The sequence below is a fragment of the Episyrphus balteatus genome, chromosome 4, assembly GCF_945859705.1.
Source record: "Episyrphus balteatus chromosome 4, idEpiBalt1.1, whole genome shotgun sequence".
Classification (NCBI taxonomy): Eukaryota; Metazoa; Arthropoda; class Insecta; order Diptera; family Syrphidae; genus Episyrphus; species Episyrphus balteatus.
The window spans coordinates 11,338,294-11,399,241 of record NC_079137.1 but is presented as its reverse complement, the minus strand read 5'-3'; the positions used below and the strand labels follow the sequence as shown (position 1 = coordinate 11,399,241).

The 60,948-nt window shown below is 32.1% G+C and overlaps 3 protein-coding genes across 3 annotated transcripts; all 3 read left to right on the top strand.

The window, feature by feature from the left end:
* Window positions 1–422: 422 nt before the first annotated feature.
* On the top strand, window positions 423–2,223 carry LOC129918182 (uncharacterized). Its single transcript, XM_055998566.1, has 8 exons — window positions 423–678; window positions 736–1,043; window positions 1,217–1,315; window positions 1,704–1,769; window positions 1,830–1,871; window positions 1,941–1,994; window positions 2,096–2,128; window positions 2,170–2,223. The coding sequence occupies exons 1-8, from the start codon at window positions 495–497 to the stop codon at window positions 2,221–2,223; spliced, it is 840 nt and encodes a 279-aa protein (XP_055854541.1). The 5' UTR covers window positions 423–494.
* Window positions 2,224–4,543: 2,320 nt separating this feature from the next.
* LOC129919627 (uncharacterized) lies at window positions 4,544–5,358 on the top strand. Its single transcript, XM_056000574.1, has 2 exons — window positions 4,544–4,919; window positions 4,991–5,358. Exons 1-2 carry the CDS (start codon window positions 4,626–4,628, stop codon window positions 5,105–5,107), a joined length of 411 nt encoding a protein of 136 aa, XP_055856549.1. The 5' UTR covers window positions 4,544–4,625; the 3' UTR covers window positions 5,108–5,358.
* A 4,437-nt stretch (window positions 5,359–9,795) lies between these two features.
* Window positions 9,796–28,621, top strand: LOC129918181 (transmembrane protease serine 9-like). Its single transcript, XM_055998565.1, has 6 exons — window positions 9,796–10,874; window positions 10,937–11,090; window positions 12,980–13,566; window positions 13,627–13,781; window positions 25,763–26,447; window positions 28,394–28,621. Exons 1-6 carry the CDS (start codon window positions 10,221–10,223, stop codon window positions 28,553–28,555), a joined length of 2,397 nt encoding a protein of 798 aa, XP_055854540.1. The 5' UTR covers window positions 9,796–10,220; the 3' UTR covers window positions 28,556–28,621.
* Window positions 28,622–60,948: the final 32,327 nt, after the last annotated feature.

Here is a 60,948-nt window from a genome sequence, read left to right as displayed (position 1 = left end):
CATAGAGATCTTTTTTATGATTGATCTATGAGATCACGCCATATCCTAAACGAACTTGTCGAAAATGACATTCGGGGTAAATGCTCTATTTGAGCGAAATGCGAACTGTAAAGTGAAAAGTAAATACCCAATTCACGGTTAAGGTAATCACAGGTTATTTGAGAACTGTTCACAGGTAGTGATTGTGATTTGTCAATCACAGGTTAAAAATCACAGGTCGTGATTTTTTGCTCATCTCTACTAGTTTGGAACTTTTGTCTTACAACTAACCGTACAATATCTATTTTTTAAAATGTATCAAAATCCCTTCTTTTGAGTGTTGATTATTATGCGATTGATTGTCATTTGTGCTTTGATTATTCACTTGTTCTTCTTACTACTGAGCTGTTTTAAATATTCAAAAAAAGTTTGATATTTTTGAATTTTCATTGACAGACGAAATTTAAAAGAAAAATAATCGTTTTCATTGAAAAAGTTTCCATATTTACGTAATTATGAACTTCTTAAACCATCGTCAGAAAACTCCCGGGCATGTTCTTCAAATGCCCGAAGGTCTTCAAGAACTTCTGGGTGATATATCACGTGAAGTTCTTCGTTGTCAGCCTTCAATTGATTGTACATACAAATTTATTGCTGATTATCTAGAAGCTATGGTTAAAACAAGAGATTCACATAAAAGTAGGTTTAACAAATGACAACTTTCTTTAAAAAATTCACATAATTTCTCTCTTTAAGTTGCCATGGAAGTTATAGAAGATGCAATTTTGAAAACCGATGAAGTTTATTCTCAATTTGCTAAATGTAATTTTCCCAAAGACAAAACAAATAGTTTTTTGGATGCAATGGAATTGACATTTCGTCGATTTGTTGATAAGAAACGACAAAAAAATCAAGATTCAAGATTTATAAAATTTCATCCAGACGATATGTTAGAGGAATTGATGAGAAAATGTGATTTGACGAAAGTTGAAGTGCTTCGATCAAGACCGGCTATTCAATGGGCTTATAGGAAATTTGTTAAGACTTATTTGGCAGCGATTGAGGTAAATATAAAGGAAGTCTTTACTCTTTACTGACTTTCAAATCTTGAAAAAAAACAATCAAACTCAAGCTTTGAAAAGATTGCCGTTTTCTCGCAAAATTTTTAACGATTTTACTAAAACGTTTAAAATGGATTCGAGTCATACCCATTATGAAAATAACTTTAATTTTTAAGGGTACCTTGGATACTGAAGATCTTTATTTTGATACTGAAAAGGTTTTAGCTTCAAGCAAGGAACGCAATCAGATTCATCAAAGTGCGGTACAAATCCAGGTAATTTTCAATAGAAAGAAATGGCATTACGTACTTTTAGGGCCAGTTTAAGCGTTTTTAACGCTGCGCTAAGATTTTTTAAACTTTTCGGTACCTACGTTTACTACATACTAACGTACTTTGAAGAGCTTAAACAAGCTATTCTTAGCAATGTGTAATGCTTCAAAGTGGTGATAAGTCCGTCGCTTCAAAACAATCATACAGAAAAGTATGAACAATTTGACTGCCAGCTTTTTAGTGCACTGATTTCATAAAAGGTGTACCCCAAAAATTATAGCCATGGCAGCCAAAGGCTTAATGTGTAAATGGGAAATCCTTTTGAAAACCGAAACTTTTAGACACAAAAATAAATGTCATGATTTTTTTTTTTTTTTTTTTTTTTTTTTAGAAAGTCTTTCGTGGCTACAAAACACGCAAATCTTTACAGGGAATTCAGAAACTTAAATTTGCTGAGGTATCTATAAAATTTATTTAAGAAATAAATGTTATAATATTTGTATGTTTTTTTATACAGGACCTAATTTCTGAGGACTCTTCATCCACCTCGTCATTTTTGGTTGGTTAAAACTTAAAAGTAAAATTTTACAATAATACATTTTGGAACACATGGTTTTTCTTTTTCTAGGAATTTATATTAGGAAGAGAAGAAGAAATATCAAAGGCAGCTATTAAAATTCAGGTAAATACATATACTACTTATATTTTCTTAAACAAAAATTCAAGTAACTAATTTTTTTTCCATTTTTTTCTTTATAATTGAACTTTCTATATTTTTTGTAGGCTTCATTCAAAGGATTTTATGTTCGCAAAAAGGTGAGTTTATATTTATGTATGTAGTTTTCTTAAATTGACAGTCGAAGACGTCCCTACTAACTGCTTTGCTTCTATTAAGTCTTACGGAGGCTTAAATAGGGTGTGTAAGGCTTTAAAGAAGCTGGGGTGAGATTCTGTATGGCGAAAACGAACAATCGTTTTCGTGTCTGCGAACGGTTTGATCCATACAACTTGAAAAACGAAAGAATTTGTTCTGTATCTGTCGTAAATTTGCTTTCATTTTTCAAAAACGAATGATCATTTTCGTTTCGTTTTTTAAAGAATCTACCATCTGAATTGTTAGGTGGGGTTGAGCCTGACAAAGGGGAAAACTTTCATAAAACCTGCCGCTAAATTGACAAAAATTATGGCAAAACCATTTCAATATTAACTTGCGTGTATATGAACGTAAAAAAAACAAATTTTTGCCATTCTGTTATTAAAAAATTTCACTGTAACTTATTTAATGATGAGCAGTTTTGTTCTTTATGAGTTAGGCATAACTACAATGGCCACTTTTTGCAAAATGTGGGAAGTTAACAAAAGTAAAAAATTTGTTTCCCGCATCATTATTTAGTAGATTGCAAAAACCATTTAGTAAAATTGCAAAAGCCATTTAGTAAAATTGCTTTAGCAGTTTACTTTTTTGTATAAAATTTTGCGCTATTATTTTTAATTTTGAGGTTGGAAAAACTGTCAAAAAATGAATTTGAAAATTTTCACTTTTTGACTTTTTGCAAAAAGTGTGCATTGTACACCTTTAAGCCTTAACAACAATGACCCAAAAAGTGAAAAAGTGGGAAATTTACAAAAGTAAACATATTTTATTTCTTTCTAGTGCTATTTCATTGGTCTACAAAATTTAATATTTTTTTTGGTGCGAACAATAAAATATGTATACTTTTCTATAGGTTTTTGAAATATTACCGTAAGAAAGTTTAAAAAAATCGTTTTTGACTTATTTTGAAGTTAACAAGATTTTCCCCACATGAATTAAAATAAACTTTTCTATAAGTTTTTGGTGTGCTGAACGAATCCGAAATCAAAAATATCCTATTAGCTCCCGTTTTCGAAATATTACCGTTAGAAAATGGAAAAATACCGTTTTCTTACCACTTTTGATGTTATGCCTTAATTTGTAGAAATTTTTTTAAAAATAAATCATAACAGTTTCTATAAGAACTATTTTCCTTCTTTCAAGACCTGTTTAAATCTTTGCAATATCTTTTTTATTGCCTGAGATATCTTAAAATAAAATAAGTGTGTTTGGCTTAATTTATCAAAAATGAGACAAAAACGTGATATTATTACAATAAGCCAAAAAACTGACGATATCTCGAAGAATAAAAAAGATACGAAAAGATTTAAAAAGATCTTGAAAGAAGGAAAATAGTTCTTAAATAAACCGTTATAATTTATATTTAAAACAAATGTCTTTAAATAAAAGTATAACCTCAAAAGTAGTTTTTTTTTGCATCTTCTAACGGTTATATTTCAAAAATGGGAGCTGATAGGATATTTTTGACTTCGGATTCGAGTTTAGCACACCGAAAACCTATAGAAAAGTATATCTTAGTCTCGGCACCAAAAACCTTGTTGACCTGTGTTTGTTTTTGTTTTTTTGGAAAAAAAAAACTACAAAAATTATTACAATACAAAAATTGTTTTTTAAACAAAAAAATAAGCTTTCTGCATCATTATTTTTAATTTTGTGGTCGGAAAAACACAAAATGAGTTTGAAAATTTTCACTTTTTGACTTTTTTGACTAATCTGAAGATGAGAATTGTAATTCTTGAAAACGTTCATTATTAATAAATCATATTCTTGTATGAGTATAAGAAGTTTGTCTCTTAATTAATTTCAGTAGCTTTTACTTTAAAGTATTTTGTCTGGAAATATTTTTCATGAGATATCAACAATTAAATCAAACACTATTCTCTAAAAAAACACCTTTTTAAAATACATATTTGTATTGATTCTTTAGTTTACAAGTTATCTTAGCAAAATGGAACACTTATGTCAAATTTTACCCCTCTACCATTAGTTTCAAATAGTTTTTAATAATTTTTTACCTGTAGCTTAATTGCCTGAAAACACACAAGAATACCTACATAAAAATGTCTATACGTTTCAGATTCTTTTAAGAGTGCTCGAGTGATTATCTTATTTCAGCGATTTCTGTTTTGTTTGGACTTTCAGATTCATGTTCTGTATCTCAAATAAACACAAAATAACGAATAAAATATATATATACCCAAATTTTTCCTTTAGTACACAACTGACTGTTCTAAAGTGAGTTTTCCCAAAGATCTGACTTATACCTACTATTAATATTTTCAAGGAACTTTAACTACAGATTATCGAATTTATTCAAAGTCAGTCTTAAAGATTTTAAACTTAAACATATCATTTTACTCGTAGAATGTCTTAGAAAAGAAGAAAGTAAGCCTCAGGCCTCATATACCAGAACCGGAAGTTCAAGAATTTACATCTGCAATGAAAAACCAGTCATTATTTGATATTTTTAAATCTCGAGAAGACTCCCTGGAAGAAGAGGAATTACCTACAACTGTATCCGAAGTAGCCAAAGTGACTTCTATACAAGTTGAAGCCTTCGAACTTTCAATAAGCTCACAAAACAACATCAACAACAACTTGCATGAAACTCCCCACCAAACAATTACATTCCAAGAGGACACAAACAACAACTTACAAGAGATTCAAGAAGAAACTCTCAAAGTTTCTAGCACTGACCCTCAAGACCTCAACGAAGCAGCCATTAAGATTCAGGTAAGCTTAGATTTTTATCAATATGGATGGGTAAAAAAAAGGTCAGGGATGATATATTTTTCCTTTTAAAGGCAACCTTTAAAGGATATCGAGTTCGCAAAGAAATGTCAAACACAGCCAACAAAGAAAAACTACCAAATACTCCCGAGGAGCAAAATTTAGATGTAGACCACCTCCAAACAGTTTGAAGACTAAAAAAAAGAAAACAAACAAAAAAGGTCCTTCTTTTTGGTATAAAATTTTATGTTTTTATGTTCTTCCCTAAGTCATGTGGCTATGAATATATGCATTTTATTTTTTTTTTGTTTCCACCCCCCCAAAACCACACCTTGTGACTCTGTTTAACATTTTTTAACATTCCCAAAAATCCGCCTAAACATAAACGAGGATGATGGGTATAGAGAGCTTAGAAATAAAGGAACTTACTTTATGATCCGTATTATTAAATTGTCTCCTTTTATGTTCCTGTTTTTTTTTTTTTTTTTTTTTTTTTTTTAAGTTAAACAGGAAAAAAAAATGGAAGTCCTGTAAGAAAAAGCTTTAAAATTGAGGGTGATGTTTTGAGGTTTTTTTTTTTAACATACATTTCACATGTCAGAAAGGGATTTCTTTATTTTTTATTGAGCGTTACGAAGTAGAAGGTTGGGGTAGAATTATCATTTCTATATTTACGATTATGATTGTCAGTTGTCTTGCCAAAAGGACATTTATTTTTTTTGTACTTTGGTGCAGTTTTAGACACAACTTGACCCTTAACAGAGATTTCGGGGGGATCAATATCTCTATGGGAATGGTTTAAAGGTTTATGTTGTTAACCAAAGTCTCCCTGAACTTTCTCAGGAACCAAAAGGTTATGAATTTATTAAAAAGAATCATTTCTTTTAAAAGGATAACCAGAGTCTTAACCTTTTAGGTCAATGTCGCGGAAGCTTCCACTTCCTTAATAACAAAGAAAATCTTAAAATCTTCATGTTTTTAGGTAATGGCTTGGTCCCCTTAAATTTCAAGTTCTCTCAAAGGCACACTTTAATATATCTCCGACCAACTTCTTCATCCAAAAATAAATCGAAAAAAAAAAGATGCAAATTTCTTTGGTGCAATCAAATTCTCAAGATATCGATGCAGGATATGCAATAAAAAATCTTCCTTTTTTTGTATCTCGAAACTTACATATAAAAAATGTGCGATGGGCAATTATTGGGTGGCCCAATTAACTTGAATTGAAACATCGTCGCCATGCTGGACGCCTTCTAGTGTCTGGATCCCCCAAGCCCCAAAGCCTTTCATTGATTTGCATCTGCAGGAAAAAAACAATAAAGAAATTCGGATAACCCTGGATATTATAAACTATATAGCCATTCAAGTTCGGGGTAAAACAACAATTAACAAGTCCAAAGATCAGGACCCAAAAAAAAAGAGAAGAAACAACGCGCGATGAAACGAACAAATTCACAAGTCTGGAGTCATATATAGAAGTGGCGGGCCAGCCAGCCGTCATCAAGCACCTCGTGCTATTGCCCACTCAATTTGATTCATTAGCCTGGCCCTGCTGCTGATGCTGGAAGAGAGATGGTGTGGTGTTAACAAAGTTTGCTTCTTTTTTTTTATTTGCTGTATCGAGCCTTGAGGCGGCTTCCAATTCACAGACTTCCATTCACTACAGTAGCTGACTGCTGCTCTGTAGCTGCTGCTGCATCATCCCAAAATCGACAACATGGACCTCACATGGCTTAACCACCATCAAGCTGCTGGCACACAGCACAAAGAGAGTGCAAAAAAAAAAAAAAACTCCCGCATAAATAAAAATATCAGATCCCCAGGCCAGGAGAAAAATTTAAATCATTCCGTGATTAAAATAAAAATCCGTGCCACTGATAAAGAACTCACCTGTAGGTGGCGTTTTGCATATGAGATCCAATGCTGCATCGTAAATGCACAAAAGTCGGCTATATTGCTGGGAGCTGGAAATACAGCGAGGTGTCGATTGGGAACGAATGCCACCCACATTAGTTTGTATAGTGTGGCGATGTGGCTCTGGCATGTTCATGTTGAGCCACCAGTGTTGTTCCTCGATACTGATTCGGAGCAGCAGCTTTGCTTGTTCTCTTAATTACTTGGAAACTATACGAGAAACTGGGAAATAGTTGTGCATGCGGATTGGGGTTGTATGTATGTAGTCTTGGTCTTCTCACTCTTGGTGCGACCATGACCGACCACCATCAGTTTTATATAAATATAAATCAGAATGAATTACCACTTAATTGGGGAATCAAAAGGCTATCGCATGCGATGTCCATCTCTAGGAGAGCATCAGCACATGGAGTATTGCAATGGGGAAACAGTTGCATGGAGGTGCTGTTTTCACAGGAACTTTGTAAATGTATTGGTCGTGTTTGTACGGGAAGAACATTTTTTTTTGAGAAGTTTGTGTATCAACATTTTTGTTCCTAGCAACATTTAACTTTAAAATATTTTTTTTTGTTTTGCATGCCAATATTGATTTAAAATATAATTTTCAAGGAATTTATTATGCCCTATGATGCTTCAATTTCTTCCCAAAATTTTGCATGTTTTGCAACATTTTGTTTCAAAATTCAGAGAAGTTTTACACCCAATTGATGAGCCAAAATGAAATAATTTATTTAACGAGAGCTCCACCACATTTTCATATGATCAACATCGATTCGCAACATTGAACTCAAAACTCTAGATACAATAATTTTCTCCGAGTTCATGAGTGCAAGCAAAATCATTGAATGAAGAAGAATTTTCTTATCAGAATTTCATATTTGTGTAGATGGTAAAGAGCTTCACAAATTAATACTAAGTATTTCAAATTCCTAGCAACATTTGCAAAATCTCATCTTTTAATTACTAGCATCATACATATAAGTTCTGACACAATTTTGTAATGAGAACCTAACGCAAAAAAATATTGACTCTGGTTAAAGGCAACTAGTCCTTTTACTCGCAACATTTGACTTAAATTTGCCAGCCCAATTTTCATTTGGGTGTGGCAACTGGCAAGAAGTTTATCTTTCTTGCAACATTTGTCTGCTAGCTGCAGTTCTACGGTTCTACTCCTTCCAAAAGTGAGCAAAAAATTAATGGTTGAACTTAAGAAAGAATGGTTCTCTAATGTTGCTAGCAACATTTTCAAAACTTATTAGTATTTAGCACAGAAATAATTATTGTTCCTGGTTTTTGGCAACATGATGAAATTTGTAGATATTACTTCTGACAGTACTATTTTTTAACAAAATTTGGATCAACGTACCAAAATAATTGGCTAAACATTTCAGAAAGAAATATATTTTGGAAATTCTGTATACATCGTCAAAATTTCATGTTTGAATTTTTCTGGGTCCAAAACACATTTTTAAAAATTAAAAGTTTTTTGTATTCGCAAGAAGTTGCAAACCGAGTTTTCCTGTGATTTGATGGACCTAAGTGAAATTATCGATTGATAAAGAGTTTTACAAGGAAATACTAGTTCACATTTTCAAGATGTAGCCCTTGACCTATTGGCACCATTTTGTTTGAAAAATCAGACAACATTTTTTAATATGTTGATAATCCCAAGGAAATTTTGGATTCGTTTAGAATCTTTAAGCATAAATTTTACATCTGGTTCCGGGAAGAATTATTTAATTTCAAGATTTTGTAATATGCATTATTTAACTTCAGCTTTTAACTGGAAGATTCAATTTTTACCCGGTTTTCGCTTTTGTAAATTGTCTGATGGCTAAAAAAAAATTGCAAAGAAATATTGTTAATAGTTCCTGTTAAACAGTTCTGAAAACTTGTTTAGAACAAATCATTACAGCTATGTCGACAAACCTAATTATTAGACACAAATTGTACTTCTTGCTTCTGCAATGTTTCGATAGACAAGATATTAAAATGTATGGCAAAAACATTAGTTGTCTATAAAAAAAACGGCGTAGGCTTTCCTAATGGAAGATGAAAATAAATGGGTTTGTCTTCTGGAAACATTTTTGAATGTTTATAAGCAAATTAAATTGTTGCCATATTATTAAAAATTATTAGGTACTCAAGACGAGTCAATTTGTCTTAAAGAGACATAAAAGAACTATTTTATGTTTTGCAACCTGTAACATGTTGCTATATATAATTGTAAATTTTTCCCTTCTAAAATGAATAAAACAGCAATAAACATTCAAAGAAACATGATTTGATAAGTTAAGATAAGATAAGATTTCATACAAAATTTTGCATTTCAAAACAATAGTATTTCTAGGTCTTTGCAACATGTTGATATATCGTCGGCGTAAAGCAAAATTGTTCTAAATCCACTTTTTACCGAAAATGAGTTAATGATGCAGTTCTACTAATTTGAGGGAGCTCTTTCCGAATTTGAAAACCGTTTTTGTCAAAAAATTTCCTTCCGCAGAAAATATAATTTAATGGGACATAGAACAATAAAAACAGGGAAGTAGCCTTTTGAAAATGAGCCCGAGTATTCTTGATTGTTCTAAGTCCCATCATATTTTGTTCTAAGTCCACTTTTTATAAGGAAAAAAACGTACTTGTATAGGAATTGCTCTATGTCCAATTTTGGGTTTTTAGTTTAAAAAAATATTTAAAAAAAGTTTGCACCTACTAATGAGGTAAACTTTATAAAAAACATAACTTGAGTGGCAAACGAGCAGAAAATTTTCACTTTAAACGAATTTGAAACTTAAAAATCGTGCCCTGTAAAATTTGCTTTTTGTGACTTAGAACAATAATTTTGCTTTACGGCGACGATATGTTGCGGTAAAACCAATATTTTTGTATCAAATTACAAAAACTACTTCTTTGTGGAAACTTTTTCTTTCACTTTAAAAATGGTGTTGTTTCGAGTATTGTTCAAGAAAGTTATCATCATTTTTATCACTAAGGGATCTTATGTTGCAGTCAAAATGTTGGTATCAAGCAAAAATATTCAACAAAAATATTTAACACTCAAATATAAACCGTTCCCAGTTTATGAAATGTTCATACAAATTCCAGGTATTCCAAAAATAGATACATCGACCTTTTTGTTGTATCTATTTACCATTCAATTCCGCCAAAGCCTCGTCACTGTCAACTAGTGTCAAATTCATGCGGGTAGTATGCATTGTGAAATCAAAATAGATGTCTCACATAAAATTTGTAAACCTTGATAAAGTTTCATACGAGGTCTGGGGCTTTAATTAATTACCCAATGCTTATCACATTCTAATTGCACCAAATATAAGCTTTGCAAATCACTCAACCAGACTAGAGTCTAATTCATTCATCGACTTGGTAAACATGTTCGGGCCTTTAGCGTTACTCGCTCTATTCATTTCTGGTAACTTCAATTTCGGTTGGGGTTATCCCAGTGAATCACTACCAACTCAAATCGCCGATATTGATGAATTCAATCGAATTGTTGGTGGAAGTGCAACTAATGCACCAATTCCCTATCAAATTTCAATGCAATACAACAAAAATGGTGAATGGAGACATTTTTGTGGAGGATCAATTATTGCCGAGGATATGGTTTTAACTGCTGCACATTGTGTCCATGGACAAAAACCGAATCGAATGTCAGTACTAGCTGGAACTTTTGATTTTCGACAAAGAGATGGATCTCGTCATGAGATTGTTGGTTATAAAATTCATGATAACTATCAAGAATTGGTTACAAGTGATATTGCATTGGTCAAAATTAATCCTCCTTTCGAATTTAACGAGAAGATTTCAAAAATCAATGTTTTCGGAACGAAGAGAGTTGGAAATAAGGAACCAGTGACTTTAACAGGTTGGGGTTCAATATCTCCATGGATTTATGGACCATTTCCGACAAATCTTCAAATGCTCAATTATACAACTATTTCGAATGCTGAATGTAAACAGTCATTTGGGAGAGTTACCGAAACTGAAATTTGTGCCTATCAGTTCTTTTTGAAAGGAGCTTGTGCGGTAAGTGTTAGCTTTTTTGAAAATAGTAGTTTCTTGACAGGTTTTTGTGATTTTTTAAACAGGGTGATTCCGGCGGTCCATTGGTAAACCGTGATCGTAATCAACAAATTGGAATTGTTTCGTATGGAACTAGCATCTGTTCGGCAGGATTACCTGATGTTTTTACAAGAGTTTCGGTTTTCGAAGATTGGATCAAGGAAACTATGGCCAGTGACAGTTGGAATTAGATGTGAAAAAATGTAAACATTGGCAGGTTTTATTTATTTAAATACATTTAAGTTGAGCAAATTAAAGATGTTGAGTCATGATTTAAAGTTTTGTTAATCGTCTAAACAACTTTATAAATATTTTGTAAAGCTGTTCACATCTCCCCACAAATTAAAGTTTCACAGATATAGAACAGTCAATACTTCAAATGGACTCGAAATATTATTTATTTAAATTTAAAAAACATGAATTTTGATAAACGGTTGTATACTTTTAGGAGGTTTTATGGATTTTGATAAACTGTTGCATACTTTTAGGAGGTTTTATTTTATTGTGAGTATGATTTAAAAGTATTGAAATTAAAGTTTCACAGATATAGAACAGTCAATACTTCAAATGGACTCGAAATATTATTTATTTAAATTTAAAAACATGAATTTTGATAAACGGTTGTATACTTTTAGGAGGTTTTATGGATTTTGATAAACTGTTGCATACTTTTAGGAGGTTTTATTTTATTGTGAGTATGATTTAAAAGCAAATTCAATCCTAAGTGGGCTTTAGGTCACGAAGATAGGAATTATTATGATTTAAAAGTATTGAGTTTCATATTTATCAGCTGGAAAGTTGTTTTTCAGTTTGTTTTTTTATTTTTGGGAAAGAACAAAGTGGAACCCCTTGCCAAAATAAATTCCATTTTTCAAAATTTCCTCAAAATCAATCAAAAAAGACATCAAAAGAAACGTCTCTTTTCAAAACTGAAAACTAAAAGTTTCTTGAAGGTCTGGTTCCTGAGATATTTCTAACCAAACATTTTGTATTTTCATTCCGAAGCTGATATCTTATTACCAAAGTCTCAAAACAAGTTTTAGTTTACATATATGAGTTCACAGTGAACGGATCTATGCATTTCGGTGAAAAAATTACAAATTTATTTTTTCACATTTTTGAGAAAAAATCAAGGTTAACCCCTTACAAAAAAAAAACCATTTTTAAAACTTCCCCCAAATCCATTTTGTGAGACATCAAAAGAAAGGTCTATTTAAGCCCTATTTATAATTAAAAACTTAAAGTTTCTTGGAGTTCTGGTTTCTGAGATATTTCTAACCAAACTTTTTTTTTTCATTCCGAAGCCGATATCTTTTTACCAAAGTCTCGAAATAAGTTTAAGTTTACATATATGAGTTCACAGTGAACGGGTCTATGCATTCCGGTGAAAAAATTAAAAATTTATTTTTTCACATTTTTGAGAGAAAAAAAAATCAACAAAAAATTTCATTTTTAAAAAATTCCTCCAAATCCCAAAAGAAAGAGCGCTTTAAGTTCTATTCACAACTAAAAACCTTAAGTTTCTTGGAGGTCTGGTTCCTGAGATATTTCCAACTAAAGAGAGTAAACTATTACAACTGTTACACTGATATTAGGTAATAGACTTGGTTAAAGTAATTACCTAAATAATTCAATACTTCACCAACAAATTCCTCTCAAAACCTTAAGAGATAAATTTCTTGACGTTAATAAAGAAACACAGCATTTCTTCAATTGCACATAAGCTGTATGAAGAACAAAATTACTAATAATTGATTTATTAGACAGCTTATAATCGGTTATCTAATATTTCGACTCCACGAGCTAGAATTCAGCTAACAATAATTGTCTCATGAAATAAATTCCACAATATGATTGTTTAAAATTCCACAAATCTCTTCTAATCTTTTAAAATGAAAACGTATACAGTATTTCGCTTATTACTTGTTTTCATTTTGAACCAATATGACATCTATTGGAGTTATAACCTTGTGTTGTCTTATTATTTGCACCAGTAGCAGTGACATCAGTAGGTACACTCATTTCATCAACTAAAAGTGTGGATCTAAAAATATTTCAACTTCCTACAGCTACTGATGAAAAACCAAGTCCAAATTTAACATCCTTTATAATTTTTGGCCAAGAAGTATCCTCTTCCGTTCCGTATATAATTTCAATTCAATACCAAATCGCACATCGACAATGGAGTCATGTTTGTGGTGGATCGATAATATCATCAAAATATGTCCTTACAGCTGCACATTGTATGGTACCCTATTTCGACGATCCTGGTATCAAGAAATTTCGTATTGTGGCCGGAATAACTAATCTTCAAAGCAGAATTGGCTCCCGACACAAAATTATCTCCTACACTCCTCATCCAAAATTTGAACAACATTTCATGGGTTATGATATTGGTGTGATAAAAGTTCATCCAAGATTTAAATACAATAAAAAGACCATAGCTAAAATAAGATTTGATAGTTCCCAACGAGTTTTGGATAATATTCCAGTGATTTTGCATGGATGGGGATGGACAGGATATGAATATCCTGAACGACTTCGTTCAGCTAACTTTACGACAGTGTCAGAAGAAGTTTGTAAATCAGTGGGAATTGATGATCTTGCTTCGACGGATTTATGTGTTGTTAGCCTGAATCATAGTCTTAGTTATAAGGTAACGGTGATTTTTTTTTAAAACCACGCTAAGTATTATAAAGTTTCTATTATTTCACAGGGAGACTCTGGTGGGCCCTTGGTAAATGAGCAGCGAAATCTTCAGCTTGGAGTTTGTTCTTATGGAATTGAATGGACTCCAACTACAGTCAACTTTAGCTTCCCAACTATTTTTACCAGAGTTTCTGAGTTTTCTGAATGGATCAAAGGTGAAATTAGAAAATGAAGATCCCTTAAAGAAAATCCAGGAAAAGAGGGTTTGACTTTTTGTATAAATATTAATTAAAAACAAAACCACAAAGTTTCTTTGTTTAGCGAAAAAAATTATTATTATTTCTTTGACATTTCTTCCATTTTTTGTCTCTGGCTGAAACAGAAAGAAAGGTTTTATAAAAGACCCTAATACACACAAAACATGGCGTTCTTTGTAATTTCTAATCTGTTTACTTAATCATATTCATCCTCTTTTCGCTGTCTTCAATGAAAATATTCTCCAAAGTTTCCTTTTGCGTATATACAAAAGGATAACACACTCTCACTACTTGTGATGTATTTTATGCAAACATATAAGTCAGAGGAGACAAAGGAAGGAACTTGGAGTAATGTCATACAAAGAGTATCATACAGAGGGAGTAACTGGTGCATTGTTTGTTGAAAAATTAATAAAAAACCATGAATGTCCTTTTCAAACCATAAAGAAGACAGGATACTCTTATCCTGTAATGATATGATACAAAAAAGAGTTGGAGGTTTGTTAAATTATTAGCTTTTGGTATTAAGATTGTCAGACATGTGAGATCAAAGGGTTGTTTATCTTATGACATTTTAATACTGTTGACGGTGGTCTTTATAGGATTATCCTTTATTGGGCTTAAACGTATACATAGAAAAGGAATATGGGAAAATATTACAATTTGAACCATTAAATTAATGTAAAAGGAATCAATTGAAGACTGAATGTAATTATTGAAGTAATCGCCTTGAAACTCAGAAAAACATTAAAAAGTATGCAATGTTTTTTTTTTTAGACTGCTTAAATGTCATGAAAACTTCTTGGTAATGCATACCTACTTCAGCTCCTCTTAAGGCTTGGAAAAGGAAAGGATTTACCTTCAAAAACTCAAGTATTTAATGTAACAAGAGGTAAATAATTAACAAACAGGTAAAAATATGCAACAAAATTTAGTGTGGAAGCCATTTCAAACTAAGCAGAAGCCATTTGGCGTAATTCCTAGTTTAAAAACTCTGGCTTTTTATGACAAGAGTTATACTTTGCAGTCCCGAATAACAATTTTACTTCTATAAAACTTTAAAGGTGTTTCATTAGCTTCGGTAAAGCTTTATAGAAAATTGTAATTCCAGGAATAACTATTATTAATAAAAAGATTAACAGATTTGTTTGACAGAAAGCCGTGTTCCGTTAATTACTCGAAAACGAAGCCGCTTTTCAAAACCAAAATCCTTCTGTAAAATGAAATTTATTCCTAAATCAAGTAAGTTCATCAAATGACAAATGTTACACACGACTTGATCTAAGTTTCTGACCTTTGGTCACTTATAGAAGTAATAAAAACCAAATAGAACAAAAAAACACTCGCACACTTCACAGAAGAAGAGATAGGAGTACTCTGCACAAATCTTATGATAAAAATCTTTAAAGGAAATTTTCAAACAAACAAAATGAGAAAAAAAAACTTAAAATACAGATCTCAAACCTAAAAGTCGACACCACACCGTGAATTCAAGTTAAAAAATATCTATAAAGCGAGTTTGTGTTCCTCGTCGGTGGTGGTGCTGGCTGCTGCTGTGTTTTTTTTTATTCCTTAAACCCGCATCCAAAATGATCGCAACGTGCACACATAAACCAATAACCAAGGTTTCATCCAGAGTCAGACTTCTCTGACTCCTTTAAGTTTTTTTTTTTTTTTGGCCAAATTTCCTCCTCTCAAACAGCTTTGTGGATCTGTGAATTAATATGTTTGGTAAAGTCATTTTCCATAAGGAACATTGCCGGGTATTGGATTCCATCAGCGCCATCAGTTTCACAGCATGGTATCCTGGCCCTGGGTTGGTTCCTATACAACAACGATCACAGACAAAGACAGAGGTCTGATGCTTCCAAGATTCGCGCCAGGATTCGCCGCGATTGGTGGTTGGGGTATGTTCGTTTGTAGTGTTGCGAAATTTTGAGAAATCATAACAATAAAATTGTTGCGGGACAGATTTTTTTTTGAATTTTTTTCTCCTTGCTTCAAAGTTGGTACACACTTTTGGCTTTTATAGGAATTTCACCAGGAGGATAGAAGTTATAAGCATATTCGCCAAATTGAAAAATTATCTCTTTTTTTATCGGTATAATTATAAGTGGTCATTTAAATTTTTTCGTTCATAGTGTTCATAAAAATATTGGATTTTTCGCTAACTTGATGTGAATTTAGCGAAATCAAATCTCTCGAAGAAATTTGATCAAACTTGGAGTTATTAAAAAAACTCGTCAGTAGCTTGACGTGAACTAGCTGTCATAGCTTCGATTTTATCGTAAGATAAATGTTTTTATACAAGATCTAGATATTTCGCTTAATTCATATAAACTCAGCGAAATAAATTTCAGCAAAAGCATTTTATCAAAATTTTAGTTGACTCTTATTAGTTCTTGTATTTTTTTTTTGTGGTTAGGTACCCACATGTTTTTATTAAATTTTATTTTGTTAGGCTACTTTTCGCTAAGTTCACATCACCTGAGCGAAAAATATAAAACTCATGTTAACATAATGAACAACAAGACAAAAATATCAGCAAGATTAAAGTAAATTAATGAGAAGCTCAAAGCTAATTTGTGCGCAGTTCTTTTTCGCTAAGTTGAAATTAAGTGGGCGAAACTCCAAATTTTTTTTTGAAAACTATTTATAATTGACAAAATAATAAACTATTACAATACTAAAGATACACCAACATCTATTCTCCTTTCGATTGTTGAAAATTGTTTCGCTAAGCTTTTTTAAAAATCATATTTTTTTTTCTTTAATTCATTTTAACCTAAAAGACTTGATAGAAATTCACCTTGAATCCTTCTTTTTATTTATTTTTGTCTTATAAGAAAAGATTTGCAAATCGGATAGGAAAACTACGCGGGAATTTTCTGAAGAAATCTTCTCTTTCGCAAGCTCTCAGTCAGTCTTCTTGGCTTCTCGTACATGCAAAAGGCTATAACCAATGTCTTCATATTTGTTTTTTTTTTGTTTTCTTTTCAACTCTTGAAGAATTTTCCCTATAAACCTTATTCCCCATCATACATAACAGCCTAAGCCAATTATGATGACAAACCCTTTTATTGAGTCTTTAGAGTGAACTAAATCATCAACGCTTCTGTATTTTGTCGGCCTTGAGTCTTGACACTGTCCAGCCAGAGACGATTCTCAGGTAGTACCTAACCGAAAATGTCCTTGTGTTCTGTACCGCCATACCACTGTCATAAATAATATCGCGTGTTATCACGAATGAGGATCACTTCTTCTTCTTCTTTTTGTGATGACAAGCGGGTTCTGTGTGCAATTTCAGAGGAACTCTATATGCGTGTGTGGTCAGTGATTCGATTTTGTTGATGAAATTGTCGCTTCTTGGGTAGGAATTTTTTATCACACTGCCATGATCATCATCATCAGACAGAGTCCTCTGAGGAGGTCGGAAAAGTATAAAAAAGAAAGAAAGAAATATTTGAATTTAATTGCCTACTCGTGCTGCTGGGATAACAATCTCGGAATATAGTTTATAGGGTTTGGCCTTTTTGGAGATCATTTTGTCAATCGACAGCGGGCGGGATTGAATTAATTTTGTTAACGTTTTTGTTTGGTTTGATCAATTTGCATAGAGGCGGTAGCTGGACTTATAATTGACCTATAAAATGATAACTTTAACGACCTGACTGACGGACGGTAAACGATTTTTAATTGTGTTTGTTTGGATGGAGATTTTTCACTTCCCAAGAGTGAAAAATTGTTTAAAAGAGCTACTATACATAACATATGCAATTCAAAACTTATTCAAGTGTTGAAAATGGACCTCGAAAGAGTAAATTTTCCAAATATCATTATATTAAGTTTAATAATACATATAGAAGAGTATGCAAAGTATCCTTTTTTTTAATTTGGAAATTGCATGCAAATTTCTTTCAAGTTGATTTTTAGGTCGGATTCAAATTATTATTATTAAAATACTTGAACAATTTAAATGACTTTTCTTATGCTTAATAAATCACAGTTTTTTATGTGGGCTTATAAGTCAAATATTTTACTAATTTTTTTTTTTCTCGCGGAACGTCAATAAAACGTCATTAAAATACGTCAAAATGGGGTTGGAGTTAAAAATTATAAGAAAACCACATAAATTATTTTCAATGATTTTTACACTTGAAAAAATATTTGTATTGTATGGTTTTTATAATTTTTTATGGTAAAATAAAATAAATCAAATTAGTCTTCTTAACAGGAATATTATATGGATTACATTCAATCAAGTAAAAATTCTTAGTCAAATAAATCCACACCAGTGGATTTACTTTTTCCAAATTATAAATAAGAAAGGTCACCGTGGTGTATGCGTACTATTTTTTTTTAAATAATAAAACTAGTTGCCCTTTGTAACCAACTAAAAATGGGATGACTGACAAAAAGAAATAGTGGTTAAGCCTCGGCTAACCTTGGGCAAACGAAACACATCAGTGATAAACCCACGATTTTTACACTGAACAAAAAAAAAAAAATATTTTTTGAGGTAAAAAAAAATTATGCTCCTATAATTTTTAAACTAAGGACAGGATAGCGAAAATAAAAATTGGGCTATCCTGGACTTACCTTCGGTAAACATACTACGGTTTTAAAGTAACGACATTTTCACAGGAAAAAAAATTAATTTTTTCGGTTTCTGAATGAAAAAAAAAAAAGTTTTTTTTTATCCTTTGAAAAATGGTGGACTTAAGATAAAAAATGTGGGCTAATACTGAGCAAACGAACGTCAGTGAAAAATCAACGAGTCTAACAATGAACAGAAAAAAAATATTTTGTGTGGTTTTCAAAGTAAAAAATTTAAATTTGTTATAATTTTAGAACTAAGGATAGGCTAACGAAAATTATGTAAATTTACTGAGTTTATCGTTTACCGGCTTCATTCTATTCGATTTTTAAATTTTCTGCTTACCAAAAGTATCAGTTGATGCGTTCATTGATTTACCGAATTCCTCATGAATTTGAACATTTTTTTTTTATTAACTTTTATTACTTGATTTCCCCGTTGATCTGTTGAGTTGCTAGATTTACCGAATACGAATTCGTTCATCAATTTACTAGATTTTTCACTGGATTTACTGGATTTCTACACAATTTGCTGGATCCTCTCAATGGTTTGCTGATTTCTGTTAATTTAACGGATTTTAAAGGGCCTAATCCATAGAATCCGTCGCATCCGTCACGGTGACGGATTTAACTGACAGCTAGTTCTTATGAGATTCGACCCATAAACGCATCTGTCGAGTCCTTCATGTATGGGTCGGTTCTCATAAGATCGGGCTGGCAGTTGAAATCTTCGATGTAACTCATGCGACGGATTATATATGGATTGGCCCCTGAAGTCTCCGAATTCGTTAGTAAATTTTTCACATTCTTCAGTCAAATACAGATTTCCCCATAAGATTGGCTGAATTTTTACTATGAATTGTTTAATTCATCTATTAACCCCTTGTAGCCCCATGTGACATTTCTGTAACAAACCGAAAAAGATCGCCAAAAAGCTGTAAAAAACATATTTTTATTCTTTTAAAACTTCTTACATGATCTTTAAGAATTGCTTTATCGAAATAATGCGCCATATTTCAAATAAATAGCACCAATAGTTTTTAATTGGCTGTTAATGTTGAAAGTTCGGCTTTTTTGGAAAACAAGTAAATTTATGTAAAAACTACGAAATTCAGAAAAAATATTTTTCGTGCATAAACTAACGGGGTTTTATTTTTGGATTTTAGAAATGCGCCTAAAAATAAATATTAGATAGCTTTTTGTTTGAATTTTTGCATTTATATACAAAAATAAATTATTTAAACTATTTTTTTACTGCGTAAATTTCGAAATAACTAAGCAAATAATGAATTTATTGAATTTTTAAAAAATACGTGTTTTATTATAGCTAAAGCCCTTTCGATTTACATTATTAATTTTAAAATTTACGATGTTGGGTTACAAGGGGTTAATTTGTTAGATTGGGATGGATGGGATACATTTCAAAAAACTTTGAAGACCCCTTACTTGCTATTCACACTGTATTCAAAGATATTTGAGCCTGATTACATTGTGTTGACTATTGCGCAAAAGGACTTGTGTCTAACTATATGTGACACAAATGCGCATTCTACACCTAAATCCAGACTCAAACCAGAATTACCCATAAATGAGCTGGTGCTGGTTCGGACCGTATTCCCACTGTCCAACTTTGTATCTTGCCTCCTGTTTATTTTGTTTTGTTATTCAATTGACAATTTCTCCCCTCTTTCTGGGCACTTTCAGGTTTAACACAAATAAATTGATCAGTTTTATTGGCGCGAACAAATCTTTCATAATAACTCAACTAATTAATTGGTAGATGTCTGTAGTAAGTTTTTTGGTTTTGTTTCTTTCTGTGTACACTCTTCTCTAAAGATTGTAGTATGGTTACATTTTTATACAACATCGATGTACAGTACATATAATTTTAATCTTGTCTCATATCTAGAAACTACAAAAATATGCAAAAGTGTAGTTAATTTAAATTAATTGCATGTTGTGTTCCAAGCGAATCTGTTTGCATATTATATGGCTTGAAGCAAGATCTTCTCAAATTTAGCAATTGCTTCGTTTTCGTTTATATGGAAAAGAGAGAGAGTTAAGATATTAGTGCAACATCTGTACAATCTCAAGTATCTGGTGGTGCTCCTAGCTCCTATAGCAGCACACGGTCGGCCGGTTGTCGCGTCGAGTTCGGGAGCACATTATAATCTATAAATTGATGACATGAAGGGTGTGCTATGCCAGCTAAAACACTTAACCCCTATATTTCCTTAAGTTGTCTTTATGGTCATATAACCACTATACAGCAATTGGATATGTAGAAAATGTCGTCGATATGGATCCCCATTCATTAGGAATTGGTTGTGTTTTTTGACGTGCTTTGTTGTTGTATGCGTACGGGTGGCGCCTATTAATTTTTTTATTTGTTTCTTGTTACTGTCTCAATGGGACATAGTGTATATATGGTTGTGAATCGACAATTGGACAAGACAGTAGTTAATGATTGGTGATTGGATTGGATATTGTGCGTCATGGTAAATCTAACTTAAGTGAAGATGCTAGATTTCTTAAACATTTATTATGTTTTTGATTGAAAACTTGTTTATGAAGCTGTGAAGGTCTTTGTATTCATTAATTTAGAAAAACCTAAGGTTTAACTTCAAGAAAATCAACAACGCTTTGAAGAATTGCAGAAATTCGTAGAATACTACTGAAAAGTTGGAAGATTTTTGACAACGAGTGCGATTTAAGAAAGTTTCAAAAGTATTCTTAAAGAATTCTGACTGTGACTTAAGGAAGAGTTGATTGCCAAAGATTTTAAAAATTTAAGAATTTGAACTAATTTCGAAGAATTATGTCCAATTCTTAAAAATGTTCAACAAATACGAAGAAAAAAGTGTCGGTAAGGATTTCCTCCCTTGAAGAATTTTTGTTGTCAATTTCAGCTACAAGGAAATCACCAATACTTAAAGAACTACAACAAATACTGAGAAAACAGTCAAAAACTCCGAAATTTATTGTGAACGGTTTTATAGTTTTATTATGTTTTTGATTGAAAACTTGTTTATGAAGCTGTGAAGGTCTTTGTGTTCATTAGTTTCGTAAAAAGCAAGGTTTAATTTCAAGGAAATCAACAATGAATTGAAGAATTGCAGAAATTCGTATAAAACTGCTGTAAAGTTTGAAGTTTGTTGACAATGAGTGCAATGTAAAAAGTTTCAAAAGTATTCTTAAAGAATTCTGACTGTGACTTAAGGAAGAGTTGATTGCCAAAGATTTTAAAAATTTAAGAATTTGAACTAATTTCGAAGAATATTGTCCAATTCTTAAAAATGTTCAACAAATACGAAGAAAAAAGTGTCGGTAAGGATTTCCTGCCTTGAAGAATTTTCGTTGTCAATTTCAGCTACAAGGAAATCACTAATACTTACAACAAATACTGAGAAAACAGTCAAAAACTCCGAAATTTATTGTAAACGGTTTTATAAGAAATATACCTATCGATCAGTGTTTTCACCATTTACTCTGTCGAGGTAAAGAAAAATGTAATAATTTATAAATTTTTTAAAAAAACTACTGCCATTCAAAGTTGTTGAATTTAAGAAAAAATCATAGATACCCACTTTGAAAAAGTTCAAGAAAAATTAAAATTTACTAGCAAAATAGTATCAGTGAGCATTTCCTTGTTGACTTCATCAAAATAAAGAGGTCTTTTTTTTTTTTGTTAATTTAATGTCAAAGCAAATCACTTAGAATTTAGAAGTTAAAAAGAATTTGCAGCAAAAAAAAAACATTGAAAAACTCAATAAACTTGGAGGAAAAAGTCGAAGACTAAAAATTGGTTGGAATTGTTCTGAATCCTTTTTTTTTAGACAAAAAATAGTTTACATTTGATAACTATTCCTGGAGCAATATTTTCCATCTTTATGAATAAATGAGCATCAAAGAAATAGGTAAAGTTTTTGGTTAATCAATTTCGTAAAAAGTTGTTCTGTGAACTTCAAGAAAATCACTACCTAACAACATCAACAAATTACATTAATTTGTCGGAATTTTCATGAAAATTCGTGATTTTTTTTTTGAATAGTTTAGTTAGAAAGAAATCGAAAATACTTTACTGTAGTGAAAAAAAAAAAAATGTTGAAAAAAATAAAAAACATTAAAAAGAAATGTCTACCACTTAAAAAAGTTTTTAACAGATTGGAGAAAAACCGCCAATAGGTAGGTACTATTTCAAAAGTTCAACAAACTTGGACAAAATAGTGGAAAAACTTAAAATTTGTTGACATACTCTCGGATTCTTTTAGACCATCGTATCGAAGTTTTAGTCATAAATGTTTGTTTCGTGGAAAGTTACTATTTAGAGATTGATCTTAAATGAAATTAGTTTTACAAATTGAGGAAACTTGAAGGAAACAGTCGGAAGGTTTATAATCCAAAGGCGAAAAAATTTTCAGTGAGTTTTTCGACACTGATAAAAACAACATTCTTTTGGAAAAATTCGACTATGTAGTCTTTTTATTTAAATTAAAGCGCTCAGCTTTTTGAACAAATTTATAGGAAAAAGTTGAAAAGTCTGACTAAACATTAAGCTTCTTTATAAATTTTTAACAATCAAAATGGTATCCGTCAGATTTTTTGAACATTAATGGTTTAGCTTCAAAAAATCATTAATTCTTTAAAAAGTTCAACTTTGAAAACGAATTCAGAAAACCATAGTTTCCGACTTGGATCGCTTGTTTTACTCGTAAATGGTCGTTACTAAGCTTTTAAGATGTTTTCCAGCCTTACCAAATGCAATAATGGTTCATCAGTATAGAAATATTCAATGGGATAGAATAGGAACAATAAAAAGTATAAAGTCCTACACATCGATAAAATAAAAAAAATAGCAATCTTCGCGCTTGGAAAAAATTATAAATTTTTGAAACTATTAAGCCCAAAGAAACAGTTTAAGGCTCAAGTTGTAGAAAATTTAAATAAAAATTTTAACCATATCTATTCAGTAAAAACATGCATCAACTCAGCAAATATTCAATAAATTATGGAATTTGGCAAAAACATCATTAAATTCAGTGATGAAAACAAAATAAGCTTTACTGTACCTTTCATGCAAAACACACTGTTGATTGTGTAAACGATGTACGCACATTCGATATACGCATTTGCGTAAATAAAACGCCACCACCTCTTGCCTTCTGTAAGCACTTTGACTGCGAGTTAAATAAAAAACAACTTTACACATTACAAAAAAAAAAACCTAAATAAAAAGACCCCAAATGACAACACAGAATCAATTTAAAACCAATTTGTCATCTAATTTACGAGACTGTATACTTTGGGACAACCAACGAACGTTCTTGGTTTCTGTCTTGATATTACTTGTGCAACTAACTGGGGACCGTGCGTCGGTCGTTGTCGTCGACGCACGCGGACAACAACAAATAAAACAGAACTTATCGCTCTCTGGTTAATTTTGCATCTCTTCAAAATAACTAAAAGAAGAAAAAAAAAAACGTAAAAACATCCCGCAAACACAGGAATATTTCTTATTTAATTTGTGTTTTGTTAGGTTCATCTTTGGAGAGTCAGTACAGAACAGAAAATAGCTCCTCTAGGAGAGGCTCCTGCTTCATTCTTGAAAGTTTGAAGTTATCTTTAGAGCTAGTGAGCAAGAGGGCAGGAGGACAAATGAAATATTGAATTAAAAACGATATGCGAGCGCGCGTGGTGCACTTTTGTTGTTTTTTTTTTTTCTGTATGCTGGCAAAGAAACAGAGCTTGGGGGCTTCTTGTATGCTCGTCTGGATTGGAATTTTAAGTCTTTGGGAGGCAATGCAAAGATTGTAGCACACAGTTGTGCGCACTAAGCACTGCTGGTGGTGAGTATAGTGACTTGCTGTTGAACCGATTTGCAGATGTCGTTTCAACGACAACGACAACGATGTTACAAATCGAAAGTTTGTCCGAATGTCTGTTGACTGTTTGTATGTTAGGATATCTGACATAAACTTGGCACGATCATGTGTAAATTATGAATGAGGGACTAGAGGGAGTTAATTTAGAGTAAAATATTTTTTATAATAATCTTGTACTAAAATTTTAAAATATATTAAAAAAAAAATGTTTCTAAATGGCGCCCGGGTAAAGTCAATTCTTCATTTGGGCCCTCCCCAGAAGGAATGTTTTGAAAAATTTCAATAAGAGCCCTAAAACTATATTGAAGAACAAAAACAATTTCGTATTAATTGTTTTCTTAAATGGCGCCCGGGTAAAGTCATGTTTTCATCTAAACACAGCAGATAAGATGGCTTCTATAAGCAAATTTCAATAAAAACATCAAAGTATCGAAAAATAAAATCAAGAGTTTCAATTTTATATTGGGCCCTGATATGAAGACTGGCCCTGAAATTTGGTTGAATAACAGACAAATTAATTTCATTCCAGTTTTTTTTTTTCTTAAATGGCGCCCGGGTAAAGTCATGTTTTCATTAAAAAGAAAAGATTCTTCCGAAGAATGTCAAAAAAGACCCTGAATTACGAACAGGGAAAAGTGTTTTATTTTAATTTTTTTTTTCTTAAATGGCGCCCGGATTTGAAAGTGATATAATCCAAGCAGAGACGATGAATGGCTGCATAAAGAAACTTTACTAAAAATACATCAAATTAATAATAACTAAATCTTGGAATAGTTGAAAGAGTTTTCAGTTCAATTTATTTTAAATGGCGCCCGGGTAAGGTCATGCTTTCTTGTTATCTTCTTAAAAAAGATGGTCGAAAGACTATTTTAATACTTGTGTGTGATAACTAACTTTAGAATATTGAACTTTGTGACCCTTAAAATAACAGAAAAGTGGAATACCCGAGATTGAGATAACAACACCCTTATAAGTCCATCAATAGGTCGAATTATTTTTATACTACGTCTCCATTCATATAGTTTTCTTTTTTTTATCAAAAAATCGTAAATCGATTAAGCAAATTTAAACTTACTCCACATGATGAATTCAATGAAAACTTTTAAGCAAATTCATGATTGTTGACACAAAAAACCATAAAACGTTTAGGTAAAGTAGCTATGGCTATTAGTCTAGAATCATTAATAAAATGTAAATTATGTAAATATGCTTTGGCTTATCGTTCATTGATGCCACTTAAGTGCCATAAATTAGTCATGAAAAGACAAATTTGATAGAATTTATAACCACTTTGTGTAAGAATTGAAATATCAAAAAACTAAAATAATGAATAAAGTTCTAAAATTAAAAGAATTTGACCTAATAATTCTTAAGCCTTCCATAATAATCTCCTAATTGTTTAGCCACTTTGTCTATAAATACTTGGATTTCAGGAACAAAGCTTGCAGAAAGTTTTGTGAATTTCTAGAAAGATGAACATTTTATATTTATTAGCGACAACGGTGACAGTTTTGTTATTTTCGGGGAAATCATGCCGTTGTGTTAAATCGTCAAAAAGTAACCGTGTTAATCAAAATATCAATCAAAAAATTACCCGAATCATTGGCGGAGAATTGGCTACCGACCCTATACCCTATCAAGTGTCTTTGCAAAATTTTTACACAAATTTCAATCAATGGCGACACATTTGTGGAGGATCAATCATTAGCAAGAATCATGTTTTGACAGCTGCTCACTGTACAAATGGAAAACCTGCTGAAAAATTATCCGTAGTTGTGGGTACATCGAATTGGAAGTCTGGAGGTTTTAGATATTATGTTCAATCATATGTTCAACATGAGCTATATACTTCGAAGGGAAAGGAAACCTATAATGATGTAGTAGTTTTAAAAGTCTCAGTACCATTTGAGTTTAACGAAAAAATTGCACCAATAAGTTTGGCTGATAATTTTGGTCGAAGTATGGAAATTAATTATCCCGTGACTATAACTGGTTGGGGAGTAACAGATATGTATAGTCAAATACTTATACCGGACAATTTGATGATGTTGAATTATTCGACAATATCAAATGAAGATTGCATACGGAGAGGTTTTAATGTTTCACCTAATGAAGTTTGTGCGCTGCATGGAAGGAAGAAGGGGTCATGTTTGGTAAGTTTTTAGTAATTTTTAAATAAAGAAAAGGAAAACACTGTTCATTCAGGAAGACTTTTTCAAGATTGTTAAAGATCGTAGAAAGTTATTGCATACTTTTTAGTATGCATTTTTAGTTAACATTGGCAATTTATTAATTTGTAAAAATAGTCCATCTGCTGAGTTTTCACGAGTGTCTTACAAGGTACTGAACAAAGTTTTCATAGAATTTTACGAGAATATTGCATACTTTTGTGTGTAAAATTTAGTAATCTTTTGAAATACTGATCGCATTTCTTTGTTTTTCGTTAATACTTGATGTGGGTTATTGCCATTGATTTATAGAGTTGTCTGTACATTTAGAGGTCAATAACTCCTTATGGGTAAAGACTATTGCATATTTTTAATCGCTCGATTTCTATGTAATTTGAAAATCTACGAGAACTGTGGTATTTCTACGGATGATTTGAAGCCTTTTTATAGTTCTGTAGCCAATTTACAAAACTTTTATATATTTGAAAGTATTTTAAGGTTCTTACTGCAAATAGATTTTAAAAATTTGGCTATTAACAAGCTTTAACATGTTTCAAATATTTACATTTTTTTAAGATTTTCAAAAGTTTTAAAACTCGTTGCATACTCTTTTACTATTTTAACAATTATTTTATTTATTATTTTAAAATACGCATTGTTGATTTGAATCAAAACATAAAATATTATTTTTAAAAAGAGCTATTCAAATTTTAGTAGATTTAAGCCGTCACGGAATGCACTTTTTCATCATTGAAAAAGTTATGCATACTTTTTAATAGTTCCTTAATTCTCGCCCAGAGTTGATTTTACTGCAAAGATTTATTAGACATTAAGTCTTTTAAAAATATCGATTTTAAAAACTTATTTTAAAATAAATTGCATACCATTACACATTTTGTCCCTTTTTTGCTCTCTAATACAATCATTTTGCACGATTGATATTGCTTGAAAAGCCTTTTAAAACCTTTTTAGACTGTTGAAGAAATGATTTTTAAATGATTTGTTTGGTCTTTGCACACTGTTGTGTGTTTGATTACTTTGTTTTCAATTCTCGCGACTCATATTCAAAATCTGCACATTCCATGTGAACTATAAGACTATCTTTGGGGTTTAAAGTTCTAGAATTTATTAGTAAAAATATAAGTTTTTTACGATCTTTAAAAATCATTGCATACTTTTGTATGGTCTTAGTAAATTTTACTTTCATTTTCATTATTTTAAATTTAATTTATTCTGACAGTGATTCTATTTAAATGATACAGATCACATCGAAGATTAGGTATATTTTTACAGTCTTATTGCATACTTTCAGGTAATTTTTAAATACATTTCCACTCGTTGTGCTTCTATTTTCAATACTTATCTATACACTTAATTGGAGTTTCAAAAAGTTTTTATAGTCTATCAATGTGTCAGTAGAATATATTTCCTTATTATTTGTTTTGGCTTTCAGAAAAAACAATGCATACGTTAAGGTGTTTTGCACAGTTTCTCAATTTTACAATCATTTTAAATTCTCGCACCATTTATATGATTTTAGCATCCTTACGTGATACCTATAGTTGAATTATAGAATTTTGACTTAAAGAAAAAAAATTGCATACTTTTGTGTGTTTTTCCACATATGTATTTCCACTCTTATTTCTATTATTTTCAATACCTGGGCAGTTGATAGGACTTTCAAAGTAATTTTAAGAGTCCTAAATTATTTCAGGAGGATAGTTTTGAGATGATTTGTTATTATCTTTGGAAATCAGTGCATACTTTTAGACGTTTTATACATTTTTACACTTTTTTAATCATTTCCAAAGCTTGCGTTTTACATGCTTTTTAATTCTTTAAGAGTTTTGATAAAATTGTGGAATTCATGATTTCCTTTAAGAAAAAAATTGCATACTTTTGTGAGATTAACATTTTCCTTTTTTTTACAGGGTGACTCTGGCGGTCCATTGGTGAATCGTGAGCGCAATCGTCTAATTGGTCTTGTCTCATATGGTTCTCGTATATGTGCCGATAACAAACCTGATGTCTATGTTCGAGTATCGAAATACATTCCATGGATTCTCAAAGCTATCGCAATTCATATTCCATAAAAGCAAACAAATAAATGTAAAACAAAAAATTCCATATAAAATAAAAAATAAAATCAATTTAATTGCTCTGTACGCTATAAGCGCAATCATTCCAGGTGTGTTTACTTTATTATTTTAAATAATTAAAACTCTACACATGGCCGCCCATAATAAAAAAAAACGCCCATAATTTTCTAAGACCTTCGCGTTCGCTCTTAAATAAATATAAAAACCAAACCAATTTACTAGCGATTCGATGCAGATTTGTACCGCGTGTGTTTCCATAAGAAATTCGATATTCGATTAGTGAAACTATTGCGAATGCCCACCTTTTGGGCCAATTACATGGCTATGGCGAGGAAAACAAACAGACATCAGAGACGTATCTATAAGAAGAACCCCACAACCTCTTCGGGTGATATTCCGATGTGGTTTTAGCTTTGGTTATCGTTATTCAGCCAGCCAGGGTCCATGGCGGCGACGAAGACCGCGACGCGATGCTGATGATGATGATGCTGCTGAAGGTGTGAAATCCAATATCCCCGAGACCTAATAATTTGTTCGCCAATGATTTCATCGTTTCTTCCTTATGTAACAACTCTCCTCTGTAGCTGCCTTACGGAGAATAGAACAATCGAACTATGAACATCGAAGAGTTAGTTCTATGGGGCGACCTAGGGCAGCATGCTGGGGCCATAGACTTGTGCTAACATTCGTTTCATGTAGATAACTCAAACATCCTTGTCGTCGCATCGTCGTCGTTGTAGTCATTGTGTTGGAGCAGCTGAAGCTGGAATCGAGATCGGGTCGGGACTTGGAAGAACTTAGCCTGCGCTGATGGGGCATCGGCTTACGTTTAATGTGCGAATTGTTTTAGGTTTTGTTTAAATGGGATTCTCTGTTTTCTTCCTTTTTTTTTGTGTTTCTGTATAGTTTTCTGTCCAAAGGTTTGTCGTGTCGTCGTGCCAGTTTTGTTTTCTCTGCTGGCTGGCGCGGTGTGGATGGAACAACATTAACCCTTGCAGTTGACCTGGTATCATACAATATTCCTTCTCTTCTTCGAATCTCTGTGGAAGCCCATAAGAAAGTCAACACTTCTTCGCGAAGTCTTTTCAATATTTTCACACTTTATCGTGGTTTTGTTTTATTTTATATAGAAAAAATAAAACCTTCTTGGACTTGGTTTAGGTTAAAGTTATTACTTGAGACAAGAGGATTTGTGACACTTGCACACCACACAAGCATGCTGTTGAATTACACCTCTCGCAAAGTTACAGTGTGTACAAATAGTTGGAACTCGAGAGGACACACACTCTCTTCTGCTGATGGCAAGGGACATTATGTCGAGCAATTGAAATGGACATGATAGTTTGTTCTGAGAAGTTCTCTATAACAAAGAGGTAAGCAAGCATAAGGGCACATGGTAGTGGTGTAGATATAGAATGTGTATTGGTTCAGAAGTAAATCAAGTTGGGATATAATGTTTTTTTTTTAGAGAAAAAAGAAAAAGAAATATAAAACTTAGAAAGAAAATTATTATAAAATTAAAAATTTGAAAAAAAAACGTTGCATACTTTTGTGTGGCTATAGTGTTTTTTTTTGCTATTTGAAAATTAAGGTCCTATTTCATAATTAGAGTTTAAAATTCATTGTTTAATCTTGATCGACGGCGGCTTTTTCTATTATTTTCAAAAATAACAACAATTTATTGCATACTTTTCACTGTAAGCATATTAAAAGCCCGTTAAAATCAGTGCAGAATTAATCGATAAATTTAATATTTTTGTGTGGTTTTCTTTCTTTTTATAATTTGTTTTGCGAAATTTTATACCATATATGTATTTATGTATGTAAGATTATAAAGATCTATTAAAATACATTGCATACTTTTCAATGTAATAAAATATTCCTACATACCTGATCCAATAATAATGACATTTTATTTAGTTTTGTTAGATCTTAAAGCGAGGATTAAGAACATTTTGCTACAGATTCTATTAAACAATTCGAATAGTTTTTGTTTTACATTGAAATGGGGTCAAATTGTTCATTAATACTAAGATTTTGTTATGAGTAAGCTATTAAAATTTTGTGTACATTGCATACTTTTGCATGTAAAAAACAATCCACTGAATAGTATTTCACACTGACACGATTATAATTTGTCATTTTATTGGGGTTTTGTTAAAGTTTTAATGCAGTTATTAAATACAGTGCATGTAAGCACATTAGTTTTATTGAATTTTGTAAAATTAGTAGCATACTTGAAGGAGATCGTAACCATTTTAAATAGTTATTAATTAGGGAAAAATTTTGTATGCTTTTAAGAATGTTAAGAAATTTAAAATTTAGAGTTTTAAGGAACTACAAAAAATCATTGCATACTTTTCGAAGTAATTTGGACTTCTCTAAGATTATTTATTTAAATCCTACCCAGTTGTCAACATTTTTAATGAATTTCGTTGTGTTTCCTAGGAATCGATATGGAGTCAAGTTTTAAAAAAAAGCTTGCATATTTTTGTGAGGACTTCTTACAATTTTTGATTTCACATGGAAATAGTTTGCATACAACTTAATAGATTTACAAAAATGGATTGCATGGTTTACGAAAAAACAACAAATTTGATGAAAAATTAGGACAAACCGCTAATTCGGAAAATCATTGGAAGGATGATTTTGGATTAAAACGAAAGAGTTAAGCGAATTGATGCACGAATTCAGCAAATTAACAGAAAAATTCAGCGAAACTTCTGACTCTACAACATCTCTTCCATGCCTTGAAACCGAACAACAGAAGTAGAGTGTGGAAAATGTGGCTTAGTGGCTAATATGGCCCACTACTTCTTATTCTTTTAGACGATTTTCTAAGCGTCTTTTCCGAAGGTGTTCAATTTTATAACAATAATGCTAAACTATGTCCTGATATCGAAAAGCAGAAGTAGAGAAAGTGTTAAATATGTACCCACGTGGGTAATATGGCCCACCACATCTTATTCCTGTTTTAGACTAGAGTCATGATCTCGAAAGTTATCACAACTCTCCCACTTTACTGCTTCACTCTGAATGATTCACCTGTGTGGGCCATATTAACCACAATTTTTTATTCCCAAACAAAATTATGAATTTCTTTTAGACTTTAACTTTTTGTACTGTTTGTACTGAAGTAATAAAAATTGTCAAGATGAAAGTGGAATTTGTCAACATCTTGGTCCTTTAGGCTTTTCCCCCAAAAGTTTCATTTGAATTTACCTCTTTTTCAGTTTAAATGCAAATTATTTCTTCCTTCCTGCCTATATTAATTTTTCCCTCGAAACAAGAAAAAAAAACTCTCATCAAACAATCATAAAATCATAACACATTCAAAACAACAATTAAAATGCTCCCATATTTTCCCACAAACAAAACACACTAGATGGCAGAGGAGAGGAAGAAACAAATTATAGAAACACACCAAGCAATTAATTTTCAATTTTCTCTCCCCAAAGTGTTGGTATTCGAAAACTTTATCGAGCATACAACTCGTGTGTCACACATATCATCAGCAATTATCCTTTTAAATATTTACACGCCTGTTATATCTCTCATATCATGATGGCGCGAGATGCGCCATTCAAAGCATATTTCTCGATTCCTTAAAGACACTCATCACATCCTGTACATGAATCCTTTGATACATTTTCATCATCATAATTTCCATATCTATAGTTGCCAAAGTCACCCTCTCTGACTCTAAGGCCGCCTCTTGTTCAATTCTAAAAATATATATGCCAACACGCACGCAGGATATTAATTTCAACAATACCTAAAACGTTTCATTTATGTTTCGTTTGGTTTTTTTTTTGTGTTTGAGGCTTGAGACAGATTCGCACGCTTTCAAATTGCCAAACAATAAACATGTCGCGCTCATGGAACCCAGCAAACTTATTCATATGAAACCCATAAACTCACACTCTAAACTAGGATATAATGGATCCATATGGGAGCATCCTTTTATATCCTTCTTCGCTAAAACGCATAACACCATATTGCTAGGGAAACGCCACGCGGTTTCTAATTATCATCCCCCGCATTTAGTGGTTTGGTAGAGATGAGCTGGATGTTAGAGGAAACATCCTGCAAAATTTGGTGTAGCGTAAATTAGGATTTTATCATTCGGGCTCATCATCATTATGTATATGGGTTGTGTTGGTATAAGGACATAAGGAGTCATTTCGGATGTCGTCCTTATTTGTAGGATGTCTCCTAAATTACACACATTATGTTTTCAGACATTTAGTGGAACAAGGATGTCGCGGTTTCGAAGTTCGACAGCAAACAAAAACAAAAAAACATCTCTCGTTTGTTTATTTTGATAATAAGTTTTGTACCAACAAAAAAGGAGTGAATATCTTCAAGAATTTGCAAGGTTCTTGTAAAGACTCTCTTTCTTCTTCGAAATTAATCACATTAATTCTCTCCCGAACAATGTTATGTCATTGAATTTAGTAAATCTCCTCTTTTTTCGTCTTCTCTTCATCTTTTACAATTGTTGTGCAATAAATGTCCCTGGAATACCTACGACAGCAATGGGCTTAAGCAAATCCTTACAAACTGCAGTTGTTATGTCCTCTCTCTCTCTCTCGTTTTTGCATTTTGGCGAAATTCCCTGAGATTTATGGCAACTTGCTTTTGCTTGCTGCTTGTTGGAAGCAAACAAACCTAACGCCAATTTGTTGCAACTCACTGAACTTTGTTTGGCCTGGCTATAAATTTAAATCACATTTCCTCTTTCCTCATCGTCGCTCGTCCGTCTCCGTCGTCGTCGCCTTGTTTTGTTGCACTTGCTTTACTCCAGCCTCTAGCCAGTACAAGTTTTTGATGACGGGTAAAACGGTGGAAAATTATTAACATGAACGTGAAATTGATTTATCACCACCACCAAATACAAAAACATCGTCGATTCTGATTAAACGGTTTGAGAGAATTGGTATATGTATACAATTTCAAGGGAAAAGCGCAGCGTATAGCAGGATGCGTTTTTACCCCCAAAAATCACTTCATGGAACATGGAAATACTGGTAGAAGGATTATCACCAAGAAACTGCAGACAGAAATACAATTGATGGCCTATAACAAAAAAAAAAAGGTATACTAACACCTTTGTCAATTTGGATTAAGATTTGCAGTTTGAATTCAAGTTCAGCTTAATTTAAAAAATCTCGAAGCTTTCTACTTTCTTTTCATTTTAGGCAATTCAAGTCCGCAGAATTTTCTGCATCGAGATTCTATTGCCATTATTGTACCACACATGGTTTTCAAAATATGTCTTTTCAAAGTTTGTAAATTTTTTTGAACTCGAAAATAGAAAATGTGAATTTTGTTTTCATATGCCTAATTTCTTAGTTTTTATTTTATTATATTCCACCATTTTTTATAAATTCTTTTCGAATTCGAATTCCGGAGATGACTTTCTGAAAATAATGGATCAGACCCACATTATTTCTGTACTGTATATCCGACGTTTTTTTACCAAGAAGGGCTAATTTTCGATTATAAGCAAGCAATACGTTGCAAATATCAATTAATTTGATTCCTTTGGAATTTTCGAATTCGAATTTCGTCGCTTAAAATAATTTGAAATTTTGTGGAAATTTTTTCTTGGAAATGCATTCTTTTGCATATTCTAATGAAAGCTGAAAAGATTTGAAGCGACCTGAAGCCCAAGCAATCCACTGCCAATGAAATTCAGTTAATATTCGGCCCGTCGTCATCGACCGTCTTGAACTTTTCAGAGTTTTGAATAAAATTTAGTTTTCTTTTGTTATTTTTGTTCTTTTTTGATCAAAATTGAGTTTTAAGACAATTTTTAGATAACAAATAAGTTCAAAAACTTAAACTTAAAAAGTAGCCAAAACAATATTTTTTCTTGTTCTTGACTCCTGCCTATAGATGGTACTATATTCATTTTGATGTGAAGTCATACTGCCTTTAAGGGGGGAAATCCCTCCAGACGACACCTTTTTTACTATTTTCTTATGAAAAACTGAAAGCACTTATTGAAATTTGGAAAAAGACAAGACATTACTGACATTATCAAGAATTGAAAAAATTTTTTTTGAAATGAAAAAATAACAAAATGGCGGCTCTGGAGCCTTTCAAAGTTGACGCCTCTAGTTTGCGCCGTGCAATGTACAGGTCCAGGAAATCATCTTAAATCAAAAAGGAAATTTTTTTCCGTTAGATGATATTAGTACGCATTGCATGAACCTAAATTTATTTTTTTTAAATGAAAAATAAAAATTAGAAATCAAAAAAACGAAAAAAAACATGTTTTTTTTACAAAGAAGTAGTTAAAAAAAATATTTACTGTACAAATTTTATTCAACTTTTAGGTTCATGTTGTGGCCAATGGTTTAAGGAGTAATTTGCTTCAAATTTCAAGTCGATAGCTTCATTAGTTTTTGAGTTACATTGCGTTTAAAGTTTTTGTTTTCGTACTATGGTAGGTTCGGAGCGCATTGGTTTCGGGACTATCTAGGCACTTTTGAGGCTTCATTTAAGGCTAAGACCACTGAAAATAGTTTCTTCGGTTGATAAATAAATTTATTACGCAAAAAAAAAATAATGCAAAAATAAAAAATTCCGGAGGGATTTCCCCCCTTAAGCGGACAAGTAATTTCATTCCAACGATACCTCATTTTTTAAATTGTGGTTAGTAGTCAAGAAGTTATGAAGGAACAGATGAACATAGAGAAATTTAAGTCCTTTAATTTAAGTGTACATCATTTTGTTACATTTAAATACGATAGCTTTTTTCTTATACAAAAAACTGCAACACTTTTTTTTCTCTAAAAATAATTACGTCTAGGTACCTACAAAAAAAAAATTAATTTTCTCCATCCTGGAACGCACAAATGCGAAACTCATTTTGGTAAATCATCGTCAAATGCATCATCGCATCCTCATAAATTCTCACTTTGTTTTTTTTTTTTCTTTTTAAATAACTCGCCCATTTTTTAATTTTGACTAAAGGCCATTGTCCAGTACCGACGACAAAAAACGCAGCCACCGACTGCCAGCGTTTTTGTATGAAACGAATTGAACACCGGAACACAATGTTTGTCGCACGTGTAGAACAGCCTTAAAACTGTTAATATTTTAAAAGATGTGCTTTTAATGAAATTAACAATTTTTGTCTACATTGTCAACAAACTTGAACTCGATATCTTAAACATAAGATATAATGTTGGTATCTGTCACTTTTGACAGAAAAAAAAATGAAAATTTTCCATGCCTGGAACGCATTCGTAAAGGCCATATAAGTCTAGTTAATGACAATATCTTTTACACATGCAATATACTCCTCACGTAAATGAGAATTACATCTCCCTATCTCTCTCTCTCTCTCTATCTCTCTCTCTCTCCAAAGTCGAACTACCTACTTTAATGTATGTGACGAATGTGTTTGCTAAAGTTTTTTTTACAAATAAAACTAATTAATTTCAAACTTTTCTTAAAAAAGTTGACAGCTATTGACTTTGTATGTTGTATCTGTCAGTTTCACCGAAGTAATCGCATTCTGAAATTTCTTTAATCGTGGCTGAAATAAGGAACACGGCTAATATTGTGATATACTTCTTTCATCAGCATTTCATCTCTTGAAGGAAGATAAAGATCAGTTTCGGTTTATAACGCTGTATCTCTAATTTGAGAAAGATTTTGGTTGCTTTTTTTTTCATTTTCTATTGAAATTACCTCTGTAGCCTTTTGACAGAATTTTGAAAAATTGTTAATTTTCTCCAACCTGGAACGCATACATGAAATAATAACACTGTACAAAAGTGCTTTTAGTTTTATTTGAAATTTTTTGAATGCCTTTGACAATGTTCACATCGGCCTCACTCCGCCGATTCATTTTGACAGCTGTGAGTCCGAAGATTTTAAATGAGTTAAAATTTCTGCCTCTTTTTGCAATCCCTTTCTCACCCTCAAGTACAAATAATGAGAAGGTTACATAATAATGTCAAAATGAATCACAGTGAGGCCAATGTGAACACCGTCTTTTGTTTTAGTTTAGAAAATTTCAATTTTTTATTGAAACGTCATGTGTCGTTTCGTCAGAATTCAGCAAACTTCGAAAATTTTTTAGAAACCTTTTTGAGCATCGATTACACTTTCAATCAAATGTCAATATTGAGTTTATCCAAAAATTCGTTACGGCCCTGTCATTTTGTCATCATTATCATCATAATCATCATCAAACCAGGAAACCGCACTGTAACAAAACAGAAACAAACAATGTGCTAGAGAGGTATGTGGTGCCCCCCAAAACTCTCATTACAACATGATTGTTTCAAGACAAAAATCCACACGATTTGTGTTTAGACTAGGCAGGCAACAAAACGCGACGGACAAGCTTTGAGAATGTGGCCGATTACTGTTATCTTATTGACGTCTTGTATATAAAATGCCTCTTGAGCGAGCGCGAGTGCAAGAGAACAGGCAATTTCTATACGAGATAAGGCTAAGTGCGTTTTCTATTATATTCGACACCACAGTGTGGGTACAGTGGGGCATAGAAGGGAGAAACAAGTATAGACAAAAAAAGTTCGAAGGGGTCTGAAGTGTGCGCTCGCTCGCAAATCGGTTGCTGCTGCTGCTGAAAAGGTGTGGTGTGTTGACACCGTAAAGTATAGAGTCCCGCATGTCCGTATGATAGAGAGCCAAGTAGGAGTTAACACGAGACATACGAAACAAAAACAAAACAAAAAAACTCCAAAACATTAGACAAAAATCCAATTAACACGGAAACCGTGATCAGCCGTATATGATGGTGTTCAAGAAACGCGCAATCAATACACAACAACGAGTCTGCGCCGCTGCGCGGTGGTGATGTGACGGGATAACATGTACCTGGGGTCTCTGGTGGTCATTTATCATTTTTTTTTGTTTTGTTTTCTTAGGTTTTTGGTTTTGTGATGGTCTTCTCACTTAAGTGTCGCCCATTTTCACGGTAAGTTAACCAACTCTCTGAGAGGTGTTTGTGGCTTAAAAGTTGACAAAGCAGAACAGAATAGTGCGGCTGCGGCGGCGGTGGCGCATGAAAACAACAGCCCCTGAAGTAGTTAAAAAGACCGATGATGCTTGTTGTGAGTTGTCGCTTGTGGTTGATGGTTAAAGCCATCAGTTATTTTCAACAACAACTATAAGGTTTTTGCTGTTACATATGTTAAGAGTTCACTGTTGGCGCGTATGGAATTCTGTCTCGTTTTTTTTCACTCTCTCCCTCAAGAGACTTGCGAGGTCAATCTGTCATCTGGTTAATGGGCTTTGTTGTAGGAGTTGCACAAGTTAAGTGGTTTTGATTTTTTGTTTTAGGTTTTTTTGGGGAATGTTAAACGGGTAGTGGTCTAATCAGTCATTACACGTCCAAAGACGGTGTAATTCATCTTTTCGCTTCAACGATCATCAACAATATTATGAAAGGCGCAGAAAGAAAAGAAAGTATGTTCTATGAGAAGGCGCGTGATAATGCGGAAAGTGTCACACAAAAATGAAGTTTTTTTTACAAAATAGCTTAGGACTTAGGTGTCATTTAAAGAATTCATTTGGCAGCACTTAATTAGGCGAAAAAGAAGTTGATTTTTTTTTTACAACGAAGAAATGTCAGAGCAAAAATTAACAAATTATCACGAAAAACCTTAAAAGCGAAAAAGAAATATAAGATTGGCAGCACCTTAATCGAGTTTCAAGTGGAAAAAATTACAAATCAATTTTTCTCTTTTGAACAGGTTCAGTACAGACTTTTTTACAAATTATTTCGTTAAATACTCTCACTTTGGCAGCACTATTAAAACCACGATTGTTTGGTTAGAATGAATGTGGAAAGACTCCTGTCACAAAAGAAGTTGGCAGCACTTGTTTAATAGGTTCAAATGTCAAGTGTCCAAGTTGGCAATTATTTAACCAGGGATGGCTTTAAATCTATGAGTTATCTGGTTGAATTTTTTCTCCATCAAAACTTTCCGACATCCTCTTAGTTTTCACTCTTAATTTAACCCTTTTAACCAAAAACAAACAAAGAATGAACCCCAAAAAAATGCTAATAACAAAGCCCACATTTCATCAAAATCGATATCAATTTCAAATGTATATCTTCTTTTCAATTAAATTTGGTCTCCACATTTTGTGATGAATTCATTTAATTTTATTATTAAAGTCAAAAAAGACACATCATCATCATCAAATTGTGAATATAAGTCGTGTCTTTGAGCTTATATGTATGTTTACTTTGACCCCTATGAATTCGAATTGTTTGTTCGTCAACAATTAAAATTTTTTGTGTTGAAATTTCCGTTTTATTTCATACAAAAAACAACAACAATAAGGTCAGGAAAAGGTGACACAAGATATACTTGCCATTCGTATCAAGTCAATAATATTTAGGTTGAGTAAATATCAAATGAATCAACTTGAAATGAAAGTTCTATGATTCATCATTAGCTCCCTCTAGAGGCTTTACAGGCTACTAAAGTCACCATTGTATATGAACAAACGGTAATAATTACAATGTTGATGAAATGATCGATTATACTTTTTTTGTGTGATCTTTTTGGTCTGTTAATGGGGCACGTGATTACAGTGCGCTTGGGTGTATTCGTATGGTTTGGTAAAATATAATTGCACTTTGATCAACTGGATAGCTGGGCGGTCAGTGTGATCACTACACAAAATTTTGTCCAGTCAATTTTGTGTCGTTTTTTACTTGAGTTCAACTTTATGGAATAAGTATTGGAATTGTGCAATTTTTCGGACTCGAATCTCAAATTTTCGAAAAAGGATGTGAACATCCCGTCAATCATATTTGTTTTTAACTTTAAGGAATAATTAAGATAAGCTTGCTTCGATGAACTACACAGTTCGAGAGATAGGTAGGTACTCGCCTATATAAATCGTGCAATTGTTTTCGAACTCGAAACAAAATTTAGGCATTCACATATTCGAAATGCTGCTTTTGTTCAGTGATTTTCATTAAATAATGTTGGGAACATCTTGTCTTGATCAATAACATAGTTTGAAAGTCATTTTGCGACTGTTTGATTATTTTCGAATTCGAAATTTTATGTTATTATCGAAACATATGTAGGTATATCACAAATCTCGTCAGTTTTTTTGTTGTTGTTTACTTTTTGTAAAGGAATAATTGGAAGCAACTTCTCTCGGTGAATTACGCAGTTCAAGTGACATAAACAAATCGTGCATTTTTCGAAATCGAATTGTCAAACTATCGGACTGAGGATTTCATTTTTCGATAACAATTTTTTTTTGGATCAGCTTTCTTCGATCTGGTGCACAGTTATAAAGATATATTGAAATCGTTTAAAGATCTCTGATCAGTTATACTATCTGAAAGAAGCATTCGGCTGTTCAATTACTCGAAATGTCAAATGAATACATTCTGTCAACACATCTTGCCTATATTTTTCTTTAATTTCTATTGGAAGAATGTATAAACAAACATAGCGTTGGTTGTAGAACACATTTTTTTATTCAGCTACAATGCATTCTTCGAAGAAGCTTAGGAACTGTGGCATCATCTTCGAATTCGAAATTTCATATCATTGAAAACACTATTCAAATGTTCTACCTGTTTTACTTTCGTAACTTTTGCAAACAAAATGATGTAAATCTGTTGATTAAAAAGAGCTAGTTTCTTTCTAGGAAAGAAGTAACAAGACTGTGCAACCATATTCGAACAAAATGTCAAATTGTAGAACACTCTTTGACATCAGCTGTCAAACTTTAATCTTAGATGTTCTCAAACAATTTCACCGATCAGATATCGGTTGCGGTTCTGCGCACTGTCACCCAACCCAACTGGACACTTTTTTTTTATAACTTTTTTTTCGCAATCAACAGAGTAAATAAAATTAAGAGAAAAAAATAAATTTTATTTATTTATGCTGCGCGCATTTATTGATGGTTAGAGTATAATTGTCTGACTCTATCTTAATTTTGCGTGATGCTTACTTGTCCGTCAAAGCAACACGCTCACTGACTGACCCACTCCGGTGCCATACCGGTCTTTGTGTTGGGTTAAAGAAATGTCAATAGCTGGTTTAAAGAAGATTGGCACTGTCTTCTGTCAGGGAGCGTTCGCGCGGTCTTCTCTTCGGTGTGGTTCAATCTTTCAATGTGAAAGATAGGCAGAGGTAGCTTGATGAAGATCGCCATCAGTCGATGATGATCGTTTGGTTTTGCAGGTGATCATGATGTTGATGGTGATCTCACACAGATCCCACTGCAAGGTTCCAACTTGGTGAGAAGCACGTACCAATTCATGAACTTTGACATTTCCCACTTCGACTTCGAAAAAATACAAAACGCACCTGAAGTTTGAAATTTTGCATCGATATTGACTTGGTCTTGGCTTTACTAAGTATCGGTGAGTGTGTATAGTTTTAGTTGGATGATTTCACCACCTGCAGCGAGAGCAAAAATCAATCACCAAAATGAATATTGGAAGAATTGGTTCCGTTCAAGTCAAGATTCGATCGAAATTGTGTTCGCCTTGACGAGAACGTAATTAGAGAATTTTACATGTGCTCGCCGAGCAGGGGTTATGTGTGTATGTTTTTTTTTTTTTATTATTTTAGTGCAGTCGGTAGTCGAATCGAGGTCTTAATTTGGACCAAAATGAATATTTCTATAATATACCTATAGCTACTACCTACTGAAAGTTTTAGCAGATTGCCGATTATTCCATACCCATGCTCTGCTCCATACGCCATTACCATGTTATGATGTGTGGTAATTTACAATTAGAGGCCATATTCGGATTACAGGTTCAATCGAAAATTTGCCGATTAATTGGATTGGGATCGAGTAGGTATCTGTATCAGATCAGTAGCAACAGCAAAAATTGTGTTGTGCAATTTTAAAAATAAAAAAATTATAGATCGTGAGACATACATATTGTACTGAAGGGGAAAAGTTAAAATTGAAAAAAAAAAATTGGTTTCAAGGAAATGTTTTGATGAATTTTTGGGTAGAATTTGTAGTGGTGCTTAATTCATAGATCTAGGTTAAAAGTGAGAAAGTTGAGAATTTTGAGGTCTTATTAAGCCCTTGTAGAAACCAAAAGTAGACTTTGACTGGATAAAATATTTGAAAGTTCATGATGGATCTGATCAAATTTTAAGACCTTCTGGTTTGCAGCACTTAAAGCTTATAGACACACCATGTTTAAAGTGGAGCACTTTAAGGGTCTTAACAATTTTTTTTTTTTTGGCAATCTCAATTTTCTGGTAGAGATTCTTGTGCCTTCAAGAATTGTTTTTAGTTTTGTTTATTGATGATTTTGAACAGAGATTTAGTTTGGTAAATAAATATATAGGGTCTTAAAAACTCTTTGCAGTAGATTTCGGTGTGCTAGTTGACAAAATAATAAACCTTTTTTAAGTAAAATTTTTCCATGAGTAGGTACTACTTACATTATTGGGAACGAATTTATAGGGTCTTAACAGTGATATTTAAAATTGCATCTTTTTAGATTAATATATCGATTTTTTCAATAAGCTTCAGAAATGATTTTGGTTTAAGTTTTATTGGTGATTTGGGAAGACAAAATGTGAGGTCTTAAAAAAATGTAAATGACAATCTTTTATTCATAGGTAAATTTGTTTTAGAGAAGACTTGGTGTGCTGATTGATTATAATAGAAGAATATTTCTTGTGTTTAGAGAAGAATTTATAGGGTCATAAGATATTTAGGTTTTATATTATTTGAAAAACATTTTTTCGGTATAAGGATTTCCATCACGAAATCTCATCGAATGCTTTTAAATAAATGTTTTTTGATAAGTTAAAAGATTGATGAAAAATGTTTAAGAGTCTTAAGAGCCTACTTGAAACTATATTTAAGGCAGATATATGTTTTGTAATGAAGAACCACTAAAGATGTGGACAATACAAAAAAAGACTTAAGACCTTAAATTAAAAAAAATACAGGGTCCTAGTAAATTTGTTCGGAAGCCTATTTTTAGTGCAAATGTTGCTGAACCAAAGATTTTAAATTCCGAGATGAAAAAGTGTAAAAATGGATCAACAGTTTAGTGAAAAATGTATTTAAATTTATGTAAATACATAAATAAGGTATTCACATTTTTGGTATTGATTCTTGCACCATTAAGTCTTACCAATACTTTGGTCCTGATTGATACTTTCAAAAGAAGATCTAGAACTTGATAAAAAGTTTATAGGGTCTCAACAAAAATATTTGAGAACTATAATTATCGGCCGTAATGTTATAGAATTTTTATTGATGTCTAATTAATAAGCAACTGATTTTAAAATAAGCATAAAAATTATAAGGTCCTAACATAAAAATTTTATAACTCAGCACCCGCTAGTCAGAAAATGCTGAGATTTCTTGCAAACTTCTAGATATTTTCGGTATTTTCGAAACCTCTTCACCATTTTTTCATCAAATATCTTCTAAACAAACACACATTAGCTTAATCAACTTATCACCACCCAAAACTAATAAACCCGAGTTATGATAAGATGACTAATATACAGTGGCGTATCCAGAAAAATTTTTGGAGGGGGCTGGAAAATTTTTCAAAAATGTTTAGAGGGTAAATGTGCGAAAAAATTTTCATTTCTTTTTATTAGTCTTTGATCGAGAGTTAAACGCTGTGCTGCGGTCCTGAAAGTTGTATAGTAGCATTATACTGCTCTCGACAGATTCGTACTACTGTCTCCTCCTTTCACATTCAGAGTACCTAGTGGTTTTTCAAAGTTCTTGTGTCCCAAACATTTTACACAAACAGCAAGAAGTTGTGTCATCCTTAAAAAAAAGCACTTCATTTCCTTCGAACTTTGTCATGGGCTGAATCCAAAACTGTTAACAAATTTATTCCTATCACGTCAAGAGTTTTTGAGCTATACTCATCAATATTTTCGTTAATTACGCCTATGTTCCACAATTCGACCGAAAGTGAATTCAAATCACTTTTCAATTTCACGTGAAATGAAATATCAATATTCTTCACTTCGATCGAATTCGAAAACTTCGAAATTGCTTCTAACTGTCAAAACTGAAGGATCTTCCGTTTTTATTTTGTTTCTAAAGTGAAATTACTGCAATTGCAGATTCATTGAAAAAGGCCCCCAAATTCACGAACAGTAACATAGTGAATTGAATTCGATCAGAAAATCTAAATGAGTGAAAAAATGCAGAAAACCTATTTCACTTTCGGCAAGTGAATATGCAAAAAGTGAAATGCAGAACGTGAAAGTCTGAAAAACCAATTTTGAATGAAATTCCTTTTGATGTTTAATCCGAAATATATATGTTTTTTCGTAATATGTTGCTGTTTTAATCCAAATTGGAAGCGCAAACTGCAATTTTCTTAGAGAAACCTGTTTGCCACTTAGATTTTGAGATATCAAAAATTTCTATTTCCAATATCTTTGAGAAAAATATTATTAAAAAAAAGAAGAAAATATACTTAAGACTATCAAATACGGCGTTTTGAGATTGCATAAGAAGTTTTGCAATAATTTAACGGGGATGTTATTGGAAGTCAAAATACTAAAAAATGATATAAGGATTTCTGAATTGGACTAAAATCCGAAAAACAAAAATTATCCCAACCCTCATCGTCAGCTTAGGCTCTTACTCAAACAAACCCAAACAGCCGTTTCAGAATTTGGAGGGGGCTCGAGCATCTGTGCTGCCTCTAAATCTCCAAGATTTACGAACAAGTTTCAGTTAATCATGTACACTGCCGCTCATCTGAATAGGTTCACATTTTAGTTCATTTAAAATTTGGCCTGTCTTGGTATTTAATGCAATGGCACATCTTTTTTATGTATGTAACGAGAGAACATCTTTATGCGCTTAGTTTAGGAGAAAAAAAATTGTCTTGGGGCCTACCGTTCTTCTCACACGGTAGCTAGACCAAATCTAGTCATAAAATCAAGCATATTTTTTGGCTCATCTGAATAGGTTCAAAAGCAAAAATGTTAATAAATGATGAGTTGCATGGGTCTGTTGGACTCAAAATTGTGTCTGTCAATAAATCTGATTGTGTATAACCTGTAAGGATGAAAACGGGTCGTGAAAAATCTTTAGGCGCGGAAAAAATGTTTAAAATAAAAGAAGACTTTGAATTAGACTGAAACCAACGATGCATTGGGACAAAAACAAACACAAGTTAAAATTTAGTAAGCAGTTATTTGCGCAATATCCAAGGGTATAGAAACAACATTAAAAGTCGATGTAACTCAGTCACAACATGGGCCGATAGATGTGCAATGATCAGAATAGCATGACTTCGAGCTAAAAATTAAGCTGAAAACCGGTATAAAATGCAGTTTAACGATGGCAAAACGGGTTGTCAGAAGTGGTAAACATTTGAGGAGAACAAAACCTCGCAAAAATTAACACTTTACAAACCACGAACAGAAACTCACCTCCAATAAAAAAAAAAATTGTCGTGAAAGTCGAATTTGCTATTTCCTCATACAAAACTTTTTATCTGCAATTTCAAACAGAGTTTTTTTTACTATTGGAGGTGAGTTTCTGTTCGTGGTTTGTAAAGTGTTAATTTTTGCGAGGTTTTGTTCTCCTCAAATGTTTACCATTTCTGACAACCCGTTTTGCCGTCGTTAAACTGCATTTTATACCGGTTTTCAGCTTAATTTTTAGCTCGAAGTCATGCTATTCTGATCATTGCACATCTATCGGCCCATGTTGTGACTGAGTTACATCGACTTTTAATGTTGTTTCTATACCCTTGGATATTGCGCAAATAACTGCTTACTAAATTTTAACTTGTGTTTGTTTTTGTCCCAATGCATCGTTGGTTTCAGTCTAATTCAAATTCTTCTTTTATTTTCCACATTTTTTCCGCGCCTAAAGATTTTTCACGGCCCGTTTTCATCCTTACAGGTTATACACAATCAGATTTATTGACAGACACAATTTTGAGTCCAATAGACCCATGCAACTCATCATTTATTAACATTTTTGCTTTTGAACCTATTCAGATGAGCCAAAAAATATGCTTGATTTTATGACTAGATTTGGTCTAGCTACCGTGTGAGAAGAACGGTAGGCCCCAAGACAATTTTTTTTCTCCTAAACTAAGCGCATAAAGATGTTCTCTCGTTACATACATAAAAAAGATGTGCCATTGCATTAAATACCAAGACAGGCCAAATGTAAAATGAACTAAAATGTGAACCTATTCAGATGAGCGGCAGTGTACATTATGATGAAATCAGCTAAATACAAACATGATCTTGAAGGCTTGGGGGGGGCTTGAGCCCCCTGAGCCCCCCCCTCAATACGCCACTGCTAATATAATAATTTCTAAAGACAAAAATCATCATCATCATGAAAAGTCTCATCATCAGCATCATCAGTCAGTCTCGTTCTTCATCTATGTACCTATAAGAAAAAAAAAAATCTTCTTTTCTGTCTTACATATACTCACTCTTATATCGGACGCGGCCTTAATTTGTTTTAATGGAGCTTCCATTTGAATTTTATTGAACCAACAAATTGAATTGATTGATCTAAATGAATTTATGTGCATTTTAAGAAAAAAAAAAGAACAAACAAAAATTATTATAGAAACAACGTCGTCGTAAAAGTCGACAATCGTCAGACATTATTCTGAGTGAAATTTAATCAATTCATAACAAAAAAAAAAAAAATGTGGGTATAGGAACTGAAACGTAAACGGTCTTGAGTATTTGTGCCTGTGTGTGTTATGAGTTTAAATCAGCCATGAATTTCATTCAAGAAAAATTAATAATTTAAACTTGCATCATCGATATGAAGAAGAAGCAAATCAGCCAGCTCAAAAATACCACAACTACTTTATAATACAATTTTCTAGATAAATTAAAAGACCACCCCGACTTGAGCCGACTCGGGAGGAAGTCTATTTTTCATTTGAGCAAATCCTAGAGAAAGATGCGGTATCTCGTTGAATTCCATCCGCAGAGTTAAATTCGAGTACCTACGCCACCTAGCTACAGGATCATAACTCACCTGACACAAATCCAATGTTCTTCATTAAGACTATAATTCCTTCTTGAGCAAGAGAGTGAGAGAGGAGCTATTGAAAAAATACCTGAATCTTGAGCCTGAGCCCCAAGAACGCGACACCTCACACTTGTAGCCTCTTCTCTTCCAATATGAGTAATCGCTAAGAACAAATTAAGGCTTTGCGTCATTCTATCTGTAAAATTCTCTTTCTCTCTCTTTCTATCTATGTATCTCTATTTCACTCTTTTTAATGCTGGATCCATGTCGTCGGAAAGTTATGGAATTCTGGACGACCTACCGCGCACTTGGCTTTTTGGATTCATCTTCTCATCTTCCCGTGTCGTCTATCGTTGGGGTTCTTATAGCGTCGATTGGTATCGACAAAGACTTGACTCGAGCGACAACCCAAATAAAAAGTCCAAAAAGTATAAGACTTGCTTCAGAGAGCTCCTAATGCTAATACATAACTTTTCCACGTAGATGAGATTAGGCATTATGCTGGTGCGGTACCTATACTAGACTCAGATGAAGCCTTGGAGGCTTTTTTGCAGAGACAAATTGCAGGCTATTACCGAGGTGCAGTACCTACTATCCATTGCTTGGGCAATCAATGTTATATTCCCTCTTCATCATCTATAATCCATATATTGGAGGATACCTTGATGCTGGCTGTAATAGTTTTAGTCATTGGTGTATCGTCTTGGTTGTGTCGGTCGGTTTTTATGGTCGGATCATGGAAGAACGACGACCGACGATGTTGGATTGTGATGATGATTTTTTTTGTGCAAGAAAAGGGGAACGCACAGAGAGTGGGTGTGTGAAATAGGGCTTTCGGTTTCAGGAATCCTAATCTCGCCTTCGGGTTGTGGATATTAGATATTTGAATTGTGTATTAACCGTTACTGAATGATAATAACGCTCGTGGCGGCAGCGGCTAAGTCAATGAGCGATGGTGGATGAGGTCAAATGGCTTGGTTGTGTGCCAGTATTGTGGCGGAATCATTGATGCAACGAAAAATTTGAACAAGAAAATTGATAATTTGGGAGATGCTTTTTGCAACATTGTTTCTGGTTGTTCAGATTTGAGAAATTGTTTTAATTAAGATGAGATTTAATCCTATTTTAAGATTCATGTTGCAAAGAAAAAGGTTTCGGAAGGTTGAATGTTGCAACATTTCTTAAGCTTCCTGCTTTATTTTTCTTGTTTCCGATCGTGAGGATGTGATAATTCTTCCATTTATCTTCCTTGTACTGATAAATCTGTGAGGTTTGAAACATTTCTAATGTATATAAAAAAAATAAGTTAAAACAATGTTGCTTGCAACATGTTGCCCAAACCAGCCACAAACCATGGATCATATTTTTCTGTAATACGATCAAAAAATTTTATCACTTGATATTGAATTATCAGCAACACATCGCAACGTGTTGAAAGAATTCCGCAACAAAATGCATAGGGTCTTAAAAGATATACTTGAAAATTTTATTTTCCAGTAGAAATTTTTGTTTGACGGAGAGCCACTAAAAACCTAAAATTTTTGAACAAAATACAGGGTCCTAATGAATTTTTCTATTTTTATAATTAAAATTATTCAGACAACAACCCTTACCGAAAAATTTAAACTAAGACTGAATTGGAAAGTTTAAGGTCTAGAAAGTTTTGTGGAAAATGCATATGTTTTAAGAATAAATTAAAAATACCGTTCCCAAGTTACATAGACTAAGATCACGAAGAAATATGTTGACAAAATTAAATTATACTTTCTCCTAAACTGTTTTTTCGTCATGAGTTAGGGTAACTTCGGGCATTATGGCGCACCGGGCATTATGGCGCACCTCTCAACTACCATACTTCCAATACTCACTTTTAAATAAAACCAATGCAGAAACTTTGGCCTTCGTCGAACACTAGCCTTGTGACGATCGCAGGTCAGTGCTATTATTTTTGTGCCAAACAAAAAAGAAAACAAAAAAAAAATACCGGTTCTGGGTTCCAATATAATAAATCTTTGTTTTTGTTTGTGTGTATCTCGGTAAGTATACAGTGCACGTGTTTGTTGTAAAGAGTGAAACGCAGAGTACAGTTTTGGTTTGGTTATATCACTTGTTATATTTTAACTGAAGTAAGAATTGTGTTTAGTTTTTGGAGTTTTGTGAATATGTGTATATTTTGCAATATGGCGCAGATGCAATAAGGGCATTATGGCGCTATATTATACCCGACTGCGCCATAATGCCCTTATGTAAAACTAATTTCAAAAGTAACTCTGCATTTTTTTTAATTTGAAAATAACCTCAATTTAACGTTAATTTTATGAAACTTATTAACAATTATATTTCAGAAATGCTGAATATACGTAAAAAAAGTAAAGGGTTCCGAAGTAAATGGGGTTCGCCATATTGCCCGTACATAGGGCAATATGGTTTTTTTTGGACTATTTTTTAATTAATTTATTTTTTGTTAAAAAGCTTGAATTTTTATTCTTAAATAATTTATTTATGTTACGTTTTTATGAAATTTAATTAAAAAAAATGATTGAAGTAAAAATTGTAGTCCGTAGTAAAGATATTTGAGTTTGTGCTTAGGTATGCCATAATGCCCTAATTTACCCTATATCTAAACACCTTTTGTAAACATTTCTAAATTTATATTTTTTTTCATACACGTTTTTTGGAACTTTTGGAGATATTATATGTTGCTGCAACATTTATTTGTTCCCTCTTCAGCAATATTTGTATCTAAAAATGTTTCATCAACATTTATCAAAAGATGGTTATAGTTGCAGATTTCCATTTATCAAAATGTTGATGCAACCTTATGTTGATTTTTGGCAGTTCAATATGTTTAAAAAAAATGTTGCTGTAAAAGTTCAAGTTAAAAAAAGCAGAGATAAAAAGTTGTGAGCACACTTTAAGAAGACAAAATAAAAACTTGCTTCAACATGTTGCTATGCGGTTACTAAATCTCAGAAATAAGTGAGAAATGTTTAGGGAACATGTTTAGATACAATATCGCTAATGAATATAATTTTTCAAAGAAGATTCTTAAATTAATTATAAATGATTTTTTGTTTTAAGTAAATCTCTCAAATAAAAAGTTGCTCAAAAAAACTCTATAATCACCATTAATTAATTAGTTGCCTTACATCATCCCAATCAAACACCAAAATATACATTTTTTTTTTTAAATCAAAAACGTTGTTACCACCCTCAACCGCCTTTATTTCTTGTGGTTAAACTATTTTGTTGAGTAAATTGATATCATGTCGTTTATCATTTAACAAGAAATAGGTATCTACAACAAATCAACAAAGTTTAAATTTTTGTTAACACAAATTCCCACGCATTCAAAGCAGAATATAGAATTGAAATTCTTAAGGTTGAAACTTTGTTAATTACTCTGGGAATTCAAAGTGAGTCCATGTCTTCTATTCCCTTGTCTTTCGTTAAGAAAGAATTTTATTCTAACATCTAACTTCTATAATAATTCAAAGGGAATAACATTTATCCACTTAAAGACCAACAGAAGCCAGTTTCCAGGAGTATACTTTATAGGAAGTAAAGGAAGTCAATCTAAGAAGAAGGATAATAATTAATGATGTTCGTGCAAATATTAGCACAGTAATGCTGTTATATTCTACGTTGACAGTCCTCCCTGAGATTCTGTGCATCTTTTATATCTAACATTCGACTGCCCCCACAGAAAAGTTGAGAATGTTGATTTTACAGATCAATGAATTCATTTGCTCTGATTTTTAGTAGTTCCTTTTTCTTCAGTTGACTCGTATCTTCTGCTTTCCTTAAAATGTCAACCCTCAAGAAAACGTGACGCTAATGATCTTTTTTATTTTCGTCCTTTTTGGGAAACAAACTCCTTTTGTAAATATTTTTAATGATGATGATGGTTGTTGGTTGGTGTAAACTTCTTGGTGTTTCTTTAATGTAATTAGAGCGGCTTTCCAATCTTTTTGACAAATTATTGTCAACTTTCTGGTAGATAAATCGATTTATCATCAAATCAATAATGCTTTTCATTTAACATATTGGTTCAATTTGTGCCTTTTTGGATGCACTTTAGACGCTAATGATCTTTATTGGGAGATATTGATTCTTATAGTGACCTTTATATGGTTTTCTGTTTGAACTGACATTCTATCGTTTTGAAATTAGAAAAAGGATGCATCCTAAGCAAATAAATATTTTCTATATGGGATGCATTTCAGAAGCAATTTAAAGAATTTATTCTTAAAGGGGGCAATACACATGTCGTTTTTTCTCTATTCTTATTCTTATACTAGGAGTTTTCTGCAAAATCCAAGGATTGCAAATATTATTGACATTGATGGATGATGATGTGTTCGAATAACTAGGTACATATATGTAATGGAATAAAAAAGATAAGAAAGTAGATTTATGAAATACCTACACAATTCAAGAATTTTTTGAAATATGTAGGGGAAAGTGGCCTAAAACGGCACCCCAAGGTAAAATGGCCCCCTTGCTAGAAATCGTAGAATTGAAAATATTTAGAAAGTTTTATGAACGCGATTCTTTAGTTTATCTGGCAAAACCAACATACCTATACAAAATTTCAGCAACTTCAAGCCATTATTTGAAATTTGACAGTTCAAACTGTCTCTGCCCACCTCAAAATGTACACGCGTTAAAATTTTGTGAATTTTTTTTGCAAAAAAAAAGTATAACAAACAATATATTTTGGAAAAAGAAGTTAATGTATGTACGCATGAAGTATTTCTTATTAATTTACTGAAATAAATTGGTTTGGAACGATTTTAAATTTTTTTTTGTAAAAATTAAATTGAAACAAACTCAAAATGGGCAAAATGGCCTACTTAGTGCTCGGGTAAAATGGCATACCTATTTTACATATCATTTTAAATTTTTTTTTTCACATTTTCATTTTTTTAAAGAGAAAATAGTTGCTATTTATGAACGATGTACAGAGAGGAAGTTCTGGTCTGAGAAAAGCCCTTGATTCCGTCAAAAACCTGGAAAAAAGCATCCAAAACATTCAAAGTTGCAAAAACTACAAAAACGAGGTGATCAACCAACATGAACTGGGTTTTGAATTAATCTTAGAAAGATCTGGGGGGATTAAGCACCACTTGTTCCAAGAAAATGGAAAAGGAGCCCTTTGACTCAATTTTGCATTTAAAATCACGTATGTTTGGACAGTGTGCCATTTTACCCGGGTAAATTTGATCAGTGAAATTTGTAGACGTCTTGAAAATTAAAAAAATTAAATACTTTTTGGAACTTTTTTAACTCGAAAATGGAAAAAATGTGAGAGTAATATATTAAACTTTGAAAAGTATATAGCATTTAAGTTTAAATGTTACTGTTTTTCGAGATATAGGACGTTTTCCTTAGGGGGGCCATTTTAGGCCACCTTCCCCTATCTTGTTGCGAACCACAGTCTTTAGCAAAATATTTTCAAGAATTACATTAGTGGTATGTGATGGAAACTGTACATACTTGGAGTAGTCTTTAAGAAGGGATTTCAAAAACATTAAACATCCCACTAAAAATTTCGCTTCTATAAAGCTTTACATAAGCTACATAAGCATCTGTATAAAGCTTTATAGAACAAAAATGTTCTGTCGAACAGAAAACACCAAATAGGTATAGATTGTGTAAAAAACAATCGCTTAACTTGAAAACACCATCACAATTCACACTAAAAAGTTCTTGAAAACAAAAACAATTTGTTTAGGTTTCAAAAATGTTTAAACGCGTCGCTTTGAAATGTAACAATTTAAAAAGCAAAAATTAAGAAAACAAAATTTCGGGATCAGAATTTTGTTCTAAACCCTGCTAAGTTGAAATATTTTCCACAAAAAAAATTGAGTTTTTGGATGAATACCATTAGTTTTAAAACCAATTATGCAGCTTTCGAAAGATCTGCGCAAACGTAGTACGAAAAGTGAATGATTTTTTTTTTTCAGGAAGTTTTGGAACTAAAGAAAGCTCTCCTTATTCTCAAATTATACAAAATTTTATCTTTTTTAATAGCTTGCTAGTGACTTTTCCATAGATAATACATATGCACACTTTAGAATTTATTAGTTAAAAACTGACTAGAGTCCGAAGATTTTGGAAATTTTATTGAAAAATATTTTGGGAGAGCTTCTGATAAACGGACATCCAAGTGACCAAAAAACACGTTAAAGCTCCAGTTTGTAAACTTAGTATTACTTTGGCAGAAATTCTGTGACGAAAAAAAGACAGAAATTTGTTTGCTAAATTATCTTTTAACATGTAAAATCTATTAGAAACTTTAGAACTCTTGTCTACACGGAGAAAAATACCACCTAAAATTAAGCGGATTTGCGGATTTCTGCATGATTTTTTGCCAAAATGACTTCCATCTTAAATTAATCGGAAATCCACTTAATTTAGGATGAAAAATTCTTCTTTTTATCAATAACAAATTTAGTTAAAATCATTTAATAATTTTAGACGGAAGTCAGCTCTGGGACCTGTATAAATTTGAGTTAAATTTTTTGTTGCAAATGGTTTTGTTTTGTGTTTTTTATGTTGAAAAGAAGTATCATGGCAGAAAAAAGGCAAACAAATTTTAAACAATAAATTTTTTTTTTGAAATTTTTTTGTTCACCTCAATAGTGTCAAAAATTTTACACGGTGTTAACTATTTAACGCAATTCACACACGGTCTAAATTCGACAGAACTATTTTAAAAAAGGTTTCCTGTTCCTCTAAAGTCTGGAACTGAATCGTTTATTTCAGAAACAGCATAAGTCCACTTTTTCCAAAAATTTTTTTTTAGGAAATTTCTCATTAATGTATAGTTGTTCATCTTCTGAAAAAAAAATTAAGTATTTCAGGCCCCCCAAAATACGAAAACTGAAAGAAAAGGGTTCAAAATATATGGAAAAATTTCACCCGGTGACAACATTTTTGACTGTTACAAAATGACTTTTTACCAGTTTTAAATTATTTTGGCAGCAATCTCGACACGCACCCCCTTTTGTTATATATCTATAAAAAGGTAAAGAATTACTCTATCTATATCTATTAAATTCATTAAAATTGTACTCAGGATTCAAAAGTTATAGCCAGATTTCTGGTGGTGGCAGCATTTTTAACTCTTGAATAATATGACATTTTACCAGTTTTAAATTATTTTGGCAAACATCATGACACGCAAGCCTTTAAGTTATCCATCTATAAAAAGGTAAAGACTTACTCTATCTAATGCTATTTAATTTATTAAAATCGAAAGTAGGGTTCAAAAACTATAGCTAAATAAAAACAAAAGTTTTACCAAAAAAATTTCGTTTATTTCAGAAACGACATAAGTCCACCGATTTTAAAGGCTTAAACCCGCAAAGACCTAAAAAAAAGTTTATATTTCAAAGCTTTCTAAATGCATCTTAGGCTAGATTATAACTCGGCATACCCTAAATTTGAAGTGTTGTGGAATTTTAAGTAAAAAACAGTTTTTTGTTACTCCTGAAAAGTTTATGCTCATGGACTTATGTCGTTTCTGAAATAAGGGTTCAACTTCGGTTGCTGTTTCTGTCATATGAACTCTTTTTTTTTTTTTTTTTTTTTTGAAAAAGCTTGCTGACTTCACAGAAGTAATAACAGTGGCTTTATAAAAAAAAAAAAAACTATAAAATGCTAAATTTCGAATGATATTGAAACATACTGGCACTTTAGGTAGTTCGAATGTTATGACAATTCACGCAACACTATTTGATATTATTATTAAACACTTATAGAAATGTATCTTAACTAGATAGGTACCTAAATATTTTTGTTTCCTACCACTTTAAATAGGTAGGTATTCGCATTGTAAAAAAAATTTTAATTTTTCACTTATTCAAACATCCCTGTTATTTAAAATCTTTAAAAGGTTCTCCTGAAAATCTTCGAATTTCGATTTGTGTTGCCGTAAAAGCGACGATATGTGTCGTTTTATGATCATGAAGAAAAGTAAGTAGAATCTTTTCACTTCTTTAATGCATGTATCTAAATTATTTAGATACCAGTTAAAATTTTTCAGGATTTAGGACCAAGAACTTGCACAAAAATTGAAAAAAGTTAAACGTAGGTAGTGGGACAGTTTCTGTTCCACTTCCAATAAGATTTCAAAAAAAACATCCTTTTGCAAGGAATGTATAAGAATTTTTCCGATTTGAACAAAATAAAACATCCGCTTTCTAGTTGGAAACCATCACAATTTCTTCATTCTTTTTTCATCCTTTATCATCTGATTAACTCAATTTTTGAGTTTTCTCATTTCACACATACCAATACAAACTCCACTCAAATTAATATAAGAAAAAAAACTCAAAACTTAACGAAACTCTTGTATTAGATATCTATTGAGTTAAATGTATTAACAGTAAATAAGCTCCTCCTTTCATATACTAACATAAATACATATGTTTTTTTGTGTGAAATATTTCCCCTACAGTCAGTAAAAACCGGTTCATATTAATATGATACCGTAATCGTGTACCAATTTGAGTATATTTTAAAACAAAAAAAAAAAAAAAAACAAAAATACTCATACTCTGAGAAATAAACTTACCAGAGTAGACCTTTTAAATATATAATAACTCCTCCCAGTTTTAGAGGATAGATGGCAGCAGTGGCGACAAAAACGACGACAACATTCTCTTATCGTTATCAGTTTAATGTCGGTACCTAATTTTTTTTTGTGTGTTCGTTTTTTGTTTCCATTTTATTTTTAGTATGTTTGTCTTATCTAACCGATTATAACATCAGTTTCTACCTATTCCAATAGGTACTACTACAACAGTAGTAGCATACTCTCGAGCGTTATCAGTTAAAGTTGGATTGAAATGGTTATTTTAGTTTTTTTTTTGAGCTACCTTAAAAAATTATATAAATTTTACTTAAAATTTAAGCTGAAAAGTTAAAGCTTTCAAGTTTAAATTTCTGATTTTTTGGAAAATGTTCACAAATTTCAAATTGGTATCTACCAACTCATAATTGTATTGGAACGTATTTCCATTTTTATTTTTCCTATTTCAAGAACGAATTGATCAATTTTGCTGAAATTCTTCATATCGATTTGATAAATTGATGCGGAATTTTCTAAGAAAGTTAAGTTAATTAGATTTACACTGCGCCTCACTTGAATAGAAACAACATTTTTTCTTTAGAAAATAGCGATTGGCGCTTTGGCGAGGTAACTTAGTAGATTTTTGGTTTTGCATTTTCAAATTGGAACTTTAAACAAACAATGTTGTAAAAACAAAAAACCGAAAACAGAAACCGTGTGGCCGTGTGTTGCGTTTTTTCGCATTACTTAAAAAAAAAAACAGTGTTTTTTTTGCGTCACTTGAATAGAAACAAGCTCTTAAATTAGATAAAAATGATGAAAAATCATGGACAACACTAATTTTAGTAAAGCAGTATTTAACTTAGACATTATTTGCACATCATAACCAGTTATGGGCTACGAGCTACAATTAGGCACCACAGAAAATGCATAAAAAGCAGCTAACATTGGAAATGCACTTGCACTATGCAAAATCGCGAAAGATATTGGAAAATTTGCCAAATTTGGATGAGAATATTTTTAAAATATCGTAAACTAGTGATTGAATAAAAAAGTAAGACATGTGAGTCCCAAATCAAGAGCAGAGAAAAAAATAACTTAAAAGCTAGCTGCAATTTCCTTCACTTTGCCGCTAAAATCGGTCAAAAACATGGTGTTAGTGCGATGGTAATGTGTTGGTTTGTTCCATAATGGAAGTTATAAAAAGTGCACAACATTTAAAAAAGGCTCAAAATGCAAAATAACAACATTTTAAGTTCTACTAAGATTACAAAAAAGTTAACAATTTTATAGTTGCATTCGAACTGAAAAGAAGTGAGGTAAAGAGTGTTGTTTTAAAGGAAAACATACCAACTCAGATGGACTACGTTAATATTAGTCCTATTTCATTGGTTTATGAAGAATAACTTTTATCGCATCGCCACCAAAGGGCACTAAAATGTGTTATAATAATACGCTTTGTTTTTATGATGTGCAATAGCAAAATTGAAGCTTCACGCTTCGAAAAAAGATGCAAACTTTTACAAATAAATAATGGTAGAAGCTATTGGGAAGTTTGGGAACGTGGAAAAACAACCGTCTTAGAGATTGGACAAGGATAGTTCCAGAAAAAACAACGCAATAGAAACAAAACAGATGCATTCCGGATGAAAACGAAAGTTTATTTCACTTATTCAATCTTTAAATTGTAGAAAATGTCATTTTATTAATTTGTAAGAAGTTACCAAACACTTTTATCAATTTCTCCAATTAGGTCCACGATTGTGTACAGTACAAGTGCATTTTTAATGTTAAATTCTATTTATGCATTTTCTGTGGTGCCTATTGGTAACTCGTAGCCCATAATTGGTTGTAATGTGCAAATAATGTCTAAGTTTAATACTGTTTTACTAAAATTAGTGTTGTCCATGATTTTTCATCTCTTTTATCTAATTTAAGAGCTTGTTTCTATTCAAGTGACGCAAAAAAAAACACTGTTTTTTGTGAAGTAATGCGAAAAAACGCAACACACGGCCACACGGTTTCAGTTTTCGGTTTTTTGTTTTTACAACATTGTTTGTTAAAAGTTCCTCTTTGAAAATGCAAAACCGAAAATCTACTAAGTTACCTCGCCAAAGCGCCAATCGCTATTTTCTAAAGAAAAAATGTTGTTTCTATTCAAGTGACGCGCAGTGTAAGTTAATTTATTTAAAGAACGTCATTTTGGCACTTTTTCTAACATTTTAAATGTTTCGGCCATTTCTTCATTTCTTTCATTCCTTAACTTTACTGACAATTATGATTTAATTAGATATCTCTCCAGGATACCAATCTACCGAGTGACCTAGTCATAAAAATATTATCTTATTATTTTCAAAAATCTTATCTAAAAAAAAAAAAAAACGGAGAAAAAGTGAAAGGCACTAGAGAAGGGAATCAGATTTCATGTAGATAGTTACGCAATCGTTAAATATTTATGACCCATGGAGTTTGGTGTGACACCCATTAAAGTGGCAACCTCTCTAGATACTGGAAAAATTTGACTCGATTCAAGAATCCATAAACATGTCACTAACCCAAATTTTGTTATCAAAGGTTTCAAATTCATAATTTGGTTGAACTAATAAAAATTAATGTAAAAAGGACTCAAGCAACTGATAAAAAGAAAGTCAATTTTTTTTACCGTAACTCAAAAGAAACATTTTTTTTTTTTCATTCACACGGAACGAAAGAGTGAAAATTTTGACAGTCTAAAGTATCAGCATTTACCTAATAAGAAATTGGTGAACGTTTGGTGCATTTAATGGCAAATATACATAGATCCTTGATTAAACTAAACAAACGAAAGAACAGTCTTTTGTAAGCTTTTGCTAAAAAAATAGAAGTTCTTGATAGTAACCCCATAGAGTTTAGAGCTTTCGATATATTTTAAAGAATTAAAGATTGATAACTTCTCGGAGCAAGATTTTTTTCCAAAGATCTCAGCACTTTTTTAATAAAAGTTAAACAAAAAAGTTAAAATCAGAGGAATAGCAAATCAAGAGTTCTGAACATTGTTTTAAAACAATTTATTAAAAGTATTAAAAGCTTGAAGACTTGAAGTGCTATCGTCTGAAAAACAATTAAAAGGTTTAAAAATTATTCCTAAAAACTCATTAACGCGACAAAAAAAAAAAAAGAAAAAGTATGGGTGACAGGAGGGAGCCCAGCGGAACACCTCCATTATTTCATGAATGTTAGATTTTTACTTATCTAATACAGTTTGTCAAGAACTTCTTAGTACGGAGTTATGATAATTGGAAAACTAAAATTTTGGGATTTAAAGGACAATTTTTAAATAAATAAATTTATGATAATTCTTACAACAGCAAATTGCAATAGACTTTGGTGGTTTGGTTTGATTAAATTCCTTATCTGAATATAATAAAAAAAAAGCAATCTTAATAAGAAATAAAGAATGATATAGTGTTAGTAAGAAACACAAACTTCATTAAAGTTAGCAAGAGATTGTTCAAAAATCAAAAAGAGGTCTTGATAGCAATGGAATAGCTCCAAATTGTCCAAACATTATTCTAAGACAGTTTTTTGAGAACTCAATACTTGAATTGTTATTAACAAATTTATGGATCCACACTCCTAAAAGATATTTTTTTGACTAGGGACATACATTTGGAACTCTTCAATAACTAAAATTATGACTTACATTTTCTTTTTAGAAAAATTGTTCAGTTTTTGAAAACTCGAAATTTTAAAGTATTTTTTTTTTTAATTCGATACTTGATGTACCAAATTTAAAGCTTGATGCGGGAATTTCAAGATTCATTTGTGTTAATAGATACAATTTGTCAGTGAGTTTTCTATCCGAAATTTAGATTTTTGATCCCCAGATTTTGAAATGATATCATTTTTTTTTATTCGAAATTCAAAATTTTGTGTATGCTTAGATAAAATTATAAATTACCAAATTTTTGATGAAGAATATTTGTTTGATATGGCATATGCCTGTTGTAATCTGAAGCTTCTTTAAGTATTATGTTTTTTCTTCGGAATGAATCGGTATTTGGTGCTAAAATAGTAAATACCGTATTCTCTGTTTGAAAATGTTCCAAAATAGAGTTCCAAAATAGAGTTTTGAAAAACGATTTTGAAGTTCGATTTGCCTTAAGTTCCTAATTGCACCAAATTTGCATATTTTCAAAGTTTCAATTAACTAAATACTATTTTTTATTGAATTTCCTATTTGAAATTTTGTTTTCGTGTTCGTGTGGAGTTCTTTAGAGATCACGATGGTTCTTTTCCAGAAAATTTCTTATAATAACGCATGCATGTACTTGTACCTACATATGTAATTCGTTCTTGCTTTAACTTTTCAGTTTAATTACTCCTCAGTTAAAATATTATCAAAAAACAAATCACAATCTCAACCTCATTTAGTAGATTCTTCAAAACTCCACCTCTTAAATCCTTAAGTTACTTTATAAATCTTCCGAATTTAATTGCTTTAGCGGAGCCTGTGCCGTTTATAAAAATGCTTAATGTGAAAAATCTCATCCATTACTGGCACAAATAAAATTTTAATCATTGTGTCGCGGTTGGTTTTAATTACTACAACTTGCTTCTTCCCAAATTTAGCAGCATCATCTGAACAAAATTGACTTCTGTTTGCAAAAAAAAAAAAACTCCTTTCAACCGCAAACATTTTTATTGCCTTATCCTGGTGCAATTTGTAAATTACCCTCTTTAACTGCTGTTTTCCGAATCTAAATTAATTTCTTAATTACACTCTACCAAGAATCCACAGAGAGAAAGGTATAGAAATCGATGAACCACATCTCGACGAGTTCTTCAATATTGAAAAGGGTAAGATGTGAGATTTCGACTACAAATCAACCCCTTTATTGAGCGCAGAATCCTTTTTTTCTTATTTGTCTTTTTCCAGGATCAAACAAATAGATTCTCGATTGCAATCGGACAAAGGACATAAAAAAAACCACCAACAGGATCTTGGTTTTTTAATAATGCAATCATAATCGCATTTGTATTTTCATGGAAAAAAATACAGGGCGCACGCTTCTGCCCTGATTTCTCGTTTTATTTTTTTTTCTGGATCAGAATCAGCCTCACAGCATCCCGGTAAAGGATGAATGAACAAAATGGGTTGAATGATGTTGCTGTCCCAGAGTATCAAATGTCAAATGTTAACAGCTTTATACTTTTGAGGTTTCTTCTTCGGTTTCGGTTTCGGTTTGGGTTTGACTTGGTTATTTTTTTATCCGCTTCATCTGGTTTTATGATTATGATGATTCTCTAGCTTCTGGTTACCCATTTTTAATTTTTTGTTTCTTTTCCCTTTTTTTTTTTTGAGGACCCAAGAGATTGGCCTGGATCAATGGCACTATAGAACCGTACCACCCGACACCACCGCACCGCACTCTGGTAAAAGAGACAAATGTTGATCTCGCGTTTTTATCGCTTGTCGTTGATCTACCAGGAGCATCAGTTCAGAAATATCAGAGGAAAGTGAGATCCTTTTGTTCAAGCTTCCATCCAGCTTATTGTTATATGTTCGGGGATTCTCTGCGGATTGCGGATGGCAGTAGCTCTTTTCTGTGCAACATGACGACGATGTTCATCTCTGTGGTTTTGCAAGATTGTATCAGTTTTTATTTTATTTTTATTTGTATTTTTTTTTGTTCGTGTTGGGTTTTAGCGAATTCATTATTGTCTGCGGCGACATCAGTGGCTTGTGCTACCAAAAGGCCGCACGCTTCCAACTGTGGCTTTTGATATCAAAAACCCAACCATTTTTCCA

Coding starts and splice junctions, on each gene's coding strand:
- LOC129918182 (XM_055998566.1), top strand. CDS start 495: ATGAACTTCTTAAACCATCGTCAGAAAACTCCCGGGCATGTTCTTCAA. Junction 1,872..1,940: donor CATCCACCTCGTCATTTTTG/GTTGGTTAAAAC, acceptor TTCTTTTTCTAG/GAATTTATATTAGGAAGAGA. Junction 2,129..2,169: donor GATTTTATGTTCGCAAAAAG/GTGAGTTTATAT, acceptor TTAAATTGACAG/TCGAAGACGTCCCTACTAAC.
- LOC129919627 (XM_056000574.1), top strand. CDS start 4,626: ATGAAAAACCAGTCATTATTTGATATTTTTAAATCTCGAGAAGACTCC. Junction 4,920..4,990: donor AAGCAGCCATTAAGATTCAG/GTAAGCTTAGAT, acceptor TTCCTTTTAAAG/GCAACCTTTAAAGGATATCG.
- LOC129918181 (XM_055998565.1), top strand. CDS start 10,221: ATGTTCGGGCCTTTAGCGTTACTCGCTCTATTCATTTCTGGTAACTTC. Junction 10,875..10,936: donor TTTTGAAAGGAGCTTGTGCG/GTAAGTGTTAGC, acceptor TTTTTTAAACAG/GGTGATTCCGGCGGTCCATT. Junction 13,782..25,762: donor GAATGGATCAAAGGTGAAAT/TAGAAAATGAAG, acceptor GTGAATTTCTAG/AAAGATGAACATTTTATATT.